Source organism: Ovis aries, chromosome 8 (assembly GCF_016772045.2).
Source record: "Ovis aries strain OAR_USU_Benz2616 breed Rambouillet chromosome 8, ARS-UI_Ramb_v3.0, whole genome shotgun sequence".
NCBI lineage: Eukaryota > Metazoa > Chordata > Mammalia > Artiodactyla > Bovidae > Ovis > Ovis aries.
This window is the reverse complement of record NC_056061.1, coordinates 24,494,425-24,566,513: the sequence shown is the minus strand read 5'-3', so window position 1 is coordinate 24,566,513 and position 72,089 is coordinate 24,494,425. Positions and strand designations below refer to the sequence as shown.

Sequence of the window (72,089 nt, the reverse complement as noted above, 5' to 3'; positions counted from 1 at the left end):
AGAGACTAAAAGCAAGATTATCAAAGTATAAGGAAAAAAGAGTGGAAAATGAAAATTAAGCTATTTCTACGAATTTATAATAATTTTTAAATTTCATTAGTTCCTAATTTTGCAATCCAATCAGTATTCCATTTGATAATACTACATTTTAAATTCAGTATAAGTCATTCACATTTTAAAAATTCATCTCACAATTCCAGAATATTTATGAGACTGACCCATAATGTATAAATTCTAAAAATTACATATGGAACATTACACTAGTCTGTAATTTTTGCCTTTTCTGAAAGTAATATTAATAATTTGAGTTCTTTTCTACTCTATTTTAAAATATAAAGCACGCCAATGATTGTAAACTATTTGAAATTTATATATAGCTTTTAAAACTTAATTTTGAGTAATAATGTCCTCTTCAGTCTGTATACCAAATTATTATGAATTCAAAGAATCCCTATATTTAGTTCTGCCTTATAATATTAAAAATATTGCTAGTCTTCACTTTTTTCTAATATATCTGTTAACTCAATTAAAACCTTTTGAAACTATATAGATTTTTCCCAATTGCATGATATTATTCAGTTCAGTTCAGTTCAGTCGCTCAGTCATGTCCGACTCTTTACATTAGACTGTTTTAAATTTCTATCTCCAAAAACTGCAATTTACCCATAGGAAATATTAATACAATTTTTTAATTATTGATTTTTAATAGATTATTAAATTATCCATTCCATACACCCCATCAATTGATTTATGAAGATACACGTTTTAAAAATGTTCAATGTTAATAGTTTTCATTAACCCAAGGGCAGAGAGAAATAAAATAAAAATAAAAGGAAGTAAATCAAAGAAATTATGTAAAAGGAAATAATAGCAGAATTTAATAAGCAGGTAAAACATAGATCTTAGAGGGAAAAAACACGAAAAGTTGGTTCTTTGAAGCAATTAACAAAATTAATAAATCCCAGTTGCAACTGAAGAAAAAGAGAGAGAGAAAAAACAAGGAGCTAATATCAGAAGAAAAAAAAAGAGCTAATATCATGAATACAAAGAGGGGAATCACTATAGATTCTAGAGTCACTAAGCAGTCAAAGAGTATATTATAAACAACTTTAGCACAATAAATTTACAAAATAGATGAAACAGACACATTCCCAGGAAAACACAAATGATCAGTATCAATAAGAGAAGGAATACATGTCTAAGTATTGTGCTATATATATCAGTTAAAGAAACTGAATCTATAATTAATAGCCTTCCAATAAAGAAATATCCAGATTCTGATGCTATCATATTTCTACCAAATACTTAAGATATAAACAATCTCACATAAATTTTTCTAGAGATCAAAAATAGAGAAAATATTTAACTGGTTTCTTTTAGAGACCAGCAAAACTTGATACTAGAGTCTAACAAAGACATTTTAAGAAAGGAAAATTACAGATGAACACATAAATCACTTTCATGAATCATATATGTGGAAATCATAAACAAAACATTAGCAAGTCTAGCAATGTGTAGAAATAATATGTCACAACCAAAAAGGAATTATTTCAAGAATGAAACATTAGTTTGACATTGAAAATCAGTTCATTTAATCTACTACATTAAAGAATAAGACAGAAAAGCCATGTAATAATTTTAAATTCAGAAAAGCTAGTGATAAAATTCCATATCCAGTAATTACTTTTTAAATGCACCATAAATGAAAATTAAAAAACTTCCCTAACCTGATAAATATATTTAAAAGAAATAAACCTAAATACCAAACCTACAACTAAACAATGAATTGGTTTACTCTTGAGCTGGAATGAGATGCAAAAGCCTGCTACTCCTACTCCATAGTTTTCCTCACCAGGAAATTAGTCAAGAAGAAATAAAAGATGTATAAGGATTACTAAGAGAGCAAAAATTATTTTATTAGCAGACAAGATGATTGCATAGGAAATAATCATAAAGGAATACACAGATAAATTAACAGAATTCAAATTATACTACTATATAATTGAGAAAAATTTGAAAAAAATCTTAAGTAACACCATTTTCTAAAGCAAATTAAAAAGCACCTAATATCCAGGAATAAATTTAGTAAAATATATGCAAGTCCTCTACAGAGAAAGCTCTAAAATATTACTGCGATTATGTAAAATGGGAGATGGATGGGTGCTGTGTTGAGGGCCTTCAAAATTCAATTAAAATCATAAGAAAACAATTATAAATAATTTTTAATATTTTATGACACAAATTAATGTGAATAACAGTCCCAAACAGAAAAAGAATAAAAGAAAGGCAACAAAGATTAGGCAAGGAGGATGAAGTAATATAAAATTATATATATATATATATACACACAAACACACAAATATATTTTAGAGATAAGAAAACATTGCTACCATGAAACAAGGTGAATAAAAAAAGAACATAAAACAGCTTACCAGAGCAGCAAGGCAGGAGCAGGAAACCGCTGCAAAAGCTGTAACTCGTGCTGCTGGGACTAAGACAAGCTAAACTGGAATAACTAATTGCTAGAGTATGGAAAACTCTGAGAGTTCAAAACTCCAGGGGACCCAGTCAGGGAGACTTCCACAGTTTTTAAGTTTCACCTCCAGGAGCTCAACCACATGATAACAATAAATAAAGGAGAAAGATCTCCTAGAGCTTCCAGCAGGGAGAGAGGCAAAGAAACCATTTGGAAACTTGAAACAGCACTCTGTTCTTAACAAAGCCTGCCCTCAGGAGAAACTAATTCAGTTCAGCTCAATTCAGTTCAGTCACTCAGTTGTGTCTGACTGTTTGTGACCCTATGAACTGCAGTATGCAAGGCCTCCCTGTCCATCACCAACTCCCGGAGTTTACTCAAACTCATGTCCATTAAGTCGGTGATGCCATCCAACTATCTCATCCTCTGTCATCCCCCTCTCCTCCCGCCTTCAATCATTCCCAGGATCAGGGTCTTTTCAAATGAGTTAGTTCTTTGCATCAGGTGGCCAAAGTATTAGAGTTTCAGCTTCAACATCAGACCTTTCAATGAATATTCAGGATTGATTTCCTTTAGGATGGACTGCTTGGATCTCCTTGCAGTCCAAGGGACTCTCAAGAGTCTTCTCCAACACCACAGTTCAAAAGCATCAATTCTTCGGTGCTCAGCTTTCTTTCTAGTCCAACTCTCACATCCATACATGACCACTGGAAAAACCATAGCCTTGACTAGACGGACCTTTGTTGGCAAAGTAATGTCTCTGCTTTTTAACATGCTGTCTAGGTTGGTCATATATTTTCTTTCAAGGAGTAAGCAGGAGAAACTAATTAACCAGATCCAAATCTGCTAGCATACAATCAAAGCCTAATTGACCATGAGAAAAGGGAATACCTAACTCTGGTCAGTGTGAGCCAACCTGTCCTACCTAAGGAGGGAGAAAGAAAACAATAAACTCTTAAAGTTTACAGTCAAGAGGCATAAGCTTATTAAAAAGAAACACATAAAAAGATTGAAGGTAGGTGCCCTTGGATACTGAAAGGCTGGTAGAAGAAATAAAACACCCAGTTGAATGATTCCAGATGATAAATACATGAAAACCTTCCAGAAGATACATAACAACAACAACAACAAACACATCACTGGAAAAGACATAATATTAGCTTATTAATCCATTAAGGGTACATCCAAATAAAAGTTTCATAAAGGGAGAATAAAAGAAGGAAGGAAATTACCAAAGAAGAAGTTTAAGATTTCCCAGAACTGAACAGCAGGTATTTCAAGACTGAAAGAGCCTATCAAGGTCCCAGCACCAATTAAGCACAGAAACCTCATGATAAATAATCATATCTCATGTATTTACATTTTCAATTCAGTAAGCCCTCATCAGTTCACCATCTTTTAACCACAAAGTATCTACAAGGATTTTCTATATACACATTAAACATTTCTATACATTTTCTATAAATACATTTTTTCCATTGCTAAGGGAAAAACAACAACAACAACGTGTGCTTCTGTGTGGAGGTTTAGCCCAATTTGGAGCTAGCACTAAATCAACTGAATGTTGACTTAGAACAGTCTTAGTTAAGGTAACTCATAACAGAAAACATTATAAATCATACAAAGTAAAAGTATTAGTCGCTCAGTTGTATCTGGCTCTTTGAAACCCCAAGGAGTTGGACTGCAGCCTGCCAGCTTCCTCTGTCCACGGAATTATCCAGGCAAGAATACTGGAATGGGTAGCCATTCCCTCCTTCAGGGGGTCTTCCTGACCCAGGGATCAAACCCAGATCTTCTGCATTGCAGGCATATTGTTTACCATCTGAGCCACCAGGTAAGCCCTTATACAACATAAACAGTATACAAATAAATATATATTTATTTAAAGGGAACAAAAGTTCATAATATAATATTTATCCTTACTCTGTGTAATACATTCTAGTCTATTCTATCCTGTTTTGCTTAAAGAGAGAAACATTATTGAGATCCCCTAAATTTATTTCACTAAGTTCTAGGATCATTCGTTTAAGAAATATTGCCCTTTTAGACTTAATGCATAATGAAGTTTACTTCAAAGTTCCCTTTTACTGTTTTTTTAATAGTAGTGAAATTATGGCAATAGTAGACATTATTACTTCATAAAGGATTTTAAGAGTATTGAAAAGGTTTAAGAAGGAGTATCCTTGGAAGTCGGGAACATACATTTATTCTGTTTTCAGGTATATGATTTGTTTAGCTGAGATCATGTACAATATTTCCAGTTTACCACTTTCTCGACTCTAGTGGTAGTCCTTAAGAACACTATCGGTGTTTACAGTAATGTTGAGGAATTGATCTACTATTAAAGTGGTCATTAGGTCCACTACCTACTTTAGCAGGTGCAGCCTACAGGATACTACTCAGTGTACAGATTAACAAGAAGCAAACACTCTCAGCTTTTCTTTATGAAACCTAATAACTTTTACTAAATGTACCTGTCAGCAATTAACATCTTAAATTTGCAGGTTCATCGATTACTTAGTGAAGAAATGGGGTGAAGGATGAGGTAGCAGATTCTCTAATATTTATCCAAATTTCCCATAAAACAGTATTTTTATATCTTCCTCTTTCTCAATTATTAAGAATATTACTTTTGTGATCCTGCCTTTCTTCACGCTTCTGAATAACTCCATAATCACAGTAGCCTTTGACTGACTTTTATGCATCCTTGTGAGAATTTTTTTTTCCTGGATATTACTATGGCAACACTGTGATTTCATTTTATCAAAGTGAAATTCTAGAATTACCTGCAATAGAACCAGTGATCTTTAAGGCTAATGAAAGAAAACAAAGAACAATTGGAAGTGAGTGACAAGAATGTAAAAGGACATGATAGTGATAATAATCTGAAGACGCAACCCAACTGCAACACATGGAAGGATGAAAGGTAAATTAACTTCTTGGAATTCCTAGAGTCCTTGTCTACCTTTTCCTCTCCTTCAGTTTTTCATTTGCGTACTGGTCATTTTGTATATCTGTTTTCACATTTCTATTTTCTCTGTTTGTCTCTGCCTATAAATTCTTCTTCCCTGCTCTTTCAGATTAAAAACAAAAGACATTTCCTATTTGTATTTCTTGAAGGAGAAAAAGGTAATTTTAGTTACTTTTAGTATTTTCTCTCAGTTTACCATTTCATGGGACAGTTGTCTCAGGTAAAAGTTAAGTCACCATTGACACCACTGCTGTCAAATACAGAGGTATTAAGCCACTGTTATTTAAGTTAATTTAATTTAAATTTAAGCTAATCAAATTGGAAATAAAATTGAGTTTCCCAGTTGCTCTAGCTATATTTCATGTGCTCAAAAGTCACCTATAGCCAGTGGCTCTTTGCTTGACAGCACAGATAGAGAACAATTCCATTATTGCAAAAAGTTCTGTTGGTCAGCCCTCCTTCCCACTAATCCTACAGCTTGCCAAGAGGAACAGGGAATTCAAAGGGCCATCATTAAACATGAATTAAAGGCTAGAGATCCTTTGAGAAATGGAAAAAATAAACATTTCAATAATCTCTACAGAAGAAAACAAATTCCTGAAAAATAAAAAATAGAAAACAAAACAAAACAAAGTTCTACAATGGATTGCAAACAGTTTGAATGATTTGTTTTTCAGCTCAGCTTATTGAATCAACGGTTGAATTGGTCCACTTGGAGATGTACAGATGTACCACAGGTGGTGCACGGCATAAGTATCACCAGTGACAGGAAGTTATAAGAGAGATGTGACAGGGAGGCATTATTTGCTTGCTTCCATAAGAAAATCACAAATAATATTTGATGTTTCCCCTACAATACATGCTCAGAGAACTGTTTTCAGACTTCCCAAGAATTTGAGCCTCCTATGTCATCTTGTCCCTTATAAGCAGATGACTCTCACCATATAAAATAGATGACGTATCTATTAGTTTGGCGGGTTTGGCATATTTATTAGTTTGATTCTACTCAATGAAAATTTATTGACTGCTTCCCCTAAGCAAGATTCTTACAAAGCATAAGAGGTGAGCTTAATAAAATACTTTGGTGAGCATCATGGTCCAAGAGAAGCGGCCTGAGCTTAAATAACTACAAAGACAAGTAAACCAGGACAAGCACATTTTACATCTACTTAAGTCATTTTAAGGACATTCCATTAATATGCAGAGTCAAAAAAGGGAAAACATTTCCAAATGCAGAGAGGAGGGAAATAGCCAGAATGGCCTCACAAGGGTTTTGAAGCAGGCCTTGAATTTGCAGGAGTTCCGTGACCCATCCCAAGCAGAGAGAACATGAGCAGAGAGCACAATACAGGACCTTCAAGGAGAGCTCCTCTGGCCAGAACATCTCCTGATGATCCACCACATTTGTGGAAGTAACTGGGGCCAGGTTAATTGGAGCTACTTGTAAAACTGTTTGTGCTCAGTTGCTTCAGTCAAGTCTAACTCTGTGACCCTATGGACCGCAGCCCACCAGGCTCCTCTGTTCATGGGATTTTCCAGGCAAGAATACTGGAGTGGATTGCTATGCCCTCCTCTAGGGGATCTTCCTGACCCAGGGATCGAACCTGCATCTCTAATGTCTCCCGCTTTGGCAGGCAGGCTCTTTACCACTAGTGCCACCTGGGAAGCTTCTGTAGAACAGTATTGTACCGCAGAAATGAAGCAATGGGATCTTGGTTCATTACCAAGGCAAGCCACTCGACATCACAGTAACCAAGTCTATGCCCCAACAACAAATGTCAAAGAAGCTGAAGTTGAATAGTTTTAGGAAGAGCTACAAGAACTTCTAGAACTAACACAATAAAAGATATCCTTTTCTTCAAAGGGGGTTGGAATGCAAATGTAGGAGGTCATAAGGTACCTGGAGTAAACAGGCAAGTTTGGCCTTGGAGTACAAAATGAAGCAGGGCAAAGGCTAACAGAGTTTTGCCAAGAAGATATGCTGGTCATAGCAAACACCCTCTTCCAACAACATAACAGAAGACTCTACACATGGACATCACCAGATGGTCAATATCAAAAATAGATTGATTATATTCTTTGCAGCCAAAGATGGATATGTTCTATAAAATCAGCAAAAACAAGAACTGGAAATGACCATGGTTCAGATCAGCAGCTCCTTATTGCAAAATTCAGGCTTAAATTGAAGAAAGTAGGGAAAAACTAGGCCATTCAGGTATGACCTAAATCAAATCCCTTGCAATTATACAATGGAAGTGACAAATAGATTCAAGGTATTAGATTTGGTAGACAGAGTGCCTGAAAAACTATGGACAGAGGTCCATAACATTGTATAGGAGGTGGTGACCAAAACCATCCCCTAGAAAAAAGAAATGCAAAAAGGCAAAATGGTTGTCTGAAGAGGCCTTAAAAAGAGCTGAGAAAGAACAGAAGTGAAAGCCAAAGAAGAATAGAAAAGATATCCCACCAGAATACAGAGTTCTAGAGACTAGGAGGAAGAGGTAAAGCCTTAAGCTGACAATGCAGAGAAATAGAGGAAAACAATAAAATGAGAAAGATTAGAGATCTCCTCAAGAAAATTGGAGATACCAAGGGAATATATCATGCAAAGATGAGAACAATAAAGGACAAAAATGGTAAGGACCCAACAGAAGCAGAAGAGATGAAGCAGAGGTGGCAAGAATACAGAGAAAAACTGTATAGATAAAGTCTTAATGACCCAGATAACCATGATGAAGTGGCCAAGATTTTATTTTCTTGGGCTCCAAAATCACTGCTGATGGTGACTATAGCCATGAAATTAAAAGACACTTGCTCCTTGAAGGAAAATCTATGACCAACCTAGACAACATGTTAAAAAGCGGAGACATCACTTTGCTGACAAAGGTCTGTCTAGTCAAAACTATATTTCTTCCAGTAGTCATGTATGTATGTGAGATTTGGACCATAAAGAAGGCTGAGCACCAAAGAATTGATGCTTTTGAATTGTGGTGATGGAGAAGAATCTTGAGAGTCCCTTGGACTACAAGGAGATCCAACTAGTCCATCCTAAAGGAAATCAATCCTGAATATTCATTGGAAGAACTGATGCTGAAGCTGAAGTTCCAAAACTTTGGCCACCTGATGCGAAGAGCCAACTCATTGGAAAAGATCCTGATACTGGGAAAGATTGAGGGCAATAGGAGAAGGTGGCCACAGAGGTTGAGACGACTGGATGGTATCACCGACTCAATGAGTTTGAGCAAACTTTGGGAGATGGTAAAGGTCAGGGAAGCCTGGGTGCTGCAGTCCATGGGGTCGCAAAGAGTAGGACACAACTGAGTTGAGCAGCAACAAATTGGAACCATATTGTAGAGCACCTTAAAAGAAGGATGACATTTATCATTTTTGTCCTGCTGCTGTTGATGAGCAGGATTAAGAGGGACAAATCAAGAATAAAGAAGTAATGGAAAATTCTGTGAGTTTCAGTATCTTGCCAGTCCCATACGTCTATGCTAGAGACAAACATCAACACACAACTGAAAATGTTTAGGACTTAACAGTTTATAAAGTGCTTTAATATTCATGAAATAAACATGAAACAAATTAAATAAATCTTTATAAAAACTGTGTGAAGTGGACTTTATTATCTCTATTTTATAAATATTGTACCTATAGTTCAGATGATGTAACTTGCTCCAACTCACAAAATAACTAGCAGAAGTTATTTTTTAAAAGGGGATATCCAGTTGGCAAATGCTCTTATTTTTCCATACACCAGTGGTTCTCACACTGTTTTGGCTCAAGACACTTTACACTGTTAAAAGTACTGAGTATTCCAAAGAGATTTTGTTTATATTAGCTATCTCTCCCAAGGTTTTTCATAAAACGGAAAATTTTATAAAATATTATTTAATGATTTGTTTAAATCAATAATAATAAGCATATTACACGCTAACATAGATAACACATTTTGGCAAAAAAAGTTTTCTTTTCAAAACAGAAAAAGAAATTACTAAGAAGAGTAAAATTGTTTTACTTATTTGCCAAAGCTAATGTCTCACTAAATAGACAGTTGACTTCTCAAATCAACTTCTGCTCATTCTGTCAAAATACACAGTTTTAGTGAAAGCCTACAATGAAAACGCTGTCTCACACTGACGTGCAGATGGATAAGGGAAGAGTATTCGGCCGCCTTTTTAGATGCTGTGCATATTCACCATTGATATCACACTGAAAGCTCAGTAAGTGGTTGTTCCTCAAAAGTTTAACTTCAGTGGAATCTGAATATTTATCAAGGAATTTTTTTTTTGTAATTTCTTAGTTTGAAGTACATTGAATTATATTGCATGCTGAATGATTCCCTATACTCATGAATGCCTATAATGCTAAGCATTGATCATATAGAAAATGGTGGCTTGCTAAGTAATATTAATTCATTTCTTCTACATGTGAACACATTTTTATTACTTAAAATTAAACCAACAAACAAACAGTTTACAAGCCTGCAACTGCCACAGCCTGTGCTCCGTAGAGTCCACACAGGCCCCACCCACCCTGCAGAGTGGCTCCGGCACAGAGCGGGGGCTGGAAGAAGCGATGGGGGAGTGATCGCCTGCGTGGAATCAAGGAGACCGGAATGCAGTAGGATTGCCGCTGCGGGCGGGTGCGCAGGCGGCACGTCGGTTGTAGCGGAGCCCTCTGCCTGTGGTCAGCCCACTACAGCTGCACCTCCTCTTGAGCTGAGAGCCCACATGGTCCCCTCCTGCTCTAGCATTGCTCCCCTCTGGGGAAAGGGCACCAGCTGGGAGAGGAAAGAATGCACACTTAAAGGGAACCAAGCCAGCCTGGACCCAACCACCAGGGCTTCTGCTCCATCAGTCTGAATCCAACCTCACCCTCAGCACGGCAGTGATAGCCAACGAGTGGAGGAGGAAGTCTCACCTGACACTTGCCTCTGGCATAAGCTCTTCCATCTCCAGCTCCACTTCCCACAAAGGTGACAGCTGCCAGCACACCTTGGGGAAAAATGAGACTTCCTTTTCACCAAGGGCAACAGGCACCTGAAGACTACATAGGGACACTTCCACAGAAGGGCACCCCTGTCAGACTGCAGTAGATAACTGTTTCACTGAAGTTCATAGAGAAAGAAATATATGTGTATGTATGTGTGTGTGTATGCATAAATATATATGTGTATAAATATATGTATTCTCACTGCTGTTGCAAAAGTGATGAGGATAAAATTGTGGGCACCTTAACACATGTATCAAGGCAGCGACATCAAATGCACTAGTATAAATACCAATGCATAAAAAAGCAAATAGCAACTGAGTATTATTCCAAAAATAGGCTTGACCTTGCTAAATAGGCCCTAGGGACCCACAGTTATCCACGAGCCATACTTTGAAGTCTGCTGTGCTATATACGTCTTCTGCTTAATTCCTGGTATTGTGTTACTAAATAAGAAAAGATAGTCACTATATATAATATCTTGCTAAAAATACTATTTGTTATATTATGAATGACTAACCATAAGATAAACAGTTAAGTTTATTAAATTGTTTATTTATAACAAAAATCAAATTGTCCCAAATACACTGGTATTGACTGAATATTTTGTCCACCCAAATTCATATGTTGAAGCTGTTAAGTCATGTACAGTTGTATTTGAGGACAGGGCCTATAAGAAAGTATTTAAGGTTAAATGGGGTCATATGCTGGAGAATGAAATGGCAACCCACTCCAGTATTCTTGCCTGGAGAATCCCATGGACAGAAGAACCTGGTGGGTGGCTGTCCATAAGGTCGCACAGAGTTGGACATGACTGAAGCGAATTAGCAGCAGCAAGGGTCATATGCATGGGGCCCTGGTCAGTGGGATTTGTATCCTTATGAGAGAATTTGTTCTTGTTTTCTCCACCATGTGAGAGCACAGTCAGGAAGGGGGGCCCTCACCAGAAAATAACCCTGCTGGACCTTGATCTGGAACTCCCAGCCACCACAGCTGTGAGAAAAGAAACTTCTGTTGTCTAAGGCACCAGTACTTTATGGCATTTTGTCCTATGGTATTTGGTATCCGGTGTACAGTACTTTGTTATGGCAACCTGAATAGACTAACATACACACTTACCTTATAGCTCATAAAAGCTGGTCAAAGCCCCAGAATTTTACTTCAAATATGTATGTTGTCATATAAATATTGAGGACATGAATGCAAAAGAAGCTTTTTTAAAGTTATATTTCAAACAACTAAAGTAATGAGATCTTATAATAACTATCCATGTTGGTTCAGCTCTGAAGTTAAGAAGTTCTGTTAGATGATTACTTTCCTTAGTGTCCGGAGAAGGCAATGGCACCCTGCTCCAGTACTCTTGCCTGGAAAATCCTATGGACGAAGGAGCCTGGTAGGCTGCAGTCCATGGGGTCGCTAAGAGTCGGATACGACTGAGTGACTTCCCTTTCACTTTTCTCTTTCATGCATTGGATAAGGAAATGGCAACCCACTCTAGTGTTCTTGCCTGGAGAATCCCAGAGACGGGGGAGCCTGGTGGGCTGCCGTCTATGGGGTCTGAAATGACTTAGCAGTAGCAGTAGCAGTTCCTTAGTGTCCCTGCATGCCCAGAGTAAGACCATATTATCTTGAGGAGTCTGGGTATATTTTTCAGAATCAATACTTGCTCTTTAGTAGTGACATAGTAGCAGACAATTGCATAATGAAGCTGTCTGTCTTTATTTACACAATGTATTTTTGTATTCACTAGGCCAGAAAGAATAGTTCTGTGTAGCAGCTGTCATTGTATTTTTTGCTTATCTCAGTCCTGTCTGCCAGTGTTATAATTCACCAGCTGACACCCGCCTTGGCAGAAACCAAGGGCAGTGATTTCATGCCAAAGCAACAAGGGGGCTCTGAACTCTGACACAATTCATCTTAGTTCTAGTTAGTAAAGGGGGATTATTTTTGAGTTTTCTCTCTCTCTGTTGAAGCATTTCCCTGCTGGAAGGGGAGGGGGAGAGGGAAGGAGGTGGAGGGAGGGGTGGTGGTAGGCTGGAAATGAACACTGAGACACAGTTATGGCTCTGTCTGATGCAGGGGAACAGGGTCACAGGAAGACAGGGCCAGTTGTGAGGGATCAAGGCTGAACGCCCAGATAATGAAATTCCTGCTTCTTTGATTTTGCAGAGTTGGAAGGATATGAGAGCACATTTGGTATCCAAAAATACACTTCTGTTCAACTCACACTATTTGGAGGTTCAAAGTGTAATTTCTGGCACTTTCTGATTTAGGAAGCTTAGACTTGAGCATGAAGGCAGTTGATTGTAGTCATCAAAAATAGCCTTGTTTTGGTTGTGAATGCTAAATAAAATAGAAAATATACTCACTCAAGTCAATTTCTACACACTAATGTTCAAAGTTCTTATAGGTCTTATTTGGCAAGCAGAATAATGAAGGAAGCAAACCCGAGGGGAAATACTGGACAGATAATCATAATTTTTAAAAAGTGTTTCCTTTTAATAGTTTTTATAAAGTGCATATGCACACTCTAAGAATCCCCTAGATTTCCCACAATATGCCTAGAATAAGGACTGTACTTTCCATCCTATTTCCTGAGACAGAGTGTATCACAGTGGTCAAACTGAAATGCAGAAATGAGAGAATAAGCTAGAAAACTGAGACCTATGAATATTACCCTGGCATCAATTATCTTTATATTACCAGCCAAAAACAAGTTTAAAGCTAATAATATTAAGCTCAGTTTCCCCCTTTCCTTTCTGGGTACAGATATTATCTGATTAAGAAGACCTATAACACAAGGATTGCTTTAAAAGTAACTTGATTTCCTACTGTACAAAAGGCTGCCGTTTCTTGGCAAGTTACAGGGCAGTTCTGATAGGCCTCTTGCATTATTACAGAATGTACTTGAGTTGTTGCTGATTGTAATCTTTGTATCTTGTTATTGGCCTTACTCCCAAGTATGGAAAGAAATATTGTGTGTCTATATCGCAATTCACTAGGAATAACAAAAATAAAAAGAATAATTCATCAAAATCTTTTAAATGAAACTACAAATGTAGCAATAGACCAATAAAGGGTCAACAATCGCTGAACACAAAGATTATAGGTTCCACATGTTCTGCTGACTAGAGCATCGCCATCAGAGCTTTGAACAATGCCAGATATTTCTAATGAATTCAATTTGCAAGAAATGTTTTGGCTACGTGTTCTCCTAGAATGATAATCTTTATTTGAGGGAAGATGTTTGCAGACATTAGTTTTTACTTTAAAGCTCATGAAATAACTTCACGGTATCAGTGACAGGCCACACCTACTCCAAAGGAAAAGAGCAACCTCATACCCATCAGACCTTTCAAAGAAAAGAAGGCAGGGAAGAAATTCTGTAAGATGTTAGTAAAACTACTTTAGGATCAGACTTTAAAAGACTATTTTAGGATAGATAGGTTTGAGTAGAAATGGCAAAATAAGAAGAAAAGTGATTGGACCTCACAAGATAACCAAACAGCAGAGCGGCAAGTAGGCCAAGCTCCAGTGCGGAACCAATAGTGGCCTCCCTGGATCCAGTCAGAAGCTGGGCTCTGGGCACAGCTGGAGGCTCTGGTGGTTATCTAAGCACTGAAAAGTTAGGAAGGATGAATGGATCTACTCTTTCTCTAAGGCTTGCTGTTGGTCCTCATTGTAAAGTTGGAAAATAGTCAACCAAAGCCATTCCTGGTCCTCCAACCAAATCTAGCCTATGGGGATGTGCAGTGGGCCCATACAAAGGTCAATAAGTTGTCAACATTTAAAAATCAGGAGATTATATTTAGCATTCTTTCTGAAAAAAATTTGTCAATTCTGACAAAACTGAGTATTCTCACAGCTTCACAAGGACATGTTTATGTATGCGCTCCTATTTGACATGGTCTCTACAACTATCATTCTGATCTCCATCCAACCTGTTTCAAACATTGATGTTATCCACCTGCTAGCTTGCAAGCATGTGAATTATGCACATGGGCTATTAAGTAGTTCTGAATGTATCTTCAATAAGAAGGCTGAACTAGATTTTATTTTACGCTGACTGAGTCTAGGGTGCATGTTAAGGTTACATAAAATCAATTTTCTCTTTTTCTTTTTTAGAAGGAAATGTTATAATATGGTAATTGTCTGCTTCTTTTAAGTTAGACGAAATATTTCTAAAACAACTTAAAACTAGTTTATTTTAGAAAAAAGTACTTTTGATTAATATTTTTTTATTAAATTTTATTTGTTTATGCTTACAATAAAATTAATATTAATTTGTTAATTTATTAGACACAATTGTCTGGCTTTTAAAAATGTACCTTATAAAGTCTTAAAATATCCACTCTATAGTTATATCTTTTTGTAATATTAATCTCACTGTAGCTTTCTCTGTTTGGCTCATCTTTACAAATACATGATTTTTTTCTTTAAATATTTCTATTGTGTTATTATTGTTGGTTACGGTTTCTGTTTCAATAATTTACATTTTTAATTATTTTCTGTGTTCTAAATCGAGTTGATTCTAGTTCTTGAATGCTTAAATAAGTTATTCTCCAATTTTCTTAATTTTTAACTAATGTAAAGTTATAATCTTTCTCTAAGATCTGGAGTCAGGGCACAGAACAATCTCTGATCCACAGGTGCAGCCTGTATTTTATTTCTTGTTCATTTACTCAGTTGTGTCCAACTCTGTGCCCGTGGACTGCAGCACGCCAGGCTTCCCTGATCTTCACTATCTCCTGGAGCTTGCTCAAACTCCTGTCCTTTGAGTCAGTGATGCCATCCAACCATCTTAGCCTCTGTCATCCCCTCCTCCTCCTTCCTTCAATCTTCCCCAGCATCAGGGTCTTTTCCAATGAGTCAGCTCTTTGCATCAGGTGGCCAAGGTTTGAAGCTTCAGAATATTTTAAATTTCTTTCAGTTCTTAGCATTTTCTAATTTCCAGTGTAATATTTTAATCCATAAATTATTTAATTGTACTTTCTTCTTTTTTTTCGAAGCATTGGATAAGGAAATTGGCCATTTTGTGTTAATAGCTGATTGAATTCCGTTGTGGTGAGAGAAAATAGTATGTATATTATGTGTTTTTCAGAAATTTTTGAGTTTGTGGCCTTAAAGGTTCATTTTTAAAGTCCATTTCAGTTTGAGAAAATAATCTATTACATATGTATGTAGCAACATTTATTTCATTTACTTCCCTGGTGGCTCATCTGATAAAGAATTTGCCTGCAATGTGGGAGACCTGGGTTCAATCCCTTGGTTGGGAAGATCCCCTGAAGAAGGGAATGGCAATCCAGTCCAGGATCCTGGCCTAGAGAATTCCAGGGACTATACAGTCCATGGAGATGCGAAGAGTCAGACATGACCGAGTGACTTTCACTTTCAGTTTATCCCATTTACTAATTTAAACAATACTTAAAATCTTTTATGGACTTAAATTTTGTCAAGCTAAATCTATTGGTTTATAAAGCATGTGTTAAATTCACACTATAATTATTGTTTGTCAATTTCCCCTTGAAATTTTATCTACTTTTCATTAAATAACTTGAAGTTATACTGTAATATTTAATATGTAATGATTTCTCCATTTTCTAGAAGTTAATATATAAGTATAAATTATCTCTAGCTATGTGTATGAGTCTTTTTTCACTAAATCTTATTTTGTCTGATATTAATATTGCTCTATACACTTAACTTGGGTTAGAATTTTACACTATATTTTTTATATCTCTTTATTTTCAGCAATTCTAAATCACTTGGCTTCGTGTCTCTCTTGTCAGTAATACACGATAATCTTTTAGTGATTTGCTATTTCAATAGATTAGTCCACCTATATTTTATTGAAATTGCTGGAACATTTAGATTTATTGCTGCAGTCTTTTCCCATTTTATATGCTTTTAGCCATCTAACCCGTCATCTTTTTTTAAGCTTTGATAGTTTAGAAGCTACAAATTACAAAGAAATACATTATAAATTTATATAATTTATGTGTATATATACACATGCACATACATATACAGTCATCCCTTGGCATCTGCAACGGATTAGTTCCAAGACCCCCTGAGTGCCAAAATTCTCAGATGCTCAAGCTTCTAAGCAAGTGCATAGTCTCTCCCTTCTCCAGGGAATTTTTGGACCCAGGGATTGAACCTGGGTCTCGTGCATGGCAGGTAGATTCTTTACCACCTGAGACACCAGGGAAGCCCCTATGGTTAAGACTAGCTGATCTTTTTTTTTTTTTTCCTGACTTTAGTTTTTTATTTTTTAAATTTAAAAATCTTTAATTCTTACATGCGTTCCCAAACTGAGCCCCCCCTCCCACCTCCCTCCCCATAACATCTCTCTGGGTCATCCCCATGCACCAGCCCCAAGCATGCTGCATCCTGCGTCAGACATAGACTGGCGATTCAATTCTTACATGATAGTACACATGTTAGAATGCCATTCTCCCAAATCATCCCACCCTCTCCCTCTCCCTCTGAGTCCAAAAGTCCGTTATACACATCTGTGTCTTTTTTCCTGTCTTGCATACAGGGTCGTCATTGCCATCTTCCTAAATTCCATATATATGTGTTAGTATACTGTATTGGTGTTTTTCTTTCTGGCTTACTTCACTCTGTATAATCGGCTCCAGTTTCATCCATCTCATCAGAACTGATTCAAATGAATTCTTTTTAATGGCTGAGTAATACTCCATTGTGTATATGTACCACAGCTTTCTTATCCATTCATCTGCTGATGGACATCTAGGTTGTTTCCATGTCCTGGCTATTATAAACAGTGCTGCGATGAACATTGGGGTACATGTGTCTCTTTCCATTCTGGTTTCCTTGGTGTGTATGCCCAGCAGTGGGATTGCTGGGTCATAAGGTAGTTCTATTTGCAATTCTTTAAAAATCAAATAAATTTTACATCCCTCTAGCTGTTACCCACCTTCTCCTTTTTCTACTTACTGGGAAATCCTCCCTCAGGCTACAGTTAACCCATCAATGACTGAAAAAATTAGCAAAATTTGTCAGTTCCTCAGGATGTATGTTATCTTGTAACAGGGCATATGACTCACTGAATAGACCAAGTAGGTATATTTATCCCACACTCGCCTTCTTGGTGGGAGTTCTCATGCAAGAAACTACCTGCATAACCATACTTAAGAACCCTTGCAATCTGATCAATCTTCAAGTCCCAAAGTCTGGCTACTGTCTCTACTACATCTTGAAAGAGCTACCCAAGAGTACCAATGGCCACCAGGATGCTAAATCTCAGTAACTCTCCTTAATTCTTCTTGTGCCTCACTCGTCTGTGAATCTGATAATTTGTCTCACTTATATTTGAAATACCACCTTACATCTTGATTTTTAGAGCACTAATGTTTGATATTTAAACCTAACTTTTACCTGCAGTCACCACTTCCTCTGCCTATGCTTTAAATGTTAAAGTTTCCCAGATAAGTTTTACCACATCTTCTACACATTTTTCTGGTTTATCTCATCCACTTTCATAGCTTCAGCTAAGACCTGGTAAATCTCAGATTTTCCTCTTTCACTCACATCTGAACCAAGCTCTCAACTACTCAATATATGTCTGATCTTAGATAAACCACAGGTAATTGCACTAGATGTGTCCAAAAATACACTCAACATATCCCATGTATTAAAACATCATCCTTTTCCTGAATTTCCTATGCTGGTTTTTGGCACCGCTATATATAGCCAGGTGTCAAAGCCAGGAACCTAGACTCTCTTCCCTTATTTTTCAGATCCAAAACTCACTGAGTCATGTTGACTATTTACATCTCTTGAATAGTCCTGGAATCTGCCCCATATCCCCCATCTCTCTTGACATTGCCTTGTTCAGGCCTCTTCCTAGATTACAACAAACCTTCATAGTTGGCCTCCCATTTGCCTGTTTCCAATGCAATCTCTACATTTCCGCCAGAGAGTGTTTTCTACTATGATAATCAAAACAAGTATCCCACTGGTTAAATGAGCATCCCACTTAGTATCCCCCAAGATGCCCCACTGTAATAACATCTAAAAGCCTCACTATAAGCTATCAAGTCTTTCAAACTTGGTTGACCCTATTAACCCTTGCATGTAGTATTCTTACATTGCATATTATGTCCTACTTATACTGATATTCTTTTAAGTATGTAGCTTTTCTAATTTAGAATGTGCTTGTCCTCACCGCTTACTCTGGCTAATGATCACCTACTTATGAAGGCTGAACAGAAGGGTCATCTCTCCTGCGTGGCCTTGTGTAGCTCTCTCTTATGATCTGTTAGAGCAACCTGCTTACATCTATTACCTATATCAGCATATTAAAATCATATATCTCAGCATATGTTGACAATTCTAGCACATAGAGTCTGTTATAACACATGCTCATTAATTTGAGTACATTAATAGGTAATCAGAACTTAACACAGTGTAGCATGTGAAAGTTCTACCAAACGTACGAACAACTTACAATCATGGGAATCAAGTGATATTTTAAGATGAGAAATGTGGAAACTAAAGGCTTCATAATAATGTTGGATGTTAACAGGGGCTCTGAAAGAGGTGAGACTAACCAAAGATATGAGCACTTAAACTTATTTTATTTTCCCCACCATCATGCCAAAGCTTCCTGAAGGCATCAGCAAACAACTTCCCCATTTTTTAAAACTCCTTGTGCATTAAGGCAGTAACATCTAAGAGAGTTTTTCTGACAGGTGAAAGAAACGTGTGTGATGACTTTGATAATACAGTAACTGAGGTGAGAATTTTATTGGATTCTTTTTCTTAAACATTTATAAAGAATAGAGTCAAATAGACCTTTATTTCTCTTTTTTCTTCATCATGGAGTAAGATTTCTAGGCATCCATTAGAAAAATAGTAGGTTTAAATATTTCCCCTTTAGGAAAAAAAAAAATTACAGCTTCTTCTCTATCAGATGTTCAGTTCTGATATGGTACTAAAATCACCCAGACTTCATTCATCATTGGTTTGAAAGCACTTGATACCTTGTAATACTCTTAATAATAGATAATGCTTATAGTTAGGCAATAAAATGCTTTCTGTATATTTTCAAGTGTATTTGTCCTGTGTTTCTACCTAAGGAATAGAAGGAGGGATACACAGCTGAAAACAGCCTCTACATCATATAAAGGGGATGAGAAGAAACACAAAGCAAGTTCACCCATTCAAGTAAATTTTTATTTTGAATATGTGATTTTCTTTCACAGGCCAAAAAGATTGCTATGTCAGATTTGTAATTTAATACAAATAACAATAAATATAAAAGCAAAAATGTATTCTACTTTAAACAGATTTTATGCAAGGACAGCTTTTTAAAACAAGTTTTCACTTTTTTTTAATCTTGATGTTTAGAATTTTTCTTCCTCTCCATTCAAGCAGCCTATTCAATGTGTTCATTGCCTCAGAGGGCTTCCTTGGTGGCTTAGCTGGTAAAGAATCTGCCTGCAGTGCAGGAGACTTGGGTTCGATCCCATCGTCTCAGAGATGAATGTGATAAGTTAAAAAGTTGAGAAAAGGAGAGTCTTCTGGAGTTTCTTACAGAAATTCTAAGGCCTCAGGGATATAGAGAAGACTTACACCATGGACAAATTTGAGGTAGAAACATCTGGTGTGAGAACATGAAATTTCTTCTTATCAGAAAGGAGTAGGGTGAGAACAGAGATGTTGAAAGATGCTAAGGAGGGAGAAGTCTGAGGGAAGGTAGGGATGCAGAGATGAGGGGTATTTCTGCAAAGGGCCTTGTGTGTGTGTGTGTGTGTTAGTCGCTCAGATATGTCCAACTCTGCGAACCCCATGGACTGTAGCCTGCCAGGCTCTTCTGTCCATGAAATTCTCCAGGCAAGAATACTAGAATGGATTGTCATACCCCCCTCCAGATGATCTTCCCAACCCAGGGACTGAACCTGGGCCTCTTGCTTTGCAGGCAGGTCTATTACTGTTCGAGCCACCAGGGAAGCCCCAAAAGGGCCTTGCTCTCAGCTTTTCAGCCAAGAGCTAGATCTGCATAGCAGATTACTCAGTTTTCATGGTCACTGGTGCTCTGGGGCTGTCCAGGAGCTGAGTGGTCATATGTAAGCTGGCCAGCCCATGCTTGTTCCATATGCACTGAGGCCAACAAAGCTGAGAGCCATTCTTTCCACTTTCCTGCTATTGTCAGGCAGAGACATCTGCCTCTCTGCCATCAATTCCCTCTGTATGTGCCCAGCATGAATGACGTTGTCCATAATCTGAAAATGTCCTTGAGTCACCTCTCTGACTCTCCTGATATTCCAGGACATTCAGAAACCAAAAAACACTTTTTCCTGGACAATGAGCAAAGAAGTGAGCATTGAGGAAACAAAAGACCCTGCACCTGTTTTGGTGGGAGTCAGGGTACGGAAATGGGTGGTGATGACTGGAACCCGTCTCTAGAACCAGCAGACTTAAGTGACATGGGTAGGGAGGAATTCTTTACACAAGAAATTTCTCTAAACCATATGATCTGGATGTGCATTTTACATTTACATTTATCTTATATGCATTTTATTTTGCTGTTAAATGAAGTTGGTAAGTCATAATATTTTCTTTCTAGATATGATGTAGCCTCTGTTTTACAGAAGAAATTGCATACTAGGCACCAACTAACTTATTTGTTTGGTTCACACAGTGTTTAACTTAGAATTAGCTACTAGAGTTTACATATTTGGAGCTTTCAGGTGAAAATCCAATTTTCTGACCACTCTTTTAACCTGGATGATTTACCAATCCTGGGATTGTTATCGCATAGCCGTGATTGACTATAGTTAATTAGACACTGTGCTTAAGACAAGGCAAGAGTTCTCAAGCCGCTGTGCCCACAGCCATTTTATTCATCTTCTTTCCTCTCCAGAAACTTGAAGCATTTCAGTCTAAGATGCTTGCATGAGATAGTTTCATATCCCCTTCAAGAGTTATCTAGTCTTTCAACTTCAAGATGAAATACTGTACCATAATTTGTTGCTCAGTCACTCAGTTGTGTCTGACTTTTTGCGATCCCATGGACTGCAGCACGCCAGGCTTCACCATCTCCTGGAGTTTGCTCACACCCATATCCATCAAGTCGGTGATGCTACCCAACCATCTCATCCTCTGTTGTCCCCTTCTCCTTCTGCCTACAATCTTTCCCATCATCAGAATCTCTTCCAGTGAGTCAGCTCTTCACTTTAGGTGGCCAAAGTATTGCAGCTTTAACTTCAGCATCAGTCCTTCCAATAAATATTCATGGTTGATTTACTTCAGGATTGACTGATTGGATCTCCTTGCAGTTCAAGGGACTCTCAAGAGCCTTCTCCAACACCACAGTTCAAAAGCATCCATTCTTTGGAGCTCAGCTTTTTTTATAGTCCAACTCTCACATTCACACAAGACTACTGAAAAAGTGTAGCTTTGACTGGACGAACTTTGTCAGCAAAGTAATGTCTCTGCTTTTTAATATGCTTTTCTTCAAAGGAGAAAGTGTCTTTTAATTTCATGGCCGCAGTCACTGTCCACAGTGATTTTGGAGCCAAGAAAATAAACTCTGTCACTATTCCCATTGTTTCCCCATCTATTTCCCATGAAGTGATGGCATTGGATGCCATGATCTTAGGTTTTTGAATGTTGAGTTTTAAGGAAACTTGTTCACTCTCCTCTTTCACTTTCATCAAGAGGCTCTTTAATTCCTCTTTGCTTTCTGCCATAAGGGTGGTATCATCTGCATATCTGAAGTTATTGGTATTTCTCCTAGTAATCTTGATTCCAGCATGTGCTTCATCCAGCCCAGCATTTCGCATGATGTACTCTGCATATAAGTTAAATAAGCAGGGTGACAATATACAGCCTTGAGCTACTCCTTTCCCAAGTCTGAACCAGTTTATTGTTCCATATCCAGTTCTAACTGTTGCTTCTTGACCTGCATACAGGTTTTGGAAGAGGTAGATAAGGTGGCCTGGTATTCCCATCTCCTTAAGAATTGTCCACAGTTTGTTGTGATCCACACAGTCAAGGGCTGTAGTGTACTCAGTGAGGCAGAAGTAGATGTTTCTCTGGAATTCTCTTGCCTTTTCAATGATCCAATGGATGTCGGCAATTTGATCTCTGGTTTCTGTGCCTTTTCTGAATCCAGCTTGTTCATTTGGAAGTTCTAGGTTCAAGTACTATTAGCCCAGCTTGGAGGATTTTGAGTATTACTTTGCTAGCATGTGAAATGAGTGCAATTGTGTAACAAATACTTGCTAAACACACTTACATGCTTAAGCCAAAAAGGTATATAGCCATATAATTGTGAATCAAATATCCTCAAATCTGAATTACTAAAAGGGAAACAGGTTTCTTATAATGAAAGAAAGTCCTCTAGGATTTAAAATTCAAGGAATGTGTAGAGAAAGTAAGCAGCATATGTGTAGCTGAGATATAATTGGTCAATTAAAGAAGAGATTTTGTACAGAGATTCTAAAAGAATAGCCAACTTTCTCTTTAGAAAAACTAGAGTTGCCAATGCATGCCATAGGGAAAGTTCTGAGATATAGGAAAAACTAGGAGTTCATGTTTAGATCAGTAGACCTCTCTTGTTAAAATTTAAAAATTCAACTTCAACTTAAAAACTTTTTCCAGGGAAAGAGTTTAAAAGATCCTTTCCTGAGAAGAACGTTTCCTCACCAAATCAATAAGCATTCATGCTCATTTCTCCAGTACTCTTGCCTGGAAAATCCCATGGACGGAGGAGCCTGGTAGGCTGCAGTCCACGGGTTGCACAGAGTCTGACATGCCTGAAGGGACGTAGCAGCAGCATGCTCATTTACTCGGTTGTGTCTGACTCTTTGCAACCCCATGGACTGTAGCCTCCAGTCTCCTCTGTCCATGGAATCTCCCAGGCAAGAATACTTGAGTGGGTTGCCATTTCCTTCTCCAGGGGATCTTCTCAACCCAGTGATCAAATCCCGGTCTTCTGCCTTAGCAGGAGGATTCTTTACCACTGAGCCACCTGGGAAGCAAAAATTCTAGTCATTTGAGCAATAATGACTTACAGACACCATTGTCTCCATCACTCTTTAAATAAATGTAAAAGAGAACTCAGTATATTACTCTGGCACAGAAAAAAGTCAGAATTTGGGGAATTACATAAATACACTCAGAAAGTCAATGGTAAGCCTTTATCTTATCTCCTGTCATCATCATGCATTTGCAGTGTGGTATAAAGGCTTACAGCTGGCATGCAGCAAGTAAAATGTGTTGGAATAGGAATTTTTAATTGACATAACTTCACTGAAAATACCTGAATAACGGCAAAATGTAAGATTTCTCTCTTTGCTGTCTTGTTAAAACTCTTTGACTTTAAAGAGAATACAAAATGTCAAGGTATCAGAAAAGTCTTCTAGGTCTTATGTCTGTCCAAGGCCTTTTATATTTTTATTATTTGCCGTGAGTCAATATACTCAATAAAAAGCTTTCATCATGCCAAATTGTTTTTAAATATTTTTTTGAAGAAGTGAGTTATTGAGGTATTATCTTCCTTAAGATTCTTCCTATTTTATTTTGTATTGATAGCTGTTCATGCTGAAGGTTACTAAGATTTGCAAGATGCTTAGTAAGTATTGACTAAATCTGAAGATCATGAAGGCTTACGCATTTTAACATATGTGATGTGACCTTAATCTGCTCAAATCTAAAACAAATATTTCATAAATACCCATTAGCTCTTTGACCATGATTTTTTATTTCCTGGGATGCCTATCTAGTTCATGGATCAGAAATTGTAAATGCAGTAGAAAAAATATGTCTTGATAAAAAAAAGGCATTTGTAGCATAATGGAAATGTTCTATAGTGCTTTGAGGGAAGTCCATTCAGTTTCACTGACATTCATAAATGATGACTAATGCATTCAAACAGAATGAGTAATTTACCAAATTACAGACATTTGGATGGGCTCAGAATGAAGATCTTGTTTGTTTGGGTATGTCCTGAAGTGAATCTCAATGAAGTTTACCTCATTATGCCTGGTTCTGCAAATAGGCTTCAGTCACAATCTGAACAAAAGCCCTGACATGTAAACAAATGTGCGCGTGATGGCCAGCTACATTAGTCTTTTTGTCCCCACACCACTCAGGGATAGTCAATCCCATCAAAAATATCAGTCCCAAATAGACGGGATCATTGTACTTATCACACAAGTGCTATGAAAGACTTCTCTTGGTAGAGCCTCATTGTCACATTTACCCTCCTGACCACAAGAGCCAGGTACACAAACCACATGCTCACTCTTGCAGCATCTGTGTACCGCTCTTCAGAATGTGGTCCCTGACAGTGCTTCCTCCACATCCACGCGCTGTTGCCTCCCACAGCACACCACAGAAGAGACTCTGAACCTCTAGGCACTTCTTATAAGGGTTTTAACCTTCTGGTATAAACCAGAGATGAAGAACTGCAGCAAAACCTACTTCCCATGATAGTAACACATGCATCACCATGTGCCCTATGACTGTGCCCCAGTTTTGTACACACCAATGTTTCTATAAAAATAAAAAATGCCAGGTAAAGATATGAAATCTAACTTTTTGCAGAATTGTTTCAATTATATCCCCAAATAAATTAGACCTAGTGTATGTCTAGTCCAACAAATACTGAACATCTGATAAATTTAAGAAAATAAAAAATAATCTTTGCCTCTGATAAGCTGAACTGAATCAGTAAGCTACGTTTTCTCAATAGGCAATGACATGACTATTTCAACTTCAGGAACAGATACCTACCTCATTGGAATTTGCTAATCACTGGAAATCTTACTAACACCATGTCCCAAGCCATACAATAACTGTCTACTTTTCTGCCAGGATTTATGATCCTGTCTGTTTTTAGCCTAAGAGTACAAATATATGACAAAAATAGGCACACGGACTACAGACAGAACAGTGAGCAAAGTAGAATAAGTTCCTGAGTCCCTGAAGGTTACAGTCCTAAAGAGAAAACATATATTGACCAAATGAGAGTGATATGGGCTGTACAGAATGATATGAGAGGTACTGAATGCTATGGAAGCTTACTAGAGAGGCACCTAACCTAGGCTTAGGGAACAAGGATGGTTCCTCTAAGGAGTGATGTTTATATTGAGACTTGAAAGATGAGCGTGCTAAGTAGGTGAATGTGTAGCATGAGCAGGTAGGAATGTTTCATGAGGATGGAACAGTACATCTAAGAGTATCAGAAGAAGAAAGATAATAGCATATTCAATGAACAGCTCAGAAGCCAGTGTGGTTGGAACAGAGAGAGGGGCAGAATAGCCAAGGATAAAGCAAGAGAAGCAAGCACAGGCCAGATCATCCTGGGCCTTAGAAATGAATAGACTTTCTATTCATTTGAAAGCCCATTGGATGAATAGACTTTGCTAGAGATGACTGACAGTCACTGGGAAGTGTATGAGTTTGCTAGGGCTACTCTAACCAACAAAGGTCGATCTAGTCAAGGCTATGGTTTTTCCAGTGGTCATGTATGGATGTGAGAGTTGGACTGTGAAGAAAGACAAGCACCAAAGAATTGATGCTTTTGAACTGTGGTGTTGGAGAAGACTCTTGAGAGTCCCTTGGACTGCAAGGAGATCCAACCAGTCCTTTCTGAAGGAGATCAGCCCTGGGGTTTCTTTGGAAGGACTGATGCTAAAGCTGAAATTCCAGTACTTTGGTCACCTCATACGAAGATTTGACTCGTTGGAAAAGACCCTAATGCTGGGAGGGATTAGGGTCAGGAGGAGAAGGGGATGACAGAGGATGCGATGGCTGGATGGCATCACCAATTCGATGCACATGAATTTGGGTGGACTCTGGGAGTTGGTGATGGACAGGGAGGCTTGGCATGCTGCAATTCATGGGGTCGCAGAGAGTCGTACACAACTGAGTGACTGAACTGAACTGAACCCTAACCAAGTACCACAGAGATTGGGTGGCTTAACCAAAAAACTTTTTTCCACTTCTGGAGGCTAGAAATCCAAGATCAAAGTATTAGCAGGGGTGCTGAGGCTTCCCTCCTTGGCTTATTGTTGGCTGTCTTTATGTAGTCTTTTCTCTATGAGAGACTATGTCCTACTCTGCTTTTCCTATAAGGACACCAGTCCTATTAGATTGGGGGCCACCATAATGACCTCATTTTAAACACCTCTTCAAAAACTCTATCTCCAAATACAGTTGCATTCTGAGGTCCTAGGCTTTAGGGCTTCAACATATGAATGCTGTGGGGGTTAGACATAGTTCAGGCCATGAAAAATGTTTTGCACAAGACAGTAACATGACCCCAGTTATGTGCTGCATGTTCCCTCTGGCTGCAGTCTGGATGGAGCAGGGAGACAAGAAGAGACTGGAGTGCTGTAGGCGAAGCCTCTACTGTGAGCCAGGAAAGAGGTCAGCTGGGTGCGACCTGGCTGTTGTTTTCGGAGAACGATAGTGGCCTAGAGAGTCAGTCCGGAGGAGAGGTAACTTGGAGAAGGGATGCTTTCTCCTTTGTGCCGGCTGGGGAGGGGAAAGGAAAAGGGGCAAATTAAGGTAGACTTGTAGATATGACAGCAGGAAGTTGAAGTGGTTCGCTTTCATGGTTTCTATTTTAATTTTCTGTGAAGTCAGACATCTGCCAGGAACAAGAAGAAAGCAAATTGCAGATGTGAGTTGAGTGGAAAATGTTTTAAATTGCCATTCCAGAGAGAGGGGAAGCAATGCTCACAACAACAAAAAAATCTCATTAGAATTTCTATGAAGTGTTAAAAGCAAGTGGAGATGGGTGGCCACGGATTTAACATGCCATAAATTCCACCAGTTGTGCTTTTGCTCTCCAGGCTGGACTGTGGGCACAGATGTGGAGGGGCAGAACTGGATTCTTCCAAGACTGGGGTTTCTCAGGGCAGAGAATATGGTCTCTGGGTTGGCTGGAGAAGTTTTAGGCCATTACTGTTCTCACTGAACTCCTGGGAATTTCCCAGGTGCTTGGAATTTGAAGTTATACTTTAGCAGAGAAGGATGGGGTGGTAGGTCTCTGCTTACAGTGCTGCTGAAATGGAAACCTCCTGGAAGCATTTTACTCTGTGGTGCAGCTCTGGGAACTCTGTTCAACTTAAAGCACACACTATATATAAGTCATAGCTCCACATATCGGGCCTGGAGAGAGACACTAAATCTTTTTATATTTTTATACTTCAGCTCTTTAAAATGTCTGCTTAGTTGCACATTTCCCTGAATGGGAAACATACTTAGAATTTAATAAGACAAATATTATGTTCATACCACATAGCATATAACAAAACACAAGATACAGGTTTCTGACTAGACGCCCTCTTCCTACTCTATCTGTTAAAGTTTCAGTGGACTTTTACATCATTCTGGATATGTTGGAAAGTGCCTCGGGATGTCTGGGAATTTATTGCTTCATTTCCATCATCCCATGTGTCATGAGGATCCTTCCATTCCAAACGATTCTACTGCCTTTCCGCTACTGCTACCCAGCACGCACGCACGCACGCACACACACACACACACACACACACACACATACAGACACACGTGCACAGATAATCTGTCACAGTATCAAGCTCCTCAGAACCACAGGAGCTCAGATTTCACATATCTCAAAGGGAAGGAATTTTAGGATATAAATTCCACAACACAGATTGTTTTTACATACGCTACTACTTACAGTGTTGTGTAGCAGGATATGGGCTCTTGGTGTGAAATAATAATGACAAGGGATTTGCCAATAAAAAGAAGCTGGATACTGTAAAATATTGTGCAAACAAAGTTTGCTCTAAGGTAATGCCTAGACATTTGAAAGCGTGTATACTTTTCTGAAACTGACTATTGAAGCAGGCATTGCAGATGCTGAATAACTGCATGATTTCTGAGTTAAAATTCAGGATTCAAGCTACAATACCAGAAATGGGAACTTTAGAGAGTATGTACTATGTGTTCATACTAGAATATACAAATATAATCTTTCTTAAAATATATATATATATATACACATATATATATATGGATATATAAGCTAGTCTTCCATTATTTAGTTTGTGATGGCAAACAGGAAATAGATACTACCAACATCAGAAACTCTCTTGAATTTAATTTCTGGTAATAATTAGAGACTTGAATTGGTGAGGAAGGAAGAGGCAGAAATAACAGAACATGTCTGGATGGTATTTTTATTAGATGGTATCCTCAGAGAATCACTTATTATGTGGCATTCCAAAGATAATGAATAGGACCCCCCAAGTAAAAGACCCAACTGAGCCAGGATTATGACAGCTGGCCCCCTTGCAGTGATGGTAACCAAATTTCTATTTCCAAGGACTTTCATTAATGTGGACATGTGTTTCTACAATCTAGTGCTTTTTTAGTTTCAGCTCATTAAAAAATATATATGTATATAGAAACTTATATTCTAGAATTTTTTCCCTCTGTATAAAATTCTTAAAAGAGAAAAAGAGAAGCAATATAATTCATACAACAGCTAGGCTTATCTATCACAGGCTCATGTCTTTCTAAATGAGAAAAAATCCTCCTTCATGTGCCTCTCCATCAGATATTTCACAGCCTCCTTAAGACTACAGAAGGAAATACTTTATGTTCTATAGAAAAGAAGCAAATTTTCCTATAGAAATAAAAGATTCATAATCTTTTTAGATCTTAGAGGATTTCTTACTTGGCTCTTTATTTTCTTTCTTGTTCACTATAGAAGCAATTCAGATGTTATATGTTTTAAACATGTACTACTGACATACCAAGACATTTATTTGTGAAAATTAACGGTTTTAAAGAAGTAAGAAACAAAAGAAAGATGGTTCTGCAAAGCTATTCCACCAAAATTAAATGACTATTAAATAAAACAAAACATGAGACATATAGACTTAAGAGTTGGTTCTAAGTTGAAAGCGTTACAACTTCCAACTCTCAGTTGAAGACCAGAATTACTTCTTCTGCCTGAGACCAAAAAGGAAAGCAAATTAAAGGGGCACACTGGCTATTTTCTATAATATTATTTCAATTTCATGATCTTGTACTATCTTCAAATGTGATATTATGAAATTAATTTTAGATTTTCCAATAGAATTTTCCTTTCTTTCCTATTCTATTCCTCCTACATAGACACTTATACACATCTAAAAAAACATTACCATCTTTGCCATCCCACGGGACCACACCTTTGCCCCACAGATCAATTTCAACAAATACAGTAGTTACTTATTGTTTTTTCAATTGCTCAAAATATTCATATTGGTTATTGCTCAAAATATCAGGAACTGAGTCTCCTCAAAATACGTATCACTATACTTCCTATGAGTCCAGTGTGTTCTTCCCATGAAACTTCCTTTATCTTCATAGTCACTTCTGCCCTGGAGCCAGGATTGAGCATGTAGTGGGGTGGGGCGGGGGGGAACACTTTCTCTATGACCTAAGCTTCTCTGTATCACTCTAGCCTGCTCTGATTAAAAGTACCAATATGGTGGTCTATAGCTAAACTCTCAGAATGGACAGTTTCCTTCCAAATTTTTCATGGTTTTTTGGTGTCATCTTCCCCTCAGCATTCACATTCCTATTTTCTCCTAATCCTCTCCTCTCAAAACCTACTCTCTGGACAGGGTATGCAAAACCTTCAGATGAATCTTCAAACACTTTAACATGATTGACTGATTCCAATCCTAGGGGCATTAAACTTTAACAGCAACCACAGAGGCTTAAAGTAAGGAACTCTATCTCCTTTGCAGAATTCCAGGCTTGAGAAAGTACATGTGATTAGTTGCTTAGCCATGTCCAACTCTTTGTGACTCCACAGACTGTAGCCCTCCTGGCTCCTTTGTCCATGGGGATTCCCCAGGCAAGAAAACCGGAGTGGGTTGCCATGCCCTCCTTCAAGGAATCTTCCCAACCCAGAGACTGAACCCAGGTCTCCCATATTGCAGATGGATTCTTTACCATCTGAGCCACCAGGGAAGCGAAAGAATTCTCAAGTGGGTAGCCAATCCTTTCTCCAGGGGATCTTCCCTATCCAGGAATTGAACTGGGATCTCCTGCATTGCAGGCAGATTCTTTACCAGCTGAGCTACCAGGGGAGCCCTGAGCAAGTATGGAGAAACACTAACTTAAGGGGTACCACAGAGATTACCCCCATGAATTCAATCACTTACTCTGCCATCATTTTTTTTTTTCATTCTATAAGCATTGAGTGCCTGCAAGTTATCAGAAAGCATTTGTAATCTGCTCGAGAAAGAAAGACTCCCTAACAAGGAAGGTCATTTAAGGGTTAAAGGAGGAGACAGAGAAAAAGAAGTAAATTCACCTTAGGGTTCAGAGAAAAGATGATGCTCTAGGTCTGAGGTATGAAGATATTTTCTAGATAAAGGAGTGAACGTTTTTTGGCACCTATAAAGTAATGCTTAAAATTCTCCAAGCCAGGCTTCAGCAATATGTGAACTGTGAACTTCCAGATGTTCAAGCTGGTTTTGGAAAAGGCAGAGGAACCAGAGATCAAATTGCCAACATCTGCTGGATTATCGAAAAAGCAAGAGAGTTCCAGAAAAACATCTATTTCTGCTTTATTGACTATGCCAAAGCCTTTGACTGTGTGGATCACAATAACCTGTGGAAAATTCTGAAAGAGATGGGAATGCCAGACCAACTGACCTGCCTCTTGAGAAACCTGTCTGCAGGTCAGGAAACAACAGTTAGAACTAGACATGAAACAACAGACTGGTTCCAAATAGGAAAAGGAGTCCTCAAGGCTGTATATTTTCACCCTGTTATTTTAACTTCTATACAGAGTACATCATGAGAAATGCTGGGCTGGAAGAGACACAAGCTGGAATTAAGATTACAGGGAGAAATATCAACAACCTCAGATATGCAGATGACACCACCCTTATCACAGAAAGTGAAGGGGAGCTAAAAAGCCTCTTGATGAAAGTGAAAGAGGAGAGTGAAAAAGTTGGCTTAAAGCTCAATATTCAGAAAACGAAGATCATGGCATCCGGTCCCATCACTTCATGGGAAATAGTTGGGGAAACAGTGCAAACAGTGTCAGACTTTATATTTTGGGCTCCAAAATCACTGCAGATGGTGATTGCAGCCATGAAATTAAAAGATGCTTACTCCTTGGAAGGAAAGTTATGACCAACCTAAATGGCATATTTAAAAGCAGAGATATTACTTTACCAACAAAGGTCCATCTAGTCAAGGCTATGGTTTTTCCAGTAGTCATGTATGGATGTGAGAGTTGGACTGTGAAGAAAGCTGAGCGCCAAAGAATTGACGTTTTTGAACTGTGGTCTTGGAGAAGACTCTTGAGAGTCCCTGGGCCTGCAAGGAGATCCAATCAGTCCATTCTAAGGGAGATCAGCCCTGGGTGTTCTTTGGAAGGAATGATGCTAAAGCTGAAACTCTAATACTTTGGCCACCTCAAGCAAGAGTTGACTCATTGGAAAAGACTCTGATGCTGGGAAGGATTGGGGGCAGGAGAAGAAGGGGACGACTGAGGATGAGATGGCTGGATAGCATCACTGACTCTATGTACATAAGTTTGAGTGAACTCCGGGAGTTGGTGATGGACAGGGAGCCCTGGCATGCTGCGATTCATGGAGTTGCAAAGAGTCGGACATGACTGAGCAACTGAACTGAACTGGAGATACTATGAGCCAGACCTCTAAAACAAGGTGGCTTGGGGCAATATGAATTATTCAAGCAAGCTAAGCATTGTGATGTGAAGTATGGTTCAAAAAGAGACAACGCTGGGGAGAAACCAGGGCTGGATCACCGAGGCTTTGTCTGCTCTGGTCACGCAGACCTTATTCTGTATGTTCATACTTCCCGGAATGTGACATGCATGCCTTAGTGAACCATCAACTTACTTTAGGTGGGTTTTTTGATATTTTGGCTATTTGTACCCAAACATTTTGTGGAAAGATATTTTTAATAACTTTAGTTATTTATTTTTGTCTGTGCTGGGTCTTTGTTGAGTGGGCTTTTCTCTAGTTGTGATATACAGACTTCTTTTTGCTGTGACTTCTCTTACTGTGGAACACAGGCTAGAGGGCATGTGGGCTTTGGTAGTTGTGGTACATGGGCTCAGTAGGGGCAGCTCCCAGGCTCTGGAGCATAGGGTCAATAGCTGTGGCACATGGACTCAGCTTCTCTGGCATGTGGGATCCTTCCAGACCATGAATTGAACCCATGTCTCCTGCATTGATGGGCTTTTCTAGTGGCTCAGCTGGTAAAGAATCTGCCTGTAATGTGGGAGACCCGGGTTTGATCCCTGGGTTGGGAAGATCCCCTGAAGAAGGGAACAGCTACTCACTCCAGTATTCTGGCCTGGAGAATTCCTTGGACAGAACAGCCCACGGGGTCACAAAGAGTCAGACATGACTGAATGACTTTAACTCTTCACTCATCCCTGAGACACCAAGGAAGCCCAGGAAAAATCTTTTTAAAATGAAGTTCTTCAATGCAGACCATGAGATACTGGTTTTACATTTGCAGAAGTAACACAAAATGCCCTGTAATACTGCTACTCCTGCTGCTAATAAAAGTATTAAGTATTTTATGACATAAAGGACGGATCAAATGAATAACAACACAAATGGTACGCAGACAAGGCAAAAACCATAAAAGTGGTATACAACTTCAGTTGGAGAAACATTAAAGCAGCGATTAGGAGGCTATTAGGATGGTCCACTTGAGAAGAAGACCACCAGCATGGTGCACCCCTGTATATCATTGCAAATTCTTCACCTGTGTGCAGTCAGTCCCATTCTAAGTTTCTACCCAGTGCAAAGACAATTGTACCCAATTGTACCCTTTCGTCAGGCTTCTTTTTGCCGCAGGGAAGCACCAGGTATTGTTCATCAATTTGAGAGTAAAGGAAAAGATCTGAGAGGTTTTTGATGAATGACATTGGTATTCATTTAAATTCAATAAACAGTTAAACATTCACATTGAGCACAAAGCAGTGGCTCTTCCTCTCCGTGAATGTGTATAAGTAAGTACATGTGCGTGTACTTGCAAGGGTGTACATACATACACACAGAACAAGGTAGGGACATCTCTTTCTGAAAGTCAGTCAAAAATTATTTTTCTCCTTTCCAATAGAGATCACATTCCAAAAATCATCCAAGGAGACAAAATGACAGGAATTGCTGTGTCTATGCATTAAAAAACAATTTGCAGGGTCATTGACCTGACCTATCTTGAGTTTATTAATTACATGGATATTTTAGTCTTCACTCATTTTCTGTCCCTTCCAATAAAAACAGCTGATGAATGAGATGCTCTTGATGAATCTTTTAAATAGACTCTTTCTAAACTCCCCAAAGGAAAAGGAACACTGTGAACAATTTTACATGAAGTTTTCATGGTGTTAATGGTCATTATTTGACCACTCAGGGCTTAATAACATATTGATTATATCACTCACTAATTATTTTATTAGTCTTGTCAATCCAACAAGTCTGTATTTTCTGGAAGAAGAAAGTCATTTAATTCATTTTTGTATGAGAGGCCCTTGTGCAGGATTAGAAATATGGTAGGTTCTAGAAAAACATGTGTCAATTCATGATACAACATGTAGACTGTTTCTTACTAGGTTATGGAGGGAAAATAGGATGTGGATGGGGGAAAACTGTGAGCGGATTAGGGGACTTGGAAAATATGAAGTAAAAACTAATTGTCCTTGCACATAGGCTGTACTTAGCATGAGAGAGAGACCGACTGAAAGACAGATGGAAAGACAGAGAGATTGATTAAGAATTGCCTACTTACTTTATAAAAAAAATTATTTTTAGAGGTTTACCATGATACATATAAAAAATATTTTTAAACTCAATAACAATACAGAATAAGGACCCAGAAAATATAAAACCAATGTGGAGAAGCAAAGTGTAATGAAAGGTGTGAGTAGATCAGAGAAAAACCTTACATGGCTATGAGAACAGAGTTTCATGCCTATGGTAGTGTGTATAACTACTTCTTTATTTTTCATTATCAGAAAGAAGAAGCACTCTACTTTTTGGCTTTTCTACAGTACTAGAAAGGGCTGGAATCACCTACCTGGTACCTTTTGGAAAGAGTCCCAAGTCTGACTATCATCATTTCTCATGGCATGCCCTCATATGGAAGCTCTTTGGCACAAAATGGCTAATTTCATCTCAGTGACATTTTGTCCAAAGGTTTCCTTCTGCAGAGTAAATTTTTCTGAGATTAAGTATCAACACACAGTACTGATTTTCTGGTCTCACTATGGAAATCATAGTTCTGCTGCTATCCTTCTAAACAGTTTTTGTCAGACTTCCAACTTGCTAGTCAAGAAGATTTCAATATGGATCATGACAAAGTGTCATTAGCAATTACTAGATATCTCAAATGTGAGAGTGCAAACTCTTGGGTATTCTCAGAATCCAAAAGTACTTCTGTAAGAAATTTTTATTGCTGTATTACAGTTTTAATGTTTTTAAAAATCCATATCCTAACTTTACAAATATTTTAAATTCAATAAAAATACAACTTGGCAAAGTTTGTGACTACAGTGAAAGCAATGTTTAGAAAGAAATTTGTATCATTAAGTGTGTACATTAAAAAATAAGAAAAATACAAAATCCATAACCTACATTCTACTTCAGGCAGCTAAAGAAAAAAAGAGTAATTTGAGCCTAACACAAGTAGAAGAAAAGAAATAATAAAATTAGAGCAGAAACTAATAAAACTAAAAATTGGAAAGCAACAGATACAAGCAAAAATAGAAGCTGGTTCTTTCACATGGTCAAAGAGTGATAAATGCTAGCAAGAAGAACAAAATGAAAAGGGAGAAGTCACAGATTGCTAATATATGAAATAAAACAGGAAGCTATTCACTCAGACTCCATTAATATCAAAAAATAAGAAGAAACTGCAAACAACTCTATTAATATAAATTTGAAAATTTAGATAAAACAATTCCTAAAAATAAACAAACAAGCTACTATGCGCACCAAGAGAAATGGATACCCACAAAAGCTCTAGTCTAGCTGCTGCTGCTGCTGCTGCTGCTAAGCCACTTCAGTCGTGTCCGACTCTGGGCAACCCCATAGACAGCAGCCCATCAGGCTCCCCGATCCCTGGGATTCTCCAGGCAAGAACACTGGAGTGGGTCTAGTCTAGCTAACCAAGTCAAAAAAGAGAAGACAAAGATTACCAATGTTAGAAATGAAAGATGTATCATCACTCATGGACATTAAAAAAAATAAGAACAGAATGAACACTACACTCTATGTCAACAGAGTTCATAACTTAGGTAAAATAGATCAGTTCCTTGAACAGCACAAATTACCAAAACTCACACAAGGAGAAATAGGTAATAGAGCCTAAACAAATCAAATCAATAGTTAATCATCATCCACATAGTTTTAATCACATACGATAGAATATAACTGAAAATATATTGAGATGTTACATTCAGCCATGAATAATACAGAACATTTATAGTCTTTCCCATATGAGGAAGGTGCTCACTCCCACATGGACAGTTTGGGTCAGAGCAATTGTCCACAACTCTACTGTGAAGAATTTGAATTCCCCAGAGTCTCTTCCAAAAAGTAGAAATAGAGACCATTTCCTAACTCACAATTCATTTTATGAGAACCATCATTACACAAAACCAAAGTCAGATAAAGACATTACAAGACAGGAAAACTACAGACCAATATCTCTCATGGATGTAATCACAAACATCCTTCAGAAAATGTTACAAATTTAATGAAACAATGTATAAAAGTATTTATATACTATAACCAAGTGGTACTTATTCCTAGTATGCAAAGCCAGTCCAACTTTCCAAATTCAATCAATATAAACTACATATCAACCAGCTGCAAAGAAAAAGATCATATGCTTATACAATTGGTACATAATAAAACAACTGACAAACTCTAATACCAATTCATGATAAAAACTTTTAGTAAATTAGAAATAAAGAGGACCTTACTTAGCTTGATCAAGAATACCTACAAACAAATCATATAAGTAACTACATACATATATATTCCTAAGATTAAGAATATGGAACTACTACTTAAAATACTATTGGAAGTCCTAATAAATGCAATAAGAAAATAAAAAGAAATAAAACCCAAGCACATTGGAAAAAGGAAATAAAGCTGTTCTTGTTTTTTGGAGAATAGTATTAAAATCCACAGTCTGAGGAAGGTTAAAACCTACTCAAAAAGAAAGCTCAGAGGAGCCTGGCTAATTTTGGCCAATATGCAAGAAAATAAATCTGGGTGCAAACCTTTCACATTAACTCAAAATGGGTCATAGAATTAAATGCAAAACTAAACAATTTCTGGAAGAATATCTGTATGATTTTTACATTTGTTTATGACTTTTAGCTACAACAACAAAAGCATAATCCATAAAAGAAAAAGTTAGACTTTATTAAAATTGTTCTACAAATGATATTAGTGGAATGAATAAACAAGCCACAGACTAGAGGAAAATATTAATGAATAAGGTATCTGATAAAGGTAAGGTATCTGTTTTGTGTATCCAAAAACAAACTCTAAAAATGCAACAATTAAAAAAATAGCCTAATTTAATAAATGGTAAATGATCTGAACAGACATCTCACCAAAGATATAAAGGGAAATTAATGTATGAAAAAAATGTTCACCATCATTTGTCTTTCCTATATTAGTTTCCTATTATTGTCACAGTAAATTATCATGAACTTAGTGACTTAAAACAACACAAATTTATTCTTTGACAGTTTTGGAGGTTTGAAATCCAAAATAAGTCTTATAGGGTAAAAATTAAGGTGTCATCAGAACTGCATGTCTTCTGGAGGCTCTAGGGAAAAATTCATTCCATGCACAGATTACCACAGACACGTGCATTTCTTTGCTCTGCCAGCTAAGAAGGCCTAGAAGCAATGGCACTTAAGTAATAATGAGAACATCTAGGGCCCAGAAAGTAGTTTTTAACACCATTCTGTAACAAAAGGAACTACAGGCTTCTTGGAGAAAGAAGCCTTGGCTAATTCTGGGACTGGGGAAGGAGATACAATACACAAGATAGCCTGGAGTATCAGTAGTGCCAGAAAGTAAGAAAATGCTAAAACAAACACAATGGTGGGAGCCTGTCAAAGGGATACAAGAGACAATTGAAAGAGCTCACATTGGCCAGTGTTGGAACAATCTGAGCAACCACCCAAAGGCTTATTGGATTATAACCCCAAGTATAAAACAAATATCCATGAATCCATGAGTCCATACTAAGATAAATAAATAACTGAGTAAACAAATAAATGGAGAAGAAACAAATTTGTACAGGAGATTTCCAAATAATTTATGTTCAAGGAGACAGAGCATAACGCTCTATGCCTTGAGTATGGGCTGCACATAGTCACTTCCTTCCAAAGAATGACATGTAAAAAGGAGGATGAAAGTAACTGTAGAGTGGAAGTATGACAAACACTATCTCAGTGCGATGAACAAGGTCAATATCAACAGTGATAAGTCATCTTAGAGTACAGACCTTTGATATGATGTGATGGGAGTGGCACTTAGCCTTTGCAATCTTCCTCACCAAAACTCATAATCCCAGTCTAATCATGAGAAAAACATCAGACAAAATCCAATAGAGTGACGTCCTACATAATGCATGACCACTACTCCTCAAACTCTCAAGGTCACCAAAAACAAGGAGAGTATTTGAAGCAGCTACAGCCAAGAGGAGCCTAATGAGACCTGACAACAAAATGTAATGCAGCATCCTGGACTGGATGCTGGGGCAAAAAATGTCAGGTAAAACTAAGAAAAATTTGAATAAACTGAGGACGATAACTAATAATAATATCAGTACAGATTCAATGCACTGGACAATGTACCCCATCTATACAGACTATTAATTATAGAGGAAACTGGGGTTGGGTTGTATGGGAACTCTCTCTTATTGTATCAGTTGGAGAACTCCTATTATATCAATTCTTTTGTAAATCTAAAACTAGTGTCAAATTAAATTTTATTTTAAAAATTGTTTATTATAATTTATCTTAATTACCATGTATTACCAGATTTTCCACAGGATTTTGGTGTACACCTTTCTGTACTTATTTACAAGCATGCCTGTGACAGATCCTGAACACATTTAATTTCTGATGAATATATCTAGGAGCAAAGCAGGTCTACCCTAAGTTACTGTTCTCATACTAAATCATTATGCTAGAAATAAATACAAAATTCCTCTTCTAAATACTTTATATTTGATAGATATTTTTATGATAAAAGCACTTAATTTCCTAATTTTTTAATAAGCCAAGACTTTGTTTCTACATGGCAAAAATGACAGTTTGTGGTAGTTCAATACACTGTCTTTATTCTTTTAGACTAAAAGGAAAACAAAAAAATGGCTTAGTCCTAAAATAAAATGTTCAGGCCAAGGCTAAATGCCAAATAATAGCTTCATGAGGGCTTGAATATTCCTAGTCAAAAACAATAGAGGATCCATTTCTAATATTTAGTGATTTTCAGCAATAGTCCACTGACGTCCTTGTTAAAAGTAAAAATTTTTCTTCTCTTGTAAAGAGTTGAAACCAAATTCAAATACTATTTTCCAGTTTCTGATTCCAGAAATAATTGGACTACATACCCACTTAATACAAATTTTAATAAGATCACATGCTAATTTTTTCTTCAAATGGAGAAGACAGCTTTATAGACTTAACAAGAACTCCACATTTCATGTTGATTTTTGGTAGAAACCAATGCAATACTGTAAAGCAATTATCTGTCAATTAAAAATAAGAATAATAATAATAAAACAACATTAGAGTACTTCTTTCTGATGAATGCCAGATTATCCAGAGCTTGAATTTACTACTATTGCTTTATATACTACTGAAATGCTACCAGACATATTCGAATCTGGTGACTAAACGCAACAGATAATTATAAAGACAAAAATAGATTCAAAGGAACATATTCATACATTAAAATTTGAAGTTCACATGCTTATTTACTATTTTGTATTCAATTTGTAAATTCCTATACAACCAGTATAAGCATGGTAAATTTATGTCAAATTTTATGTGGTATATATGTAGATCACAATATAATAAAAATAACTAAAGATAACACTGTAGGCCTGGAAGATTGTTTCTTTCTGAGAGAAACCAATACATGACTCATATTTCAGAAAGACTGTGTATAGCTCATAAAATTTCCTAAATAGCAAGCAAACACTGAAATAGTCAAATGATTGTTTTAAAGCAAATCAATCCCAGATTTCACCTGTTTGTCCCTTGCTTTGATCACTAACGCTAAGAGGTAGTGACCTACATCGTGCATTACTTAGGAGTCAGCACCTCTAGCAGAAAATTCATCAGCTACGGTCAAATCTGTTATCAATAGTGAAATTCAATGAACTGCCAAGCTCAAAGGATATGGAGGCAGATTGAAGAGGAAAAAAAATAAATAAAACAAGTAGTGGAAAGAAAAATAGGTAAAAGTAATGAAGGTGCAAAAGAAAACAGCAGAAGGAAAATGACAAGGGAGGGAGGAGGAGGAGGAGAGGAACAGAGAAAATGGGAGGATAGAGGGAGTGGCCAACATCGTTTCATTAACCTGTGCTTTTCCGGCTCTTCATCTTGGGATATCTCATCTTACCAAGTCAGGCAAAAATGCTAACTTTTCACAGGAACTGAAAAATAAAGGGAAACTTAATCAGCATATTAAAAAAAAACCAACAAAATCAGTCAAATGGTTGATTGATCTTTATCTCATGAAGCAACATATTTGACTATGTATAATTAATATTATTTCACTAAACTGTGCTTTTTTGTTGTGACAGAAGCCAGTCGTACTGGAAAAATAAACGTTTATTTTGTATTTCTGATTCCCCTTCCAGGTTTTGGCAAGAATATGAATTGAAAGGGAACATACTGTAGAGCACATGACCCGTTCTTCGTGACCATCATGATCATTCGTTTGGGACTGGTATTGATCAGTAGCAGCTCTAAATATAGATCATGAAAACAAATGCTGTGATGGGCTCAAGTGAAGCGCTACCTAGATCAGCAGTCACAAAGGCACCGAGATTTGAAGGCTTTCTCTCAACATTCAAAGAGAAGACACTATAGTATCAGTTCATTAAACACCATTTTTCATTGGTATAACAAGCCTTTAAAAGATACTTGAAGTAGGTATACTAGAAATAATTATCTTTGCAGAATCTTCTTTAAATTCCGTTAGTCCAATATGAGATCATATCAATTTATGTTTCTAGGAATTCATGGCAGATATTTTAAATTCATTAGATAAATAACTATATGCACCAGTTCAGTTCAGTTCAGTCGCTCAGTCGTGTCCGACTCTTTGCGACACCATGAATTGCAACACATCAGGCCTCCCTGTGTATCACCAACACCCAGAGTTCACTCAGACTCATGTCCATCAAGTCGGTGATGCCATCAAGCCATCACATCCTCTGTCGTCCCCTTCTCCACCTGCCCCCAAACCCTCCCAGCATCAGAGTCTTTTCCAATGAGTCAACTCTTCGCATGAGATGGCCAAAGTACTGGAGCTTCAGCTTTAGCATTAGTCCTTCCAAAGAACACCCAGGGCTGATCTCCTTCACAATGGACTGGTTAGATCTCCTTGCATTCCAAGGGACTCTCAAGAGTTTTCTCCAACACCACAGTTCAAAAGCATCAATTCATCCATGCTCAGCTTTTTTCACAGTCCAACTCTCGCATTCATACATGACCACTGGAAAAACCATAGCCTTGACCTTTGTTGGCAAAGCAATGTCTCTGCTTTTCAATATGTTATCTAGGTTGGTCATAATTTTTCTTCCAAGGAGTAAACGTCTTTTAATTTCATGGTTGGAGTCACCATCTGCAGTGATTTTGGAGCTCCCAAAAATAAAGTCTGACACTGTTTCCACTGTTTCCCGTCTATTTGCCATGAAATGATAGGACCAGATGCCATGATCTTCGTTTTCTGAATGTTGAGCTTTAAGCCAACTTTTTCACTCTCCTCTTTCACTTTCATCAAGAGGCTCTTTAGTTCCTCTTCACTTTCTGCCATAAGGGTGGTGTCATCTGCATATCTGAGGTGATTGATATTTTCCCGGCAATCTTGATTCCAGCTTGTGCTTCTTCCAGCCCAGCATTTCTCATGATGCACTCTGCATAGAAGTTAAATAAGCAGGGTGACAATGTACAGCCTTGACATAACTCCTTTTCCTATTTGGAACCAGTCTGTTGTTCGATGTCCAGTTCTAACTGTTGCTTCCCGACCTGCATACAGGTTTCTCAAGAGGCAGGTCAGGTGGTCTGGTATTCCGATGTCTCAGAATTTTCCACAGTTTATTGTGATCCACACAGTCAAAGGCTTTGGCATAATCAATAAAGTAGAAATAGATGTGTTTCTGGAACTCTCTTGCTTTTTCCATGATCCAGTGGATGTTGGCAATTTGATCTCTAGTTCCTCTGCCTTTTCTAAAACCAGCTTGAACATCTGGAAGTTCACGGTTCACGTATTGCTGAAGCCTGGCTTGGAGAATTTTGAGCATTACTTTACTAGCATGTGAGATGAGTGCAATTGTGCGGTAGTTTGAGCATTCTTTGGCATTGCCTTTCTTTGGGATTGGAATGAAAACTGACCTTTTCCCGTCCTGTGGCCACTGCTGAGTTTTCCAAATTTGTTGGCATATTGAGTGCAGCACTTTCACAGCATCATCTTTCAGGATTTGAAATAGCTCCACTGGAATTCCATCACCTCCACTAGCTTTGTTCGTAGTGATGCTTTCTAAGGCCCACTTGACTTCACATTCCAGGATGTCTGGCTCTAGGTGAATGATCACACCATCGTGATTATCTTGGTCGTGAAGATCTTTTTTGTACAGTTCTTCTGTGTATTCTTGCCACTTCTTCTTAATATCTCCTGCTTCTGTTAGGTCTATACCATTTCTGTCCTTTATCCAGCCCATCTTTGCGTGAAATGTTCCCTTGGTGTCTCTAATTTTCTTGAAGAGATCTCTAGTCTTTCCCAGTCTGTTGTTTTCCTCTATCCTTGCATTGATCACTGAGGAAGGCTTTCTTATCTCTTCTTGCTATTCTTTGGAATTCTGCATTCAGATGGATATATCTTTCCTTTTCTCCTTTGCTTTTTGCTTCTCTCCTTTCCACAGCTCTTTGTAAGGCCTCCCCAGATAGCCATTTTGCTTTTTTGCATTTCTTTTCCATGAACATGGTCTTGCTCCCTGTCTCCTGTACAATGTCACAGACCTCAGTCCATAGTTCATCAGGCACTCTATCTATCAGATCTGGTCCCTTAAATCTATTTCTCACCTCCACTGTATAGTCATAAGGGATTTGATTTAGGTCATACCTGAATGGTCTAGTGGTTTTCCCTAATTTCTTCAATTTAAGTCTGAATTTCGCAATAAGGAGCTCATGATCTGAGCCCCAGTCAGCTCCTGGTCTTGTTTTTGACTGTATACATACAAAGTATCAAATCAAAATGTACATAAAAAGCATATTTATGTTGAGATAATATATTTTGTCCCATAATATTAGATTTGTGCTTATGTGTATGTTGTGTGTATGTATTTTAAGTAACTAAATTTTGAATCCCATTTTAAAACTGTTGAAATTTTATTACACACCAATAACATCTACATTTTTTATAGGATGCGTGCATGCTAGGTTGCTTCAGTCGTGTCTGACTCTGTGCGAACCTATGGAAAATAGCCCACTAGGCTCCTCTGCCCATGGGATTCTCTGGGCAAGAATATTGGTGTGGGTTGCCTGTGCCCTCCTCCAGGGGACCTTTGGACCCAGGGATCGAACCCACATCTCTTATGTATCCTGCATAGCAGACAGGTTCTTTACCACTTGGAGCCCACCAGGCTCCTTTGTCCATGGGATTCTCCAGGCAGGAATTCTGAGATGGGTGGCTGTGTCCTCCACTGGATCTTTGTGGCCCAAGGATCGAACCCAGGTCTCCTACATCTCCTGCATTTGCCTGTGGGTTCCTTACCACTAGCACCACCTGGGAAGCTATGTCAGTCATGCTGTTCTGTGCTGAGTCACTCAGTCGTGTCTGACTCTTGGCAACCCCACGGACTACAGCCCACCAGGTTCCTCTCTGCATGGGAATCCTCCAGGCAAGAATACTGGAGTGGGTTGCCATGCCCTCCTCCAGGGGATTTTCCAAACCCAGGGATTGAACCCAGGTCTCCCACATTGCAGGTGGATTCTTTGCCTTCTGAGCAACTAGGGAAGCCCAAGAATACTGGAGTCGGTAGCCTATCCCTTCTCCAGGGGATCTTCCCAACCCAAGCATACCCAGAATCAAATACGTAGCACATAGCTTTCTTCCCAAATCTGACAACAAAATTTTGTCAGATTTCTGACAATGTTTATACCTCTCAAGTCCATAACGTTGTGTGAAATAAAGTATACATTGTTTTTTCTATATACATTTTAAAATTTTCTTTTATTGAAGGATAATTGCTTTACAGAATCTTCTTTTTTTGTCAAACCTCAACATGAATCAGCCACAGATGTACATATAATCCCCTCCCTTTTGAACCTCTCTCCCATCTCTCACCCCATCCCACCCCTCTAGATTGATACAGAGCCCCTGTTTGAGTTTCCTGAGTCATACAGCAAATTCCCATTGACTATCTATTTTACATATGGTAATGTTAGTTTCCATGTTACTCTTTCCATACATCTCACCCTCTCTTCCTCTCTCCCCATGTCCATAAGTCTATTCTCTATGTCTGTTTCTTCATTGCTGTCCTGTAAATAAATTCTTCAGTACCATTTTTTTCTAGATTCTGTACATATGTGTTAGAATACGATATTTATCTTTCTCTTTCTGACTCATTTCACTCTGTATAATAGGTTCTAGGTTCCTCCACCTCATCAGAACTGACTCAAATGCATTCCTTTTTATGGCTGAATAATATTCCATTGTGTATATGTACTACAATTTCTTTATCCATTCATCTGTCAATGGGAATATAGGTTGCTTCCATGTTCTAGCTATTATAAATAGTGCTGCAATGAACAATGGGATACATGTATATTTTTCAATTTTGGTTTCCTCAGGGTATGTGCCTAGGAGTGGGATTTCTGGGTCATATGATGGTTTTATTCCTAGTTTTGTAAGGAATCTACATACTGTTTTCCATAGTGGCTATATCAATTTATATTCCCACCAACAGTGCAAGAGTGTTCCCTTTTCTCCACACCCTCTCCAGCATTTATTGTTTGTAGACTTTTTGATGATGACCATTCTGACCATTGTGAGGTGAAATCTCATAGTAGTTTTGATTTGCATTTCTCTAATAATGAGCGATGGTGAGCATCTTTGCATATATTTGTTAGCCATCTGTGTATCTTCTTTGGAGAAATGTCTGTTTAGGTCTTTTTCTCACTTTTTGACTGGGTTGATTTTCTGGCATTGAGTTGTATGAACCGCTTGCATATTTTGGAAATTAATCCTTTGTCAACTGTTTCATTTGGTATTGTTTTCTCCCATTCTGAGTGTTGCCTTTTCACCTTGCTCATAGCTTTCTTTGTTGTGCAAAAGCTTTTAAGTTTAACCAGGTCCCACTGTTTACTTTCATTTTTATTTCCATTACTCTGGTAGGTGGGTCATAGAATTTCTTGCTTTGATTTATGTCATCGAGTGTTCTGCCTATGTTTTCCTCTAAGAGTTTTATAGTTTCTGGTCTTACATTTAGGACTTTAATTCATTTTGAGTTTATCTTTGTGTATGGTGTTAGGAAGTGTTCTAATTTCATTCTTCTATACCTAGCTGTCCAGTTTTCCCAGCAACATTTATTGAAGAGGCTGTCTTTGCCCCATTTTATGTTCTTCCCTCCTTTGTCGAAAATAAGGTACCCATAGGTGCATGGGTTTATTTCTGGGGTTTCCATCTTATTCCATTGGTCTATATTTCTGTTTTTGTGCCAGTACTATACTGTCTTGATGACTGTAGCTTTGTAGTATAATCGGAAGTCGGGAAGGTTGATTCCTCTAGCTCCATTCTTCTTTCTCAAGACAGCTTTGGCTATTCGGGGTCTTCTGTGTTTCCATATGAACTGTGAAAGTTTTTGTTCTAGTTCTGTGAAAAATGCCATTGATAATTTGATAGGGATCACACTGAATCTATAGATTGCATTTGGTAGTATAGTCATTTTCACAATATTGATTTTTTCCTACCCAGGAACATGGAATATCTCTCCATCTGTTTATGTCATCTTTGATTTTTTTTTTCATTAGTGTCTTATAATTTTCTATATACAGTTCTTTTGTCTCCTTAGGTAAGTTTATTCCTAGATATTTAATTCTTTTTGTTGCATTGTTAAATGGGATTGATTCCTTAATTTCTCTTTCTGGTTTTTCATTGTTAGTATACAGAAATGCAAGTGATTTCTGTGTATTGATTTTGTATCCTGAAATTTTGCTAAATTCACTGATTAGTTCTAGTAATTTTCTGATACTATCTTTAGGGCTTTCTATGTACAGTATCATGTCATCTGCAAATAGTGAGAGCTTTACTTCTTTTCTGATCTGGATTCCTTTCATTTCTTTTTCTTCTCTGACTGCTATAGCTAGCACTTCCAGAACTATATTGAATAATAGTGGCAAAAGTGGATACCCTTGCTGTGTTCCTGATCTTAGGGGGAATGTTTTCAGTTTTTCACCATTGAGAATAATGTTTGCTATAGGCTTATCATATATTTACTATGTTGAGTTAGGTTCCTTCTATGTCTATTTTTTAAAGAGTTATAATCATAAACAGATGCTGAATTTTGTCAAAGGCTTTTTCTGCATCTATTGAGATTATCATGTGGTTTTTATCTTTTGGTTTGTTAATATAGTGGATCACATTGATTGATTTGCACATATTGAAGAATCCTAGCATTCCTGGAATAAACCCAACTTGATCCTGGTGTATGAGTTTTTTAATGTGTTGCTGAATTCTGTTTGCTAAAATTTTGTTGAGGATTTTTGCATCTATGTTCATCAGTGACTTTGGCCTGTAGTTTTCCTTTTTTGGAAATTCAGGGCTATTTTGTGTTGTCTTTATCTTTTTGTGTTGTCTTTGTCTGGTTTTGGTATCAGGATGATAGTGGCCTTGTAGAATGAGTTTGGAAGTGTTCCTTCCTCTGCAGTTTTTTGAAAGAGTTCTAGGATAGGCATTAGCTCTTCTCTAAATGTTTGATAGAATTCTCCTGTGAAGCCATCTGGTCCTGGGCTTTTGTTTTTTGGGAGATGTTTGATAACAACTTCAATTTCAGTGCTTGTAATTGGGTTGCTCATAATTTCTATTTCTTCCTGGTTCAGTCTTGGAAGATTGAACTTTTCTAAAAACCTGTCCATTTCTTCCAGGTTATCCATTTTATTGCCATATAGTTGTTGATAGTAGTCTCTTATAATCCTTTGTATTTCTGCATTGTCTGTTCTAAACTCTCCTTTTTCATTTATGTTTGTTGATTTGATTCTTCTCTCTTGTTTTCTTGATGAGTCTGACTAAAGGCTTGTCAATTTTGTTTATCTTCTCATGAAACCAGCTCTTAGTTTTGTCAATCTTTACTATTGCTTCTTTCATTTCTTTTTCATTTATTTCTGCTCAGATCTTTATGATTTATTTTCTTCTACTAATTTTGGGGTTTTTTTTATTCTTCTTTTTCCAGTTGTTTTAAGTGTAAAGTTAGGTTGTCTATTCAATGTTTTCCTTGCTTCTTGAAGTAGGATTATATTGCTATAAACTTCCCTCTTAGAACTGCTTTCACTGCATCCCATAGGTTTTGAGTTGTCGTGTTTTCATTGTCATTTGTTTCTAGAAATTCTTTGATTTCCCTTTTGATTTCTTCAGTAACCTGTTGCTTATTTAGAAATGTGTTGTTTAATCTCAATGTGTTTGTGTTTCTTACAGTTTTTTTCTTGTAACTGGTATCTAGTCTTATAGCGTTGTGGTTGGAGAAGATACTTGATACAATTTCAATTTTCTTAAATTTACTGAGGTTTGATTTGTGACCCAAGATGTAGTCTATCCTGGAGAATGTTCCATGGGCATTTGAGAAAGAGGTGTATTCTTCATTTGGATGGAATGTCCTGAAGATTTCAATGAGATCCATCTCATCTAATGTATCATTTAAGACTTGTGTTTTCTTATTAATTTTCTGTCCATTGGTGTGAGTGGGGTGTTAAAATCTTCTATTACCATTGTGTTACTGTCAATTTCTCCTTTTGTGTCTGTTAGTGTTTGTTTTACGTATCGAGTTGCTCCTATGTTGGGTGCATAGATATTTACAATTGTTATGTCTTACTCTTGGATAGATCCCTTGATCATTATGTAGTATCATTCCTTATCTCTTGTAATCTTCTCTATTTTAAGGTTTATTTTGTCTAATATGAGGATTGCTACTCCAGCTTTCTTTTGCTTCCCATTTGCGTGGAATATACTTTTCCATCCTCTTACACTCAGTCTATATGTGTCTTTAGGTCTGAGGGTTTCTTGTAGACAGCATATATATGGGTCTTTGTTTTTGTATCATTTCAGCCAGTCTGTGTCTTTTGGTTGGAGCATTTAATCCATTTACATTTAAAGTAATTTTGATATATGTGTTCCTATTGCCATTTTCTTAATTGTTTAGGGTTGATTTTATAGATCTATTTTCTTCTCTTTTATTTCTTGACTATATAAGTCCCTTTAACATTTGTTGTTAAGATGGTTTGGTGGTACTGAATTCTCTTAAATTTTGCTTTCCTGAAAAGCTTTTTATTTCTCAGTCAATTTTGAATGAGATTGTTGCTGGTTACTGAAATCTTGGTTGTGGATTTTTCCCTTTCAGTATTTCAATATTGCAGAGTTTCTGCTGAAAGATCTACTGTTAATTGTATGGGGTTTCCCTTGTATGTTACTTGTTGCTTCTCCCTTGCGGCTTTTAATATTCTTTCTTTGTATTTAGCCTTTGTTAGTTTGATTAGTATGTGCCTTGGCATGTTTCTCCTTGGGTTTATCCTGCATGGGACTCTTTGTGCCTCTTGGACTTGATTGACTATTTCCATTTCTATGTTGGGGAAATTTTCAACTATAATCTCTTCAAAATTTTTCTGATACTCTTTCTTTTTCTCTTCTTCTTCTGGGATGCCTATAATTCAAATGTTCGTGCATTTGATATTGTCCCAGAGGTCTCTAAGACCATCCTCAGTTCTTTTCATTCTTTTTACTTTATTCTGCTCTTCAGAAGTTATTTCCACTATTTTATTGTCCAGCTCACTGATTTGTTCTTATGCTTCAGATACTCTGCTATTGATTCCTTCTAGAGATTTTTAATTTTAGTAATTGTGTTGTTTATCTCTGTATGTTTATGCTTTAATTCTTCTAGGTCTTTGTTAATTGATTCTTGCATTTTCTCCATTTTCTTTTCAAGGTTTTTGATCATCTTTATATCATTTTTCTGAATTATTTTTCAGGTAGTTTGCCTATTTCCTCTTCATTTATTTGGGCTTCTGTGTTTCTGGTTTGTTCCTTCATGTGTGTAGTATTGCTGTGCCTTTTCATTTTTTTTTTTTGACTTATTGTGTTTGAGGTTTCCTTTTCCCAACTTCCAAGGTTGAATTCTTTCTTCCTTTTGGTTTCTGCCCTCCTAAGGTTGGTCCAATGGTTTGTGTAAGCTTCATATACAGTGAGATTTGTGCTGAGTTTTTATTTGTTTGTTCTTCCTCTGAAGGGCATGGCTGAGTGGTAATCCTTCTGCTGATGATTGGGTTTGTATTTTTGTTTTGTTTGTTGTTTAGATAAGGCATTCTGCACAGGGTGCTGCTGGTGGTTGGGTGATTCTGGGTCTTGTATTCCACTAGTTTCCTTTGTGTGAGTTCTCTCTATTTGATTCTCCTTAGGGTTAGTTCTCTGGTAGTCTAGGGTCTTGGAGTCAGTGCTCCTACTCCAAAGGCTCAGGGCTTGATCTCTGGTCAGGAACAAAGATTCCACAAGCAGTTTGTAATGGCATTAAGTGAGATTAAAACAAACATCAAAAAAACGAGAAACCAAAGATGTACTCCAGACAAATGGCAGTTATAAAATCAGGCAAATAATAATTAAAATAATGCAATATACACATATACATATACACCCATGAACAAAGTCAAAACAGTCCAACAAAAACAAAGTACAGTAGATTGACCCAGTGAACAAAGGAAATAAAAAATTATATTTACCATTCAAGAACAAAAAACTCAGTATAAATTTTTATTACTCGAAATTGTTGTTTAGATGCTCAGTTGTGTCTGACTATTTGTGACTCCATGGACTGTAGCCCACTAGGCTCCTCTGTCCATGGGATTTTCCAGGCAAGAATACTGGAGTGGGTTTTCATTTCCTTCTCCAATACTCTAAATATTATAGGTGAAATTTTATTTAAGATACAAGACTAAAGGCAATGTTCATCTCAAAAAAAACAAAAACAATGTATTTTATCCATTCATTTGTGCCTCTCTACAATCTAATTAATATTTTCACTTTGATGAAATGTGGCTACTACTTTTCAACAAGAATTGACGAGTCACTAGTTTTGTACAGTTTAATCTCTCTCTGCAGCAACCCCGCTTTTGTATTGCATCCAGATCTTTATTTCTAAAACATCAAAATGATTCTTAAAAGGTAAACAACACAGCCCTGTCAACAAACACAATAGACATCATCCTCCTTTATCATTCCTGACATTTCCAGAGATTTAAAGCTGTTACTACTCTTTCCTTTTTGAAACACACGCTTCTCCTGGCTTCCCAGGTATGACACCCTCCTGCCTTTCTCCCTGCTGCTCTGACTGTTCTACTTTTATCCTTCATTCAGAACAGTAACTGGTTAAAAAGCCTCAAGGCATTGTATTCAACCAAGATTCTCTTCTGAGGGGTTCTCATCTATACTGTAATTACCACATCAGTACAGACAATTTGTTCATTTATAGTCTCATCCTGGACTTCTCTGAATTCCAGATCAGGATATCTGAACATCTCTCTTAGATGACTCAAAGGCACTACAAAATGTTTTTCTTATTATTCAGTCTCTCAGTAGTGTTTGAGTCTTTGCAACCCCATGGACTACAGCATGTCAGGGTTCCCTGTCCTTCATTATCTCCTGGAGTTTGCTCAAACTCATTTCCATTGAGATGGTGATGCCATCCTACTATCTCATCCTCTGTCGTCCCCTTCTCTTCCTGCCCTCAATCTTTCCCATCATCAGAGTCTTTTCCAATGAAATCAGCTTTTCTCATCAGATGCATCATGAAATGAGAATATTCCAAACTGCATTTATGTGACTTTATAAGGAGATCAAATCAGTCAATCCTAAAGGAAACCAACCATGGATATTCATTGGAAGGACTGTTGCTGAAGCTCCAATACTTTGGTCACCTAAATGGAAGAGCTGACTCATTGGAAAAGACCCTGATGCTGGAAAAGACTGAAGGCAAAAGGAGAATGGGGTGGCAGAGGATGAGATGGTTAGATAGCGTAACTGACTCAATGGACATGAGATAGAGCAAACTCTGGGAGATAGCTCAGGATAGGGAAGCGTGGCAGTCCGTGGGACCACAAAGAGTCAGACAGGACTTGGCGACTGAACACACATAGCATGGATGTGAATTCTTTGAAATTCTTCCCATTGAATGATGGATTTTCTGTTCCCTTTCTCAGGACCTGTGTAAGCCTGTGACCTTTTCAACTAGTAGTATACAGTGGAACTGAAGGCATGTGATTTCCAAAGCTAGAATATAAAAGGTCACACAGCTTCCAACTCATTTGACACAATGCTCATGGAAAGCTACCGTGTAAGAATTTCAGCAACCTCAAGGCTGCCATGATATGAAGAAGCCCAAGACATATAAAGAGAGGACATGTATAGTCATTCTGGCAGACAGCTCTGGCTGAGCCTACGTCATTAATTCATCCCAGCCCAGGCTCTGGAGAGGAGAAAGAGGAACCTCCAGATGGTTGTACTCACTACTTCTGGCCATTTGGTTTTCCCCAGATGAGACTCCAGGCATGATGGAACAGTGACAAGCCATCCCCACTGAGCCCTGTCTAAATTCCTGATGCAGAGATAAAGCAGCAGTAGATAGCAACTTTGGTCTTCTTTCAATGTCATCCTCTTTTTCAAATGTATTATCAACTTCTGTGGATACGAAAGAAACTGAACAACAACAATATCATGTTCAGACTTAGCTACTTAACAACATCAGCTTCTCTGGATTTTGCCCTTTAAATATCTCTTCAATTTATGAACTGAAACACAAGCTGGAATCAAGATTGCCAGGAGAAATATCAATAACCTCAGATATGCAGATGACACCACCCTTATGGCAGAAAGTGAAGAGGAACTAAAAGCCTCTTGATGAAAGTGCAAGTGGAGAATGAAAAAGTTGGCCTAAAGCTCAATATTCAGAAAATGAAGATCATGGCATCTGGTCCCATCACTTCATGGGAAATAGACGGGAAACAGTGGAAACAGTGTCAGACTTTACTTTGGGGGCTCCAAAATCACTGCAGATGCTGATTGCAGCCATGAAATTAAAAGACGCTTACTCCTTGGAAGAAAATTTATGACCAATCTAGATAGCATTTTCAAAAGCAGAGACATTACTTTGCCGACTAAGGTCCATCTAGTCAAGGCTATGGTTTTCCCAGTAGTCATGTATGGATGTGAGAGTTGGACTGTAAAGAAGGCTGAGTGCCAAAGAATTGATGCTTTTGAAGTGTGGTGTTGGAGAAGACTCTTGAGAGTCCCTTGGACTGCAAGGAGATCCAACCAGTCCATTCTGAAGGAGATCAGCCCTGGGATTTCTTTGGAAGGAATGATGCTGAAGTTGAAACTCTAGTACTTTGGCCACCTCATGCAAAGAGTTGACTCATTGGAAAAGACTCTGATGCTGGGAGGGATTGGGGGCAGGAGGAGAAGGGGACAACAGGGGATGAGATGGCTGGATGGCATCACCAAGTCGATGGACGTGAGTCTGAGTGAACTCCGGGAGCTGATGATGAACAGGGAGGCCTGGCGTGCTGTGATTCATGAGGTCGCAAAGAGTCGGACACGACTGAGTGACTGAACTGAACTGATCTTCTCCCAACAAAACCCTTGTTCAAATTACCACTATCTTTGGTGTAAATTATGCCAATGGCATTTTCATTGATCAACCCTCTTCTCCTTGCCTCCAGCTCAACCCCAAGTCATTCTCCACAATGTTGAGTGATCTTTTCAAAGCTCACATCTCCTAACATCACCCCATGATTAGCATTCCTCAGAGTGTCCCACTGATTTTGAAAGAAAGACAAAAATATGAATGAAGTTTACAAGGCCTGTATGATCCATCCAGTCTTACTTTCCCGTTTCTCACTGTCCAGCTGAGCAGCTACCAGTCTCTCTTGTGATTATCAAGCATTTGAAATGCAATGAATGCAGCTGAGGAACTGAGTTCTTAATTTTATTTAACTTTAATTAATTTAAATTTAAAATAGAAACTTGATTCAGTTATTCAAGAACTTTTAAGTATGTTTGGAAGAACCTGACATGTGCAGTTATTTTTTCAACTATAAATCTTATGAAATTTAAATACAGATCAAATATTCCTGATGAAAATCTAGTATCTAAATTTAGATGTATTATAAATTTAAAATGCACACTGGTTTTCAAACAGTGCAAGAAAAAAAAGGCAAAATATCAAATTGATAGTTTTAATATTGCTTATAGTTTGTAATGATAATACTACAGGTATATTGGGTTAAAAAAGCACTTAAAATTCATTTTACCTTTTTTTTCCTACTTTTCCTAAGTGACCACTAAAAATTTGACATTACATGTCTAACTCTCATTATATTTTTATTGGATGGTGCTGTTTTAGGCCTGTTTCCTCCAGACACTCCTGTCCCCTCTTTGTCCCTTGGACTCACAAATTCTTCCACCCCTCACATGATCTTTGCACATGCTATTCCTATCCCTTTCCATCCTCTGCTCAGTTAATGTCTACTTATCTTTCAGCTCTTTATTCAAGCATCTTTTCCTCAAGGAAAACATTTCTGATCTCTATGTCTTGGTCCAATTCTCCTCATATCTGCTTTCACATCACTGTGGACCTCACCATTGTAACCCTGGTCACAGTGGCAATTTTACCCTGCGTACATATTAGATACCTCCTTGCCCCAACCCCCAACTAAGTTGTGTGCTCCATGAGATCAGAGACCACATATGCTTTTGGTCACCACTTTGTTCTCAGTGTTTAACATGGGGAAAGGCATCTAGTAACTCAGGGTGCAAAGATTACTAAAACACAAGTCAGGACATGAAAATATCACACTACAGCAAGTAAGAGAACTCTGCATTCAAAAAGCAGTAAAACGTGCTATGCATATTTTACTAGTTGAATTCAATACATAGTTATTAAATGAATCAACGACTGATACTGTCGATTCTCCAAGAAAAATATTTCACTTCTTTCTACTGCTGAGGGGAGAAAATACAAATTATTTGTCTTATCACTATAGCACTTAACCATTTGATTCTGAGACTCTCATTCTAGTTTACTTCCTACCAATGTCCTTCTCATGAGAGTCTTGATGTTCAGTCTCCAGACCAGGTGTGGTTCTGTTTTTCTCAGTGACCTTCCTAAGATATTTCCTCAACTATAAGAGGGGAAAACAATAACGACCATGTCAAAAAGCTATTGTGATGATTAAATGGAATGAGGCATATTTAGCTCAGTGTCTATCATGTAGTAACCTCAGTGTGTACGTGTGTTAGTCACTCAGTCATGTCCGACTCTGTGGTCTCATGGACTACAGCCTGCCAGGCTCCTCTGTGCATGGGATTCTGCAGGAAAGAATACTGGAGTGGGTTGCCATTCCCTTCTCCAGGGGATCTTCCCAACCCAGGGATCAAATCTGGGTCTCCGGCATTGCAGGCGGATTCTTTACCATCTGAGCCACCAGGGAGAGGAATTTAGTAACCTCAATAACTCTTAGATATTAATATTATCTCTGGGCTACACACAGAATAATAATAAATATTCTTTATCAAATATCTACTGATAGACTGGTCATTAAGAAGTATGTTGTTTCAATGAATCGTCACTGCAGTTACTATCAGGAAAAGAAAGTGAGGCTCAGAGAGATTAAGTCATTTGCACAAAACCACACAGCCAGGGCTTCCTAGATGAGATGATTCAGTGGTAAAGAATCTGCCTGTCAATGCAGGCGATGTAGATGTGGGTTCAATCACTGGTCTGAGAAGATCCCAGATGCCAAGGAACACTTAAGCCCTTGTGCCATAACTATTGAGCCTGTGTAGTAAGGCCCCAGAGCCGCAACTACTGAGCCCACGTGTGCAACTACTGAAGTCCCCCACACCTAGAGCCTGTGCTCTGCAACAAGAGAAATCATTGCAATGAGAAGTCCATGCAGCAAACTAGAGAGTAGCCCCCACTCTCCACACCTAGAGAAAAGCCCGTGTAGCAACGAAAAACCCAGCACAGCCATAAATGAATAAAATGATTTAAAAAAAAAAACAAAAAACTACACAGCCAGCAAATGAAAGAGACATTCACAGCTAGACAACCCAAGGCCACCATTCTCACCACTGTATCTCTCTATTTGGCAGTAGGCAGTCAGGCATCTTAATTTCCTTCTACCTATTCTCCTATCAGATAAATAATCTTTCCTCTAACATACTATGCACTTTCACAACTCCATTTTTGTGCTAACTCCCTTATCTACATCACCTTCCTCTCCTTTCTTCAAAAGCTAAAATTCTATTCAACGTTCAAGGCTATCTTACACAATCATCATCACCTTCCTCTATCGTCTAGCCTTCCTCTGAATGTATAATTCCAGCCTATCAGCTAACTAAGCACTCTGTCCATTAAATCAGTAAAACATGCATTGCATTACCTTATTGCTCTTTGTATGCAAACTTGTCTCTCCTATTCTGGATGTTCTCAAGGTCCAGAACTGGGTCATACTCAGTTTGTCTTCCATGCATTTAATAAAATGCTAGAGATGTGAGTGTGTGCTCAGTGAATTTAAGTTGATATAAAAATTAACTTAATATGTGCTCAGCACAAACTGCTTCTATTTCTAAACACACCTATTCATGCACATGCATGGGTACCAACACACAAGCTCACATGAACACAAACACACATGCCTATACATGCACACAATTAATTCTGCAGACAAAAAATCCACTCAAAATAGCTTGTGCACATGCAAATACAGACATGCGCCTATATGCACACAGACATGCTCACACATATATTTGTGCACACAAGCAAATGTGCACACACAGAGACTAACTCAGACTGTCTTGTTTGTTTATGGCTAGACAAAAAAAAAAAATACTGGGGGAAGAATGGGTTTAAAAGGATTTAGAAGAAATTAACCTAGACTCTTTGACTTTATTATTTGAAGCAATGAAAGCAATTTGTACATTTCATTTTAATAAGAAATTAAATAGCAAAAGGAGTATTTTGTTGCTCTATCTTTCCACATTTTATTATAAAAATGTATTTTGAGATAAAGATGATCATAGTATTCAGTATCAAAATATAACTCTCTTTTTTCTCTCATACACATACACACTCTTTAGAAAAATGTTCACTCATAAATCTTTGGTAAAAGAACAGAAATATAAAGAAAATTCAGACCAAGATCTTAAAACAATCACACTAAAGGTTTCACATCAATATTTTTATCCAAACTATTTGGCTTTTGGATTTTATATTCTATTAAGAAATCATAAACGTCTGGGATATTTTACCATCCAAACACATGAGGCAGTAAAGCTACTAGCAAAAGATGTCTTAAAGAATTAAACAGATACTTTTACCTTTTAAAGCAAATTTTAAAATACCACTAAAGCAGAAAAGTGATGCTGCATTATCATTAAAGTTTTAACAAAGCAGATTATAAATAATCAAGTGTACAGTTGCATATATACAGATAATCCACCCCAGACTACTGACATTACTAAATCATGGGCGATTTCTTTGCGCGTTAAGATGTGCGGGAAGCCCACAAAGGAATTATAGCCCAATTACATACAGCCAAGTGCACATTACTATCTGCTGGGAGAAGGCACAGGGGTTATAAATGTCTCATACGGTCTGCACTCCATTAGATAAGGATATTAAACCCTCAGATCAATAGGACACCATGATGCTATTACGGTCACTGGCAGTTACATTAGCCCCAAACACTTACTTGTGTCCACAAAGAGAGAAAGGGTATTTTAATATCTCTGGGCATTAGATGTAGCTGCATTCTAAATCTTTCTGTCTGAGGCTTTACCCTCCCCTGTCACTAGGAAGCAACACATATTTGCATACTGTGCCTGATGCCTGAAACCTGAGTGCTGGAAGTGGTGATGTCAAACATGCCTGATGGATGTCAGTTTAAGACAGCCTCCTCTTTTCAGTCCTTGTAATGGAGTTTTCATTCTTCCAGCTACATAATGCATGCAAACATTACCCTGATGCCTTTTTAAAAGTTGTCAAAATGCATGGGAAGGACCAAATGTATTCTATGTTTGCCTCCTGTAGCCTGCAGCAGGGAGAAGAGTGGCTCAGAGAGCTTTCCAGTGTGTATAATTATAAGGAGCTCTCCAGCTGAACAGTTATTGTAATGCCCCCGATGCGTGGTGTCTGGAAAGGAACATGGGGGGATGTGCCGCACAGGACTGTTGTCTAATACATGAAACATACATTCAGGCATGCTGCATGATATCCTCACTACCCCTCCCCCATCACCCTACCTACAAGGGAAGGGTGGGAGCAGTTTATCCAAGCTCCCACCTCCCGGTGGCCCCCTCCGAGGCTTGCCTGTCCTCCAGAAAAGGGAAAAAGGGGAATGGAGGCCCATATTTCTCTTTGCTGTTCTGGTTCACAGCCTTCCATCTGGTCTTTACAGTGACATTTGATTAAGCGGAACTATAAATCTGTCAGAAAACAATTAGCCCGCACAGGCCTCTGCCGTGTTTTCACAGTGGGCCATACTGAACGGGGCAGCTCCAGGGAAATCAGCCCACTCCTGTAGGAGCCACTCAGAATTATTTTAGTGCTATGCAGGTCAGGGCCATGCCATAGGGACTTCGGCACATTGGTATTTCCTGACTCCCCAAAAGCCTGTTGAAAATGGGAGGGAGGAAGCCGCGTCCTCTCTGCTTTTTCCTCCCTTCGCCTCATTACCCTGATGTCAAGTGTTTGGTGGAATCCCAGCCTGGAGGAAATAAACAATCATTTGCGAGATGATATACAAGTCTCATACAGTAAATCATTAGACATACAATTGGTTAAATAAATGAACTGCTACATGAAACACCATCAGGGACTAACATATAATACAAACAGCATAACATGTGAGGGGAAACAATTCAATTGCCTGGTTTGGTCAGGAAAACTTATAAAGAAAATGGAGTTTGAGATAAGCTACCAAGGACACTGGGCAGGGGGCGGTTCTTCCCTGGTGGCTCAGCAGTAAAGATTCTGCCTGCCAGTGAAGGAGAAGCAGGTTCGATCCCTAGTTCAGTAAGAACCCTTAGAGAAGGGCATGACAACTCGCTCCAGTATTCTTGCCTGGAGAATCCCATGGACAGAGGAACCTGGTAGGCTACAGTCCATTGGGGTCGCAAACAGTCAGACCGACTTAGCGACTCAAAAACCAAGGATACATTGACCAAAGGGGGCAGATGAAATAGTGAAGGCCAGGACCCAAAGGCCAGGTGCTCCTGGCAACCCCTTCCTCACAGAGGAGAGAGAAGGGATGAGGCAAGCAATTTGACCACACATTGTTAGGTGCTTGTTTATCTGAAGGGCACTGGGAAGCAGTCTCAGATCCTAAGCGGTGACTGTCTATCCAAACCTCCTGTGGCCAGGCCAGCTGCACGGGCATGCAAGTGAATTGCACAAGGCTCTGTGCTCAGAAATCTACATTTAGTTTAAAGCTCTGCTCTTAGTGTCTTGAAATTCTTAATAATGTTTGAACATGGAGCCCAGCAAATTACATAGCTGGGCCTAGTAGCAGTTACTGTTCTCACCCATTTTTGTTAGACTTATAATGGTTCTATTCTCACACACCTCAAAACGGACAGTGATGGTGGTCTGGTAGCCTGGATGGGGGTAGACTGAATGCTGGAGCGGAAATCACTTGTCTTACCCTTGCACCCTGAATGAGATGCTAGAGTCTCTCCCACATGTCTTCCTCTGTGTTTTGTGACTACTTGGGGGAAGGGTGAGTGGACTTGAGTTCACTGAGTTTTCCCTAATACCTTTTCTTATGTCTCCCAATAACCACATAATCTTTGAAAATTGTTGGAAAAGATCAGTTTTGGACAGTGTCCTCTGACAAACAGCTACTTCTTAATCTAATCCTCCTCCTCTTCTCTTTGGTGTATTGTCTGTGACTTTAAGAAAATGTCTTAATTTCAATAAATCTTTGTTTCCCCGTCTGTTAAGTAGAGACAATCAACTCTAGCTTGGGGATCTACAAAATTCAAGGAAGGTAATGTGCTTATAGTCAGTTGGCTCGACAGCCAGGAAAATGGACTGTTCTTCTGCAATTGTTCCCTCCCCTCTTCCTCCCTTCTTTCTTTCTTCATTTCTCCCATTCTTCTTTTTGTTTTTACCTCAATCAGAACATGCTAGGACTAGGGCATTTTGACAGAGAAGGCAATGGCAACCCACTCCAGGACTCTTGCCTGGAAAATCACATGGATGGAGGAGCCTGGTGGGCTGCAGTCCATGGGGTTGCTGAATCGGACACGACTGGGCACTTCACTTTCACTTTTCACTTTCATGCATTGGAGAAGGAAGTGGCAACCCATTCTAGTGTTCTTGCCTAGAGAATCCCAGGGACCGGGGAGCCTGGTGGGCTGCTGTCTATGGGGTTGCACAGAGTCGGACACGACTGAAGTGACTTAGCAAGGGCATTTTGATCACTAATTTTCCTTAAATACTTTCTTAAAGCATTTAAGTGGATGTAAAGACAGGAATATTAAGGAAAGAAATAGACCTCAGAATCAAAATGGGAACTAAGACTTTCATTGAAATAATCCACTGAAGGAAGGAAGAAAAGAAGAGAGAACTCTCCTGCCAGAGGTTGGTAACCACCCCATCCAAGTTCTTTAAGACATCAAAATGACAGGTATATATATTCTTGCTTTTTAAATAGACTTCACCCAAATACCTTCAACACACATTGCCTTACAGTTAGCAGAGAATAAGAGATCTCAAAATGCTTAGGAAGGAAGAGGAAACCAAGGCCCTGGTGAGCTCAGAAGAACTCACTAGCAGATGTCAGAAACACTAGATCTAAGTGGGTGGGGATGATGTACATTTGAAAGATGTCACGATGATTGTCTCAGAAAACATTAATAATTATTTTCTTCCATGCCTTATTATCATACATCAAATCACTGAGAAACAGATTTCTTCATCCATAGATAGGATGGTATATACACAAATAAATCCATCACTGTCTCTAGTTCTTTCCTCACTTAAAAACTTGGATTTGGAAAACCTACTCACCTTCTCTGTCTAGTTATCCTTTTCTAACTCAGATTGCTCTTCTTGGGAAATCCTCTCTTTCTACCTCCATCTCCTCCAGTTCAGATCCTTGGCCAGATCTGAAGCTTAGAAGTAAGAGCTTCAGAGTTTTTTTTTCCCTAGTACCTAAGTCATTTATTTGCTTCTGATCCTAGAGAAAGGGAGATATAATTATGAGTCTGAATCATGGAACACTATTTGGGATACTAAAGCTAGTGGAGGTGATGGAATTCCAGTTGAGCTATTTCAAATCCTGAAAGATGATGCTGTGAAAATGCTGCACTCAATATGCTAGCAAATTTGGAAAACTCAGCAGTGGCCACAGGACTGGAAAAGGTCAGTTTTCATTCCAATCCCAAAGAAAGGCAATGCCAAAGAATGCGCAAACTACCTCACAATTGCACTCATCTCACATGCTAGTAAAGTAATGCTCAAAATTCTCCAAGCCAGGCTTCAGCAATATGTGAACCGTGAACTTCCTGATGTTCAAGCTGGTTTTAGAAAAGGCAGAGGAACCAGAGATCAAATTCCCAACATCTGCTGGCTCATGGAAAAAGCAAGAGAGTTCCAGAAGAACATCTATTTCTGCTTTATTGACTATGCCAAAGCCTTTGACTGTGTGGATCACAATAAACTGTGGAAAATTCTGAAAGAGATGGGAATATCAGACCACCTGACCTGCCTCTTGAGAAATCTGTATGCAGGTCAGGAAGCAGCAGATAGAACTGGACATCGAACAACAGACTGGTTCCAAATAGGAAAAGGAGTTATGTCAAGGCTGTATATTGTCACCCTGCTTATTTAACTTATATGCAGAGTACATCATGAGAAATGCTGGACTGGAAGAAGCACAAGCTGGAATCAAGATTGCCGGGAGAAATATCAACAACCTTAGATATGCAGATGACACCACCCTTATGGCAGAAAGTGAAGAGGAACAAAAAAAACCTCTTGATGAAAGTGAAAGCGGAGAGTGAAAAAGTTGGCCTAAAGCTCAACATTCAGAAAATGAAGATCATGGCATCCGGTCCCATCACTTCATGAGAAATAGATGGGGAAACAGTGGAAACAGTGTCAGACTTTATTTTTTTGGGCTTCAAAATCACTGCAGATGGTGATTGCAGCCATGAAATTAAAAGATGCTTACTCCTTGGAAGAAAAGTTATGACCAACCTAGATAGTATATTCAAAAGCAGAGACATTACTTTGCCGACTAAGGTCCATCTAGTCAAGGCTATGGGTTTTCCTCTGGTCATGTATGGATGTGAGAGTTGGACTGTGAAGAAGGCTGAGCGCTGAAGAATTGATGCTTTTTTTTTTTTTTTTTTTGAATTGATGCTTTTGAACTGTGGTGTTGGAGAAGACTCTTGAGAGTCCCTTGGACTGCAAGGAGATCCAACCAGTCCATTCTGAAGGAGATCAGCCCTGGGATTTCTTTGGAAGGAATGATTCTGAAGCTGAAACTCCAGTACTTTGGCCACCTCACGCGAAAAGTTGACTCATTGGAAGAGACTCTGATGCTGGGAGGGATTGGGGGCAGGAGGAGAAAGGGACGACAGAGGATGAGATGGCTGGATGGCATCTCTGACTCAATGGATATGAGTCTGAGTGAACTCCAGGAGTTGGTGATGGACAGGAAGGCCTGGCGTGCTGTGATTCATGGGGTTGCAAAGAGTCGGACACGACTGAGCGACTGAACTGAACTGAGGGGCTCAAGACTGAAAGGAAGACGGTCTGAAGGGTCCCTTCTTTATTTAGTTTTAGGTGGCAGCAGGGTAGGAGACTGACAGGAGAAGCTCAGGAAAGCAAGGATGCTACACTCCCAAAGCGGGGCTAGGAACAATTCTCACCTTTTCAATGGATCTTTACCTTTCCCGGATATTAATGGAATGTCAAAATGAAGTCAAGTAGGAATAGGTAGCTCCATGTATACCTTGAATGGGGTTAGTGGAAAGTGAGGCAAAAGGGAAATTAATGAAAAAAACAAAACAAACCTAAGAACTGGTACTCGTGGTAGACTTAACACTTTACTGAATCAACTGAACTTATTTCACTATGGCTTATGGAGACTGTAGCAGTAATTACTCATCTACCATCCATCTCAGTTCCTTATTTCTTCACTTGAAATGTCATGCAAGCAATTCTTTGGGGCTTCTATCTTCCGTTACTCACTATATCATAGTAAACGTAGTGTCTTTGTTACCACTCATCTGCATAATGGAATCAGATCACATCAAAATATCCCCAGTACCTCCTTTAACATTAATTGCTAACAAACACGACAGCAAGTTGTGGGCACAAGACTTGTTTGGTGCTTCTTATTAGAACCTGGCCTAAAGATTTTGCTTATACGATGAGCTCAATCAAATGTCTATTGAAAGTAGTTTCTTTCTGGAGGAAGGAGTTCAAGATTACTCATGAACATACAATAATGGAATATGTGACTGAGAGAATCAAATCATAACAAACCATGGCATTTGAGATTATGAAAGCTCTGCTGTAGGAAGGTTCTTATACTGATAAAATTCACCATGATTTTTTTCCCATCTTCCAGGAATATTATTGTTTCACTCACAAGGGAAAAAATAGAGAGATACTACAAATGAACTATGAATTCTTTCAAGCTTTAATGTGTGTTTACTAAGATTTTCAAAAGGAGTGTTAAGGGCCTGTTTACTATGTGGGGAGTAACAAGAGAAAAGACAATCTTCCTATAATTTCAAAATAAATCGTAATACCAGATGGACTGTTTTCCTGCTTGAATTAAACTGACTTTGACAGCAAATGACATTTTTGGCTTAGAGAAACCTCTGAATTCCTACCTGTTCCTTTCACTGCTTCCCATGGGACTAGATTCTGGTTGACTTAGATATTTAGTCCACCCATTATTGCTGGTGGTGTAGAGTTACAGCTTCAGCCTTCCTCTCAAAAGGCCCCTTACCTTCTAAATTCTTCTTGCCCGGCAGTTTTTACTTCATTAGCTATTGTCAGTGTGCCCACTATCCAAAGTATCACACCACATCCTGTTTGGAAAAACCTCCATTACTTAGTTTCACATTCCCTGCCACATGGAAAATGATCTGAATTAAATGTCATTCCCAACAAATAAAACAAGCAATGCTGCCTGATACAGGAGTTTTACTCTTAGAAAATATATTACTTCCTAAGCAAATTAGATATGATTCTGTTATATGTCTTCTTTCCAGAAGTGCTTTGTTAAGTTCCAAAACTTTATATTGACCAGCAATCGGGGATAATTCAACAATATGCAGGAAAGAGAGGTAGTCTTCTGATGACAGGGTAGAATTCAGAGCCTACCCACGTGGCAAGACCTCATCATCTCACAGGCAAGGGAGTGTGACTTCAGAAACCTAAAAGGGCTATCTAGATTAGTGCCATTAACCCACTTGAGTAGAAAACTTATTCAAGTAAGCCACAACACGTATCAGACAAAGTAAATAATGAACCTAATGAAGCTAGTTGGATTACCAAATTTGCCACCAATTCAATCAATCTGATGTATATCTACCTTCCTCCCTTTGTGTCTGTATGCATGTGTGCGTGTCCATTAGTTTTTATTGCATATGTAGAATACTTAGAATTCTGCTTGGGCAGAAATTTCAAAGGGAGAAACTACATTTGTGAAATACCACAATTTTCATAGAGAAAGGTAAAAATCACTTTTCAATAGGAGCTTGTGTCTCAATAAGTCAATTGTATTAAAACTGAACTATGCTATCTAGTGTGAAGGGGGACAAATACCCTTATCATTCCCCATACTAATTCCCTTCATTAATAATAGATATTACATACTTAAAATTCTAAAATTTGAATTTTTGAGTCTGTATTTTATTTATTTATTTATTTTTAGATGCAGGATAAATGCTTTACTGTACTGTGTTGGTTTCTGCCAAACATCAACATGAATCAGCCACGGGTACATCTATGTCCCCTCCCTCTTGAGCCTCCCTCTCACCTGCCTCTCCATCCCACCCCTCTTAAAACTCAAATGTACAGTCAATATTATCATGATATCTTTGTCTTGAAAAGAAAAAAATAATATATATACACACACATATATTTGTATGAATGCAGTGCCATATCATTTCCAAGAACTAAACTTTAAAGTATCACTGAGCATATTGAGCATCTTTTTTATTACAGTTAATCCAGGACTGAAGCCAAAGATGTTAGTGTCCATCTTTGATTTGTCCCTGAGCAGACCTTTGTAAATCTACACTTACTTGTCCCTCCTTTTGATGAAATCCCTGCTGGTTCCTCCTATAGAGAAATTCTAGGCTCTTGCTCCCCAAAGCAGACTGCAGTCTGGGCTGTCTCTCTGTGGCTCTGGCGCCTGTGGAGGAGGCCAAAGCCTTGACCTCAGAGGGGCAGCAGCCTTTGAAGCATGACCGAGCATCTGGGCTGTCTCAGGGGCCCAGCGGGCCTAAGGACTGTGACGACATTGCTTTTCCACTAATGAACATAAATTTAACTTTAACACTGTTTCCATTTGTGTTAATTTGTGTATATCAATGAATATATCTTTATAATAACACAAATTGAGAAATAATCTTGCAACTGTGTGCCTTCAATAAACCTCAGGAATTTTGAAAGTGAAAAGAGGGTCCATTAGCTCTTCAATAGTTTTGAGTGACCTACTTTCACAGAGGACACCAGAGCAAACCAGAATGTGTGCATGAATACAATGTGTAAAAGTGCAGAATGCACACAAATACGTGTGCTTGCTCACTCAGTCGTGTCCCACTCTTTGCGACCCCATGGACTGTAGTCTGCCAGGCTCAGCTTTCCATGGGATTCTCCAGGCAAGAACATTGGAGTGGGTTGCCATTTCCTGCTCCATCACAAACATATATGCCACCTTAAACTCTTTTGTTGAAGAGATGTTAAGTCACCTGTCTATTTTTCTACATAAACAGATAGATAGGAAGATATTTATAAATATAAATATACAGGTATTACATATAGATAAATATACAGATAGATAGGAAGATATTTCCTACTCAACAGTCACAAACAGCATTGCCTGTTTTATTTGACATTGTATACCCAGAGTCTAGTAGCTTAGACACTGTCTGGAACACAGTAGGTGCTTCATAAATATTTCTTTACTAAATTCTTATTTTTTGTAGCTTTCAAAAAGAATGCAAATTTTTGTATTTATGTGCGCTGTGTGCTTAGTTGCTTAGTCGTGTCCAATTCTTTGATACCCAATGGACTGCAACTCACCAGGCTCCTCTGTCCATGGGGATTCTCTAGGCAGGAATACTGGAGTGGGTTGCCATGCCCTCCTCCAGCGGATCTTCCCAACCCAGGGATAGAACCCAGGTCTCCCACACTGCAGGCAGATTTTTTTTACCAACTGAGCCACCAGGGAAGCCTTGTATTTATATTTACATGTATATATATGCATATGTGTGTATGTACATATATAAATATGTATATAGGGATCTTCAAATCAGGTAAGTCTGTAAGCATTTAGGCATGTTAAATTAGCAAGACTCTCAATTTGCAGTATTAACAGTTGTATCAGAAGCAAAAGCATTAGTGTTTTTATTTGTGTATTTTTAGCTTTATTTATCATTTGATTTAGTTTTGGTTTTTGTATTCTGCCTTTAAACCATGGAATTTTCTGTTCATCTGTAGAGAAAGCCTGACAGTGTGAACATCTCACGGACCAGTGGAAGGACCAGCAGTCAGATCATTTCATTCACTTAAGCAGAGTTCATAGGTTCCAAGTGGTCTCCTGACCAAAGCTGGGTCTATCTGGCATCTTTCAGAGAGAGGGTAAAGAAAGAAAGGGAGCGGGAGACAGAGCAAGAGCAGGCAGGCTGAGGCCAGTTCTCTCAGGTGATTTCATCTAGGCCTGACTAGCTCTAGGCCTGAGGAACTAGGATGAACCTCTTCCACCCAGCGTGGGAACTAAGGAAGCACAGAAAGACAGTCACAGGAAGAAGGAAATAGATCTGCCAGAGGTACATGAGCAAGAGTCTGATCTCTTTTCCAGTCCCCATTCCCAAGGTCTATTTTAGTCTTGCCTCTTTCAATGTTAAAAAAATATTTAATGTATTTTGCTGAAGATTGATTTCTATTTATTATGAGGAAAAGTGAAAGTGCAAAGTGAAGTCACTTAGTCATGTCTGACTCTTTGTGACCCCATAGACTGTAGCCTATGGGGCTCCTCCATCCATGGAATTTTCCAGGCAGGAGTACTGGAGCGGGTTGCCATTTCTTTCTCCAGGAGATCTTCCCAACCCAGGGACTGAACCCGGGTCTCTCGCATTGCAAGCAGGTGCTTTTACCATCTGAACCACCAGGGAAGCTATTATAAGGAAAGGAGTTATAAATTAGTCAATTCAACACACACTGCTTCCAAAAAGGATTTGAAGTGGCTATATCACAAATAAAAAATTATTTGAAACACTAAAAGATCCAAATAATATGAGGGCCTGAGATGAAGGAGATTTTTATGCCAGAAAAAAACAAATTAAGAAAATCTCCAGCAATAACCCCTAAACTTTCTAGAAGTCAAAGAAAGAGAAAACAAGCTGCCGAGTACTCATTGTTCTTTGAAAGTAAGCACTGCAATTCAGCACAGAAAGACAAAAATATGTACTTGAAGGGAACTATGCTGAGCATTTTTACAGATAGTACTATATAATTTAATGAACGATATTATTCATAGCACATATCTCTATCTATATACATAGATATAGAAATATCTTCATATTTTATGTGTGTGTGCTAAGTTACTTTAGTCGTGTTTGACTCTTTGTGACCCTCTGGAATGTAGCCCACCAGCCTCCTCTGTCCATGGGATTCTCCAGGCAAGAATAACGGAGTGGGTTGCCATGCCCTCCTCGGGATCTTCCTGACCCAGGGATTGAACCCAAGTCTCTTCTGTCTCCTGCATTGACAGGCAGGTTCTTTACCACTAGCACCACCTGGGAAGCCCTCATATTTTATATCAACTCTCATCCAAATCCTATAGCATATATTTAAGATGTTTCTAAATGAAAAAAATAAAGAAAAATGTCAGAGTCAAATAACTCGAAAACATAGTTTATTATTTCTGTATGAGACCAGCCTAAAGAATTTTGATGATTTAAAAACTTAAAAACTGGAACAAGATTTATAACTCACCTGTTCTAAAACAAACAAAACCACTCTTCTTGCCTATGTTTATGTTATTTTTCCTGATTTCATTTCCTCTTTATGTCTGCTTTCCTCATCTACTTACTTCAAATTATATTTTCACCTTACTATGCTTTCTATGTTTATAAAGCTGTACTAAATTCTTCCTGGAACTAGGTAGACTGTACATGTATATATACACAGACATACATACATCCATAACACACAGACCAACAGAGAATGAAAAACTGTCTAAATTGACCCCGACTTAGCTTACTTGTTAGGTTAAGCAATGTTCTCTATTTCTTATGTAAAATTCTGGCTGTGGCCCAGGGCGCATTCATACTTCCACTAGAAGGTAACTTTGCATTATGCTGATATGTATTTGTCTTGAGTCATATACAAACTTACATCAGTTGGATTTGTTCCAAAGCTAGTTTCATATTGTGATGCTTGTTATTTTAATAATCTAGTTAATTAAAATATATTCATGCTTATGGAATGAGAATGTGAAAAGAGATATCTAAAAATAAATCAGCCTAAGACTTCAGAAGTACTTAATACAAGCTTCCTGCTTTAGGGAAAAAAACTGTCAAAATCTCAAAATATATCTAAAATCCAGTTGTTTCTTACCATCTCCACTGGTACCAGCTTGGTCAAAGCCAGAATTTTTGCCTGGCTTGGGCATAGCCTCCTCAGTGGTATCCTTGTCTCTTCTCTTTTGCCTTTGGACTTCATCCTAGCATAGCTGCCAGAGCCTTTGGACTGTCTGATCTTCCTGCTGAAAGGCTCCTTCTTCTCTATATAACAGATTCACTCACTTCCTTTAAATCTGTGTTCAATGTCATTTCCTCAAACAGGTCTACCCTGAACTCTAGTAAAATTGCAAATGCTTCCCCACATTCCTGATGCCCCTTGTCCTGATTTTCTTTTCACTAGCACATTCCACTTCTAGTATAGTACATAATTTAGTGATTAGTTTTTATTGCTTGTCTATCTATCTCTATGAGGTAGAAAGAATATAGTCTCCATGGGAGTATCCTGTTATCTGATCTACTGCAAGTGGCTAGAAGAGCGCCTGCACAAAGCAGACACTCATAAATACTAACTGTATTAACTTATGAAGTTGAGAAAAGATAGCTGTAAAACACAGGGAGTAAATGAGTTAATCATTTACTAAATCAGCTTATGAAAACTGATAGCATTTTTCTCTCTACTAGCAATAATAAATTTGGAAAATAATTTTTTAAACATTTTTTACAATAGGCACAAAATTATGAAAACTTTTCTTAGCCAGGAGTCTACAAAACTTCCATGACTAAAACTTTAGACTGGGAAATAAGGGTAAAAGGGATTTTCTGAACAGACACATTTTCATCAGTTCTCTCCTTAAATTAACTTATAAAGTCAGTACAATGCCAATACCAATTCCATTTGAATAGTTGAGAAAATTAACATAAGTTTTCTGTATACTGTGTAGTTTACATACACATATATATGAAATAATAAGGGATGATGAATAGATGTCAGCTTTCAAAAAAGCATTAAATTTAGGATTTGCCCTACCAAGTATTAAGCCATACATACTACAAAGACAGATGAAAGTGAAAAAAATATACTACTGTGATATTGCCAGAGCGAAAGAACAATGGCTCAGTGGTACAACATAGACAACTCAGAGAAGATTCCTAGTTTACAACAAAGGTTAACAACACCAATTAATTGAAAAAGACAAGTTGCTTAGAAAATAAAGCTTGGAAACTAATTCACAATGTGAGAAAGAAAAATCTATTTTTACTTAACACAGCAAGCAATGTGGACTACAGATGGAATGAATACTTAAAAGATAAAACTATATATGTAATAGAAAAAATAAAGATCTAAGGGCAGAAAAGTAGTTCTTAAAACCTCAAAATCTTGCAAATCTTGCACTATAAGAAAAAATAAAAGAACGTGATTGCAAAGAAAGTAAGGATGCCTGGCCAATGAAGATTTCCATGAATAGACAGGCCTATTGAAAATAAATCTGAAACAGAAAAAAAATCTGGCTATGTCTAAAACCGACAAAGGACTAGTATCTCTAATACAACAAAAATGTCTGTGAATCAACCAAAAAAATATAGGATCCAAAAAGGAATAGAAACATGGGCAAAACATGTAAATAGGAAACATACAGAAGAGGCAACATAAAAGATTTTTAAGTTTATGAAGATAATACTCACTCAAACTTACTAGTAAAAGGAGAAAAGCAATTTAAAACAATGGGATCCACTTGACTTAATTATTGATGATAAATTACATCAATATCTTGGGTTTCTTGATATAACATGGCGTGAAGGGAACATCATCTCTTTAGCACTCTTTCCAAACGCCCAAACCAAGTCTAATTAGGAGAATACATCAGACAGACAAGCCCAAATGAAGGATATCGTACAAAATAACAGGCCAGTGATTTTCAAAAGTCTCAAGTTCATACAAAAAAGGTAAGACTAGAGAAGTGTCATGGATAGAAAGGGTCCAAAAGAGAATATAATATTTTATATACATATATATTTATTGAATGAAAGATTCTTTTAATTTTATAGTGCTTTACAGTATTTCAAAAGTTTTACATAAATGATTTAATACAATCTCATAGTAACCCTTTTCCCCCCTCTATCCCTATATTGCCTTTCCCTACTGGCAACCACTAGTTTGCTCTTTGAGCTTGTTTCCTTTTTGTTTTATTCACTAGTTTGTTGTATTTTTCAGATTCTATACATAAGTGTTATCAGCCAGTATTTGTCTTTCTCTGTCTGATTAATTTCGCTTAGCCCAATGCCCTCCACGTTGACCCATGTTGCTACAAATAGCAAAATGACATCCTTTTTATGGCTAATATCCCTCTGTATGTATGCATATCTACATGTTTATAGATATATAGATATACACCACATCTTCTTTATCTATTCATCTGTTGATGGACATGGGTTGCTTCCATATCTTGGCAATTGTAAGTAAAGCTGCTATGAACATTGGGGGTGCATGCATGTTTTTGAGTTAATCTTTTTGATTCTTTCAGATATATACCCAAGAGAGGAATGGGAACACAATAATTAAATGCAATGTAACATTCTGGAGTGAATCCTGGAACAGAGGGCTTAAGTGGAAAAATGTGAGCTCTAAACAGAGTAAAAAGTTTACCTAAATACTTTTATGCCAATATTAGACCCTTAGTTTTGATAAATGTATTATTTCAGGGTTAATATTAAAGGAAGCTAGATGAAGGGTACAAAAGAATTTTCTACACTAACTTCGCAATTTTTATATAAATCTAAAATCATTTCAAAATTTAATAGATTTTTTAAAATAAAAATGAAATATCTTTTTACATCTATTAGATGTGATACTAAGAAAAGCAGTGTTGGTGAGGATGTGCAAATATAGAAATTCTTATATACTGTTGGTGGAACTATATAGACAGGTACATAAATTCTGAAAAGAAATATGGCATGTGCTGTGGACCAACAATTTCTCTCCTGTGTATCTATGAGAAAAACATACACCAATCCAAAAAGAGACATATGCAATTTTTGTACATATATCACAGTATATCAGCATTATTTGTAGGTGAGTGTCCATCACTGGAGAATTGAATATAGAAAATGTAATGAATTCACAATGAGAAGTATCACTCAGCATTGTAAGTAGACAAATTGCCCAGAAACCAACAAAGATGGATGTTAAAAATTGGAGATTGAATGAAAGCAGAAACAAATGAGATATATTGTAATTTATGCTACATTTATAATATAGCACACAAAATAATACATTTTTCTAGCACACCCAATAAAAAGCATATGCAATTAAACACACTAGAATGGCTGTCATTACATTAAACACATGAGGATGGAGAAGAGCACAAGATTAGAAAAGAGGTATTCATGTCAGTCAGTCAAGTGGTAACATGACTTTAAGCAAAGAAATGATAATAATAGGCCACCAAATAAGTAGCATAATTTACTCAACTTGAGACAGCAAATATGTTTAAAGTAAGAAAAATTTAAAATATTGTACTCAGATTACTGTGCAAGTGTCCTTAGGGTTTGTTTGATATCCATTTTAAAGAAACTAAGATCAGGTATCAAATAATGAACTACAGGTTCAGTTTTAACAGAAAAGATGACCTCAAACTCCATTCAAATATACTGCCTTAAGTTTATATCTGAAGTTTGGCAAATAAGAGGCTATCTTAGATAAAAACACTCATGTTTCAGGTTAAAATTTTTAATTATATAACTTTTTTTAATAAGACTCAAGTTCATACATATATTTTGATTACATCATGAGCAACTGGTCACCATTTCTGAATAAGAGTGCCCTAGAATGTATAGTATAATGAAATGGTTCACTCACCCATTAGACTACCCTGTTCAACGAACATTATGTGCTTTAACAAGGTTTTGAATTTGTGGTTCTAGGGCTCATGAAAATAAGATCGCCAAGTAAGTGAAGACCTGAGTGCTCTTTTTTGTTGATGAAAAGATAACGCCTATGGTCCAGAGCAGCCCATGACAAACCTTAACATGCACACTGATTATCTGGAAATTTTGCTAAAATTCAGATTCTGATTGAGCAGCTCTGAGGTGGAGCCTGAGATCGTGTGTTTCTAGCAAGCTCTGAGTGGCACCAACCTTGGTGGTCTGTGGAGCACACTCTGAATAGTAAGTCTCAAACAACACGATGAATTTCACAAATGCAAATTGATAGTTACTAATGTGTTTGGAGAAGGAAATGGCAACCCAGTACTCCAGTACTCTTGCCTGGAGAATCCTATGGAGGGAGGAGCCTGGTAGGCTATAGTCCATGGGGTCACAAAGAGTCAGACACGACTGA

The 72,089-nt window shown here is 37.9% G+C and overlaps 1 long non-coding RNA gene across 1 annotated transcript; it reads left to right on the top strand.

The window, feature by feature from the left end:
* Nucleotides 1-26,757: 26,757 nt before the first annotated feature.
* On the top strand, nt 26,758-56,068 carry LOC132660234 (uncharacterized). Its single transcript, XR_009601609.1, has 3 exons — nt 26,758-26,920; nt 40,353-40,643; nt 51,172-56,068. It is a non-coding gene; the product is annotated as an uncharacterized LOC132660234 (long non-coding RNA).
* The last annotated feature ends 16,021 nt before the right edge of the window (nt 56,069-72,089 follow it).